Source organism: Watersipora subatra, chromosome 11 (assembly GCF_963576615.1).
Source record: "Watersipora subatra chromosome 11, tzWatSuba1.1, whole genome shotgun sequence".
NCBI classification, from domain to species: Eukaryota; Metazoa; Bryozoa; class Gymnolaemata; order Cheilostomatida; family Watersiporidae; genus Watersipora; species Watersipora subatra.
In genome coordinates this window covers 36192114-36257334 of record NC_088718.1, presented here as the reverse complement: position 1 = coordinate 36257334, position 65221 = coordinate 36192114, and the positions used below count along the sequence as shown (strand labels likewise).

At 35.8% G+C, this 65221-nt stretch overlaps 1 protein-coding gene across 1 annotated transcript; it reads left to right on the top strand.

Annotated features, from left to right (window-relative positions):
• Window positions 1-31448: 31448 nt before the first annotated feature.
• LOC137408009 (uncharacterized) lies at window positions 31449-50110 on the top strand. The gene is made up of 8 exons (XM_068094400.1): window positions 31449-31459; window positions 33596-33755; window positions 34971-35163; window positions 35679-35875; window positions 36756-36926; window positions 40747-40858; window positions 45088-45804; window positions 49518-50110. Exons 1-8 carry the CDS (start codon window positions 31449-31451, stop codon window positions 49649-49651), a joined length of 1695 nt encoding a protein of 564 aa, XP_067950501.1. The 3' UTR covers window positions 49652-50110.
• Window positions 50111-65221: the final 15111 nt, after the last annotated feature.

Genomic DNA, 65221 nt, shown 5'->3' with positions numbered 1-65221 from the left:
GTACGTATGTGTGTATGTATGTATGTGCTTATGTCTATAAGAAGGTTTCCGCATACGCATGTATGTACGTATGCACTACCTATGACACACTATTTCAATTTGCTGCATGCAGTTTACCTACTACGCTTTCAATTTTTTCACCCAATAATAGCTTTTGCTAACTTGCATTTGATTTTAGAAAAATGGGTGCCACATTCTGCTCAACCTATGGCACTCGTTGTAGTCAATAATCTAGAAGAGCATAGAGTAGGCCTCTTCATCAAACAGAAGCTGAGAACCATTATTTCTTCAGTGTATTATTTTGGCTTAGCGGGTGAAATACTTAAATATCACACATGAAGTACACATGAAGGTAAACTCACCTGTATTATTCTATTCTGGTTGTTTGTATATCTCAGCTGGCATAAACGATTGTTTTAGTAGTTGTTGCTTTTGCTGCCATACTTGTCTAACTAACAATGGCATTCCTGAGAACTTCTGTAACATTATGTGTAAAATAACATTCCAAGCAAAGTTTTTCCTAATATTTGACAAATGTGATCTGATGTTCATTATTGTATTATGTTCCAACAATGTAGTAGAGATATATTGCAGATATATTACATTTTTGCAAAAATATTATAGTAACGTCCTGTGGAATGCTACATGAATAAACTCTGCTAACATTATCGTAACATTGTTAAAGAAAGTTGCTATTGAGAGCCCCAGCAATGTTTCAAGAACGTTAGTTTGGAATGTTTGAGTGTAGACATCCATATAACATTGGCTTTCTCAAACATTAAAAAAATAGCTTTTCTGTAACATTACCGAGGCATTTAATAGGATGTGAAAATTATGTCGCACAATTATGTTCCAACTACATTGTAAGCCAATCTTATATGAATGTTTACACCCAAATATTCTGAAGTAATATTTCTGTAACATTGCTGGAACATTCATTCAAAGGTACAAACAATGTATATAAAAAGGTATATGTATGTTTATGCTCAGACATCCCAAAGTAACTCTCTTGGAACATTGCTGGGACATTCAATAACGATGTTCTCTAACAATGTTAAGATACAGTTCGCGAAGTTTATTCATGTTACTATTGTTCCACAGAATGTTACAATAATATTTTTGCACAACATTTTGGCAAAATATTCTTTCTTATATGCTAAGAATAGGTGTCTTTTAATAACCTTGTGGCAACGTTACAACAAAACTTTTTTTTGGGTTTATTAGAACATTCCTGAAACGCCCTGAAAAAAATTGTTAGTTTGGTGTAAGCTATGTGTAGTAATGTGTTTACTAACCCGATGTGATATCACTTGAGTGTTGGTGATGATGCAAATCTGGTAGCTAGTTTCTATAAATGAAAAATTTCATGCTCCGGTGCTGTTCAATACGCATTGTGGACAAACTGTAAAAAGCTTGATTCAATTTGAAGCTATTCGATTGCCATTACTGAAAACTTTTGCACCTAACCTGCATAGAGTGTTGGAATAAACACAAAAGGCATATTCTCGAGTTGGCTTAAATTAAAGAGACTATGCACTCCGCCTGCAATAAGTGTCCCAATTAAGTGTGTTGAGTCGATTTGAAGCTATTTGATTGTCATCACTGAAAGCCTTTACACAGGTACCTGCATAGAGTGTTGGAATAAACACAAAAGGCATATTCTCAAGTTGGCTGAAATTAAAGAGACTATGCACTCCACCTGCAATAAGTGCCCTGATTAAGTGTGTATTTAGTCATGGGGCAACATCATGGGCCCCATAGAATGATGATGATCGCAGCAATTTTAACAAAACTTATATTTTGTAAATGTAACCACGAAGCACTTTAGAATTTTTCCTATGATATATGATAAACTCAAACTGCAGCAATCAATGTTTATTTTATTTCTAAGCTTCTTTTGCATAGAGTTACCTAACAACATTTGTGTGGGTGAGCAACTCCTATTCAGAGCAAAGGCTGAACAGAGTAGCTAGTGGGCAGATGGGGAATTGATAGGGAATTTAATTTGTCTAAAAATCTGAGTTGAATTGAATTGATTCACTGAAAGTTAGGGTAGCTAAAGAATTGAGAATTAAAATGTCATGTTTTGTTTATTGGTTTGAAATGAATCAACTCTTACCTGATTTATGATGCAAAAGATTTGAGAAATGAATTACTAATTTTTTGATGAGAACTGGATAGAATCGAGTCATTTTAAAGCCTTAAAACATCTCTGCTAAAAACATTCAAGCTAAATTAAATGTTTATGTTATACATCTGCCTCAAAGGTAAGAACTTCTTATGGTACGTACTGCACATAGTATTCTGTAATGTTACATTATATTTTATTGCAGATCACAACTAGTAAATACACTAAAGAAACTGTAGGTAACTATAGTGAGTAAGGTTAACATACTATTCGGTTTATAATTTTTAATATGTACAGCACGTATATAAAACTTTGATGATTTTTACCAGGGGGTGTTTGCATTTGATAATTACCATGAATTTCTATACCCGCTATATGTCATTTTCACCTTGTGATGCCAACACTTGGATGAATTAATATCCCACGGCTGAGGCTACAGTATATATGCGACTTTGCTGTAGACTACCAGATATTATCAATCAATTTTTGGTACAAAATGTAATCCATGTTCTCTTTGTACTACGCTAACATGATAAATTGCACTGACTAACAAATTAAAGAAAGTGCATGTAAACAATGCATAGCTTCAAGTGGCATCCACTACAACATATCCAAGCCAAATATCAAAATGAACGCTAAGCCGGAACCATAATTATCCTTTGAGAAAAAATCTACCCTAGCATAGTAGTCCGGCTGCCACACGCTATTATTGTGTCAGCAGGTGAGAGAGAAGGGGTTTGACGGCAGCTCACCACTTTTAGCATGTTTTTAGCTGAGTAATTAGTAATTTGGTACCCTACCGCTCTTTTAGTTGATAAACTGGCAAGAATTAGCTATTAAAAAGTGAATAGAAATACAAAAATATATTTTTCTTACGCCATGAGCAGTTTGCCAAATTAACCAATAATATCTGTAGACCCAAATCTGGATCATTTTTAACACGGGGCTAATTGCTTGGATCCATATCAGTTAGGTATTTAGTCTTTTTTCAGTATTGTGCAGTTGGAGGCTGTTGTTTCCGCTGGCAGTAGCCGTAGATACTTTATATATCTACCTTAATTGATTCTCATGACTAGCTACAGTGCTGGATAAAGGTTTGGACTCACCATGCATTATTGACTTTTTGAGAATATATTAGAAGTCCACTGTTTGATGCATTTGTTATATGCTATGGAAGGCTTTGTCTGTTGCACATTCTTTGTTAAAATGCCAGACATTTCTCAAATTCAATAAACAGTAGAAAGAAAAATCTCATCACGATTGGATTTCATCTCGTCATGGATTACATAATTCATTGCAATCGGTTATCACATTTTATTAAGCTAATATGTCTTACTAATAGAAAAAGCCAAGAATCGGACGTTTTTTTTCTGAGTTACGAAGCACTATTTACAAAGAGCTTATGAGGTTCGTTACCAATTAAAATTATAGAAACAACTCATATTTTGACTCCTCCAAATGCGGAATGCTAGATGAGGTTTGTTAGGGAGCCATTATATCATTCAAAATGCTTCTCAAGTTGCAAAGAATTTCACACGGCCGGAAGAAACCCAGGTGAAAAAATGGTAAACTCATCTAATTCATTCTTCAATGAATAATCAAATAATTAATCAATCAAGAAATAGATGTATAATTTCATTGAAATTTCTACATTCTCTTACCAGATCATTCATCTGCCACAGTCATGTATTTCGTTGTTTGAGGGTGTGTACAGTAGTCAACTGTAAAATTTGAGTGTAATCGCTACAGCTTGGCTGATTATAGCAGCTCAGTTGGGGAACAAATCATCCGTGATAAGTAAAACTCTTATGAAGGAGTGCTATTTTCACTTCATAGCAAAGGAAGTCTATAACTACTACCGGTCTTGTAGAAAGGGCTACTGTTGCATAGTGCATTCGCAAACTCTTTCCATCACAATACAAATCAGTCAGCTGAGCTAACGATACTGTATAAGCTATAAGGAACAAAATTGAATCTTTCAAAGCTCTTTTCACTATGAAAAGTGCTGTCAAATGTCTTGTCTTTGGTTAAAAGAATATATATTATGTTTGTTTTGTCTGTTTTATTCAAATATGATAATTGGTTTTTTAAAACTAATCCATTAACCTTTTCATTGGTTGTATGCAGTTGCAAATGTAGATGTACTTACACAATATTTGTAGGAATTTCCAGGTAAAGTAGATTGCATCTCATAAATGATATATTTTAATAAGGAGCAATGTAAATTTCTCAGCAAGAATCTTTTCCATGAAGATCATTTTTTAGAAAAACTGTGTTACATACTATTCTGTACAGCCAATAGAGTCCCAAAATTGTTATGCAACCATAATAGGTTATCTAGTCAAGACATCTACTTTCTTCAATAGGTTGCAAGACAGAAGGACCTCCAAATGGATGTGAATTATACAATTTGCAAGATAAAGTTAATGGGTCAAGATAGCTGTGGCAATGGTCATGATGAGAAGGTCAAACATATTGCTGACATCTGTCTGAAAACATTCTACATGTATGAACAAAGTAAATACCCTGTTCCGTTTAATATGTTTGTTGCCAAATGTTTATTGGAGATACAAATTAGTGTCAGATAACAGGGTGTCATGATAGTTGTTTCTTATGAATAAATGGCATCAGTGCTGAAGTGAGATGGAAAAATAAAAAAGGTTCCCAAAAGTGTTCAATCTCTATCTCGTACAGAGCTGCGATCATTGGTCATAGTTAAGCTACAAATGTAATAAGTAATCATGGCTGCAGACAGAAACAATGGTTAAAATATAATACAACTATTTTAATCATTTGCCCACCAATTTTATGTGTTCTTTTTAGCTTTCATTCACTTTCTAGCATTTGCTGATTTTCTCTTGAGGCTTTCATTTGTGAGATTTGCTGAGTCACGCATATATTTTTTCTGTGTGTGTTTTTTTGTTACACTCTTACCGCATACTTTGTGAAGATTTGAATGGTGCATCTCATCTCCATGATAAATACACTACGGTGTATTGTTATGTAATCCATTTAATGCTACTCAAACAGTTCACTAGCTGATGCGGTTCAGACAGAATCTGAAAATTGTGCTTGAGAGAGAGATTTTTTGGTACACACATTAGACGTCGTGAGATCTGACAGGAATACCAAACAAACTTGGTAGGTTATGAGACTGCAACAGGGTTCATGAGACATCTGTAGTTGCAGATACATAGACCATGTAGGTGCAGCAACAACACTTAATCATATGCAGACAGTAGTTTGATGTATGATTTATTATCTATATGTATGATATGGAATCATATGGGATTATAATCTACATCATTGATCCATCGAATTGCAGTACACATCAACCAAAAATTGGTCTTTCCAAATGAGCACTTAAAGATGTGATTGCGCCAAATTTTAGTTGATTTTAACAGAAAATATCAAAGTTTTTCTGTCTTCTAAGATGTTGTTAGTTGTGTAAAGCGTTCTCACTGTCAAGATATTTTATCGCGGTATAAGCACTAAAAAATATGTGCCCAGATTTGCCAAAAATGATGTACATGTATACAATGAGACAGCCTGTCTTTATTTTTCGTATTCATATCAACTATTGCATTAAAAGTCTAATGGCATATATTTTATTTTGTATTTGCCTATGATTGTTGGAATCAAATGTTAAATCTAGCGACAGATACGTTATTATAAATGTCTCAAACGCTTCAAGTAAGGGTAATTAAAAATATGTCATATTATTTTCCTTTAAATGCTGTGTAAACATCTGAGTACCGACTACGATTCTGTCAACCTATGGTAATTAGGTCGTCGAGTTAACTTATTTCATTGCGGCCTTGGTAGTAGCAAAGTTCGCAGTTGCTACCAACACCAGAAACATCGATAAGGATTATGTGCCCTTGTTTGATATGCAGTGCCCCCACGAGTTACGATGTCCCTACTACATACTGCTAGATACTTACTGCATGTATTAAATTGGAACGTTACATTTTCTTGCAGATCATAATCACTAAATACACCAAAGTTACAACAATTACTATGAGTTTCTATGACACTATACAATATTTTCATCTTACAATGCCAACCCTGGAACGAATTAAAATCATTTGTCGAGGGAATACTGTGCTAGATTTCTCAGCTTTCATTATCTCCATAAAGTCTCTTATATGTATGGCTATATTATATTGTCAAGTGATGTGAAATTCGAATTGTTATACAGATCCTGCACACTAATGGGAATCTTTGGCTGGCTTTCGCCAACATCGGATCCAGTACATTCATACAGCTAGTCGATTCTCTTGCCTTTGACCTTGATGATCAAGCTCTGAAAAGGATTGCCAGTTTTTTTGCAAACAAGATACCAAACTAGCTCTTACTCAATTTCTCAAAGGTGTACGCCGTGATTGTACACCCCATCACAAGATAAAGACTGATATTTAAACCTAAAAATGCTTTGTCTTGCCTAAATTCATAAAGAGAAGTCTAGTAAAAGTTGTCACTAAACCTTAACTTGCCGACTCACAGAAGATTGGCCAATAACTTGGCTACCAGATTGTACCCTAGCATTAAATTTGTTGTCTTCATGAATTCTTGGAGAAAGGTCGCAAATGCTGCTGGATCAATGCTTTGCTTCTATAACACAGTAGACAAATAAACATAGTGGTACTCTATTTTAATCAAGAAAAATGTTACCTCACGGACCTCTGCGAGTTTGCTAAATAAATACATTCATGTTATGCACCATCTGGGTAAATTAGTATATATTCATTTTGTTAAAACAATAGTTTTGCACTTTGGTTTTACATGTAGGTTTACACAAGACTCTAACACCACATCTGTGGCTCCGATGAGAGAGTGTGCAAAGGTAATATGGAACCAATCACAGGGAGCTATTTGCAATCGCTTTTTTAGTAGAGACACTATTTGGGTTCAACCCGACCAAGATAAAAAGTTATGTGGATATAGTTTATAACATTCACTTTTGCTTTGATGAAAAGAAACATTGTTTTTCAGGTATTTACCTTTGGAATAAAGGTAACATTTCCTTCACACTTGCAACAATTTGGCTTGAGAAAGCAATTTGATGTACCTCGAAGTAAGTGGCAAAAATGTTTACATTAACATGATGTAGCTAATGCAGATATTGGTTTCAAAGTTATAACAAAATACACAAACTGTGTTACTCAATGAAAACTTCAAGAACGCTATTTTGTCCAATGAGTTCTATGCATACAACTACATGTGATAAAAATGGCAAAATTTTCTGATGATATGTTTCTAAACTGAATTGCAAATAAAATCCGAGTAAGGAAAATAAGAGCAATTACTGCTATCCTACTGCATTTTAGATTGGTTTAGTTTCAATATAACCCCTCTATGAGCTTGCACTGTGCATAATCGGTTATTAACGGGTACCAACATTAACTCGCTAATGATGTGTATCCCGCTTACAACATTTATCATTTTCTGATTAAGATTACTAATATTAATCCAACCTAATAATCATATTTTGTTAACAAGCTGAGTGGTATTTATTACCTACTATTTCAAACTTTAAGTACAGCAGACGCTCCTACAATGTAAATCCTCCTTTCCGGGAGCGTTTACGTTATAAGGAATTTATGCTATACAAACCATAAAATACATGTAAATTGCCTAATTTATTCTAAGATATTTCTAAACTCACCCTTTGGTCATACAGATTAGTAAATCACATTCGTACTCAACAAGTGACTTTTGACCAGAAACTGTTGCATAGGTATTGGTTCAGCTTTCTGAAGAAGGAAAAGTTCCCACGGTTTTCCAAGTGCTTATAGGTAAAATGGAGGGTTTGCTCACAATGTGTGACAGTGAAGGTAAAAGAACTTGTGTGTCAATTTTTGAATGAATGTGTCTTTCACAGAATAATTTTGGAAGCAGGTAAATATAAATAAAGGCAATGTTCAACATATCCCATTTTTCGTAAAAATCTTCATAATTTAAATATCTTGCCGGACTTTGAGGTTTACTGCAAGTGCAGATTGACAAGGAGGAGATATAAAAAGGAAGGAATAGAATGTGATCAGTGTGGGAACTGGTATAATTCCCATTGAGTGGGACTGACTATTGGCTACATCGTTGGGAAAAATGTCATTCCCTACAGATGTGACAGCTGTATTTAAAGATTGATGCCATATCAAGCAAATAGCATAAGCATTACTTTGTACGTACACTACAATATAGTAGTGCCACACAATGTGCATCTGGTACACCCATAATGAATGCAAATGATGCAATACCAACATATGCATTGTGAAAGATAACCTTTTATGCATGCACCCATTTAAAAATGAACTGAAAACCAATAAAACTAATGAACTTAACTAACCAATCACAAGATTGATGAAATTTCTTTTGATAGGCCTGCTCTTTGATGTATGGTAAAATAGCAGTTTTTTGGCTGTAATAACAATAAATCTGCATTGATTGAATATTCTATAGGTGTGTGCTTGGAAACTTAAGATATATTTTATGTGTGAATATGCTATAAGATGATTAATTGTTGGATATATTCGCACAGATAGGGTCTCTTGCTATTCTTAAGTTAAGCTCAATGTGCAAATACTGTTTCTTTTTCTTAATACATGTACCTAAATTTGTTTTAGATTTCCTCACACAAATGAGTTTGATTTCAATAAATGGCTCAAGGCTGTGTCCAAAAAGGACTGATTTTCACACACCACATAATCTGTTCTGAACATGTTCAATCTGACTACTGACCAATACACTGCATCAGGCAGTAAGTGGACGCCTAGTTAGAAAGGTGAAGGTCAAAACCCCGGTTGCCGACAGACTATTAGTTGAATTCACAGACTTAGTCACAATCGAAGGCTATTATGTATACACTTCGCCAGAAAAATTCTGTCGACATAACCTACCAATCTCAGCTCACCATTTTTTTCACAAGCGATGTGTTTAGCTCATGTCCTTTAAAATTTTGTTTAAATTTTGGATCATGATAAAGCATAATGTTCATATGCTTTATAACTGTCATGATATATTGTGTGAATATTCTGTGTATTTATAACAGAAGGTATATGATTATGAAATTGTAATAATTTTACAAAATTTATCAGTCCAAACTCAGGCAGAATTCTATTTGGCATCTTTCTGTTCAGACATATTATTATTGAAATATAAATGAGTCAGTTTTATATAAATAAAAATAAAACATAGTGTTAAAAGCTTGTGAATGATATGTGAATAGCTTTACACAATATGCTATCTATATGCTATACTTTACCTATTTTTTGCCAGCTAAATTACCCCTACATAGTTTCCTTATTTACCACAAACAATGTGAAAGTTTAATTATGTTCAAAATATTGATGTGAATTGTTATACATTTTTGAGGTGTCACTAACTTTATAATACCGAGACACCTTTTTAAAATAAGAAATTTAAAAGTAACTTTTGCGTGAGTGTGCTTTATACCGAATGCCAATGTTTTTTTTACTGTAGGGGTTGAACTTAAATAGCATCTAGAATATAAATGAAGACCTCAACAGAAGAATAGACAATGTCACATTTTCTCAAAGGTTCAGAGATATATTCCTTTAAATAGTTCTGGCGACAAAGTTTAGTCTCCGTGACAAACTTTCAGCAAAAACAATCAATGTCCAGAGATATTCCTGCTTGAAATAAACTAGCTCTTTGCAAAACTCATCAATGTCCAAGGGCTACAAAGCAATAAGCGATCATTGTCCAGCCACGTAATTACTTCCAGCCAATAGCAATTAACGCATGACTTGTTTGGGAATTTACAATTTAAAAATGAACATCTTTTGTGCAAGTTTTTTTAAGTACCTCTCGAGTTAGAAAACAGAGAATCAATTATGTTGATGACATTATAGCCGATTAAAATTCATATTTTCGTGATTACACAAATAATGAAAGTGGCAGCACTGACTGGTGATGAAAGTATAATAGTATTGTGAGAAAAGGAACATTGTAAAAAATCAATATAGCTTCGTAGCGATCATAGCTTCACATGGCTTCACATGGCTTCAGCAATGCACAAAGCATAAATACATTGATTTTTTTAAATAGCGCTATTTGTTAACATGTTGGCAACATAGAATGTATAACAAAAATTTTCCATATAGAGGTTGAAGTTGGAAAATATTGTATACATATCATGAAGCAAAATTGGCAATTTTCAGCAAATTGGCTGGCAGTAGGCCGATAGCTAAATTTGTACATAGATGGCAGTGAAAGGGTTAATAACTTGATACAATGGACAGAGGCAGTGGGAGTGAAGGGAAATATCTCAAAAGTACTGATAAGCAAAAAAGAAGTGTGTGCAAAAGTGTGTAGTGTAATTCAAAACAAAATATTGCAGTTTTTCTAGGACACTGTCAAAAAATTGGTTGTTGTAGTATTGTGACTTGTTCATTTTTGCTTGGTTGAAATTTAGTTGCTAGAACCCCATATTTACTGCAATATGGAATTTAAAATCAGAATATTATAACATTGTAACCTTATCGCCTAATAAAACATAATGCATAGAGAGTTGTCAATGATTTCCAAAGTAAAATGATTAATGTCCGTGTAGTGGTTTAACTTAGGCAATGTTGTGTCACACCAAATTATGTCTACCGCTTCTTTGTTAATTATATTTACAGGTAACATCCTTATTGACCAATAGCTAAAAGGTTTCTATGATATAAGTTGTGATTCTTTCTAAAAAAAAGTTTGTAAACATTAAAATGGTTATATCTCAAGTTTGAACAGTCATAACATTGATCATTCTTTCGTTGAGGTCTTCAAACGTATGTAGTAAATGGATGTCTATACGGTACCAGCAAAAGCATAAAGATCTTGATATCGTATATGTGAGATATGATTTATCAGTGATCAGCATCAAATAGTTATCAGCAGTAATAATACAATAGTTTTTCAATAAAAAGCCAAAATAGATTTTACTAAAAGTTGCCATTTCTGGTGGAGAAACGACCCTTTGAAAAAATGACTGCTGGTATTTTTGGAGGAGAAACAACTCTGTAAAGGTCTGTGCAGCAAGCAGAGGTTGCATGCATTTGATTGTTGTGCTTATCTCGTAGTGGAATCATAGCCTTATAAGCTATGGAAATCGCCAAATTACTCTTCCTTTCAATTTGAAGTACAGGTAATTGCTACAACGTTCCTATTCCTATTATTGAATTCCCCACTTGATGACGACAACTACGAAATTTTTTATCCATGGAACAACCTACCATGGTTGGCCGGCAAACAGTAATACTAATAATATTAAATTTCCCTCCTGAAAACGTCTGCTTCGAAACATACTTTCGATAGAAACTCTTGTTAGCAACAGTTTCTACTGAGTTTACGATTATGAGAGTTTAGACAATGACGTCATAGCCAGTTAGCCGTGGTGACGGAAATGCAACCTTCCAATTGATAACATATTACTGAGACACTAACTTTTACCCTCCAAAATCCATTTTAAAAAGTAGCCAAAGTTACTTAACTACAACAATTCAATTTCTTCATCCTTAACTTTGTTGGTGATTTCCATACATTGAGAGTTTTCTTTTCTTAGATGTTTAAAAATAGAACTCCAAAGTTGTAAATTAAATAATTGGTAAAACCCGTTTTTGGAATAATAATTAATATTTTAAGTAATAATAGATTTTGGACTTTTTTGCTAGTTTAAACTGATATAAAAGTCCTCCAGTCAATATTTATTTTTAGCACTAGTTCTAAGCTTCAAAAAGTGTAAAAGGAAATTCAGCTCAATGCAAGTGTATGCAACTTTTCTGAACGTATGCCGCCACCGGAAAAGAGGCTTTATATAAAACAATGTTCACACAATTGTTTAAACTCTTCTATGTTCCACTCAAAGTTTCGGGCCGAGCGATACCAACAACAGACTAAGTACCTAAGTGCTATCGCTGGCCCACAATAGCCAAATCCTGGGTGGAAGAGTGAGAATGAATGCATTGGTTGACTTCCAGCAAAGCACTGGCAGCGGGTGTCCACCTATAACATTAGAGCTAATTTGAATTGTGGTAATTTTGGCCTCTAAAATATCCAACTCCTTAGAAGCAAAGGCTCTAACAGGAGTAACCAATGAGAAGTGCAGAATGTGCCCTATTGACTCATATACCTTTCGCAAGAAAAATACTCACCAGAATGTATACATGAGTGCACAATTCCCCTCATATTATGTTATACATTAACTAGGTTACACGGTATGATGTACATTGTACATGATATCATTTTATCATTTATCATTTCCTTATTTGTATATGTAAATATGTACACAAAAAAGTTCTATATTCCAAATGTGTAGCCAGAAGGAGTTTAATCTCAAAATAACAAACCTGCGTGTATCATGGTAGTAAATGGAAGTTTAATCAAATAACATAATATATTTTGTCATTGACTAGAAGCAGAATGCTTTTTTGATGATTATTAAATATAATTGCAGTCAGAGATAAGATTGAAAAATATAGTTGATTTCATATAATTATAGGCTATCTCTTTGTAACACTTGGTATAAATGTTCAAATATAGTCGCTATAACAAGTTTAGCATTAAAAAATTCTATATAAACTTTCAAGTAGAAAAGTATTGATTAAATGCAATATAAAAGAATTATGAACATTTAAAGAAAAGAGATAAAAGTAGAACATAAACTTAAAACGTACATGTAATGTAAACATCTGAAAACCAAATGAGTGTCATACAAACATTTTACAATATGAATATTGCTTATAACGAATTTTATTGTGACATTTTATAGAAACATTAGTGCAACATATAGACCTAGTATGTACACGCATGTAAACTATATGAATAAACATTTTGAATCACCTCTGTTTGAATTAATTTAGTCTTTTGACGTCATCTCGCATGGCCATTGAGCTCCTCTGCTTTGGCAAATCGGTGATAGGTACGGTTACCATTACTACTTCTATTTGAACAACCTGGAGCAGAGCAGCTACTAGGAACTGCAACATTTGACATAAAATAACCAACAATATTGTGATAGCATTTCATTTACTGATCAATATGATTTATAATGTTATATCAAATAATTAAATTATCAATATTGTGACCAGTAGTAATTTAATTAAGAATTTTAAAATTAATATTTTGCATGTTGCATGCTTTTATAAACTATAAAGATGTATTATTTTTATATGATTTATTGTTATTAAAAATATTTAATTTTATTATCGTAGTGCTACATATATTTAAGTTTAATATTTATTAATTTAATAATATAGTATAATGCACATTTTCTAATAAAATATAATTTAATATAAATATAGTAAGTGAAAATGTAATTGAATAAATTATTATAATTATTACACTGTGACTAACGCTAAATAATAAAATAAAACATGATAAATTATTATAATAGTTATATATTCACCACTCATGTATTGTATGTAGTACGCAGTAGTATTGTTAATTGTATGTAAAGTTATATAAAATATAAATAAACTATGATAGCGATGTAAAATGATGTGTAATTTAAAATTTCTAATAAATCAATAAATATATTTACATAATTGTATAATACATAAATATATATTAATAATATTTATACTTATTTTATAACAGTATTTTTAAAATACATTGCTTGATACTCACTCAGTAACTGGTAACTTTTCCTCTATCTATTGAACTACAATGAACTATTGTACATTTGGATTTTCAATTAAGGCATTAGGCGTAAGATTTACTTGCTATATTGACTATTGTTCTTTCAATAGACTCCACAGGTATTGAACTTTTGCTCAATATACCTCGAATTATGACTAGCATGTGAGTAGCATAGTTTATTGGAAAAAACAACTTCAGTGCCATGGTGAACTCAATAAAATACGCCGTTTTCTGCCGCCTTTTCTAGGCGCTCAACGCAAACAGCCTTGGACCACGTTGCATCCACTCTCATTCTTCCACTTAGGCCAAATCTTTAAAAAATAAAGATTTTGGTCTGTAGGGCTGATTTGGCTGATTACGCAAGGCGTAAAAAAGATGTTTATGTATTTCGACTCACTCTTGAAATGACAAATCATTGCTGCTTAACCATAGTATCACGAGTAGGTGTGATTAAAAAGGTTGGGGATGTTCGATCTACATGTTAATTAAACCTGTTGTAACCATAGACCTATTAACTATACACCAATAACCCAAATGTCCGTAGCTTCAAATCTGCACTGAAAGCTCTACTAGTGAAAACAGACATCACACCTACATTGTAGCTCGAGTGCTAACTGTCTCAATTTTGATGGCTCAGATGGCTCGTGCTCCCTAATTCTCTCATCTAAACAAAGAAAGAGTCATGTAGAAAGTGACGATGACTTTCATGATGATTTGGAATCAAGCGAACAGCTGGAAATCAATCTGTCAAAATCTGTCTCAGACATAGTGGAGTACATCAGTAGGTAAATACAACCAATTCCTCCACATTTTCTACAAAACAAGAGATCTGGCATACATTGCAGCCTTGCTGCATGTGCTAAACTGCCCGGCTGCTCATATTGTGGTACATGATTTGGGTATGTACATGTATTTTGGTATTAGCTACTTTCACATATTGTTAGTGTATAGAGCAGATATACAGAAAGCAGAGTAGCTTGAAATAATACTGCAGCAGATCAGTGAGATGTAGTTAACTTTATTTTATGGTTGATACATATGCTTTTTATAATAATATTAGTATATGATATTCATTTAGCAGGTTATGTGGTACGGAGCTTAAAGCTCAATTGCAATGACTGCACCAGCTTTATAGCCTCCTGTCCAGATTTACACCAGGGATGATGCCACACTAATCAGTGTAAAATATAGAGGTGGTCTGTTTACACCTCATCCTGTCATCAAAAAGATATGTCTAGGCTCAGAACAGATCATACGGCAGTGTGTCGACTTACAAGAGATCACTGCAGACATACACAAGCTGGTGGTCACTAAGACTCATTCATTGGTTTTACAAAGCAATTTGCATCAGGAATTTCAATGCTCAATCCACAGCGCAGGCAGCGTGAGTTAAAACTATCACATCCAGATATGTCAAAATTAGAATTCACCATGAGGCTAAAAAGGTAGCAGCTAACAAGAGTAATCTCAGATCAAGGCTCAGCCGACTGGTCGACTTTAGTCATGTGTAGCCTGTCACAATATGTCTAGAAAAGTGTACCAATTGTCGCTTGTTTTCTACGACTTTTCTGATGCTGTTTGCATAACACCTAAAACCCAACATTTACATTCATGGCAGACTGCAATCAGTGTACCATTTACCAGTGTGTATGCATTTGAAATCAGTTTGTACACTTAGCTACCTGACATGTTAGCCCATAGCATAGAGCAACATTGATAATTTTGCAATATTTTTTGAATAAATCAATATACATTTTTACTGGCACTTTACATATTAAATATTCTACTTTATGTTTACAAATTTTCAGGGTAGGAAATCCGTAGTGTATAAGCTTTGCATCTAAAATTTTAAACCAATATCTTGTGTACTCTAGTAGTTATGTCAAATTACATGTAGCAACAAAAGTGTCTCTTCATTATTTCAATGTAAACAATGATGACTTTTAGTGGCCATAGGCTTATAAGTTATACAGGATTTATTTCGTAGAACTGTAATAAAAAAAAATGTAGACATAAAGATGGAACAAATACAATGAGAAATACAGCAATTACACAAAACTCAGTATTCGTGAATCATTAACAAACCAAGATATTAAACAAATTTAAATTAAACAAAATTACTAACCTTATTAGGCTCGTAGCCTACTCCACTAATTCAACTGTCTATCAGACACTAAGCATTTGAACTAACCACTTGGTCCAGTCCTAGATGCAATGCAAGGCAAGCTAATGGCTAATCCACAAAGCTCACAAGCGTCAGTCCAGCCCTTAAGCTGTCGGCTATCCAAGCCGCATCAGACTGCTTGTCTGACCAGCTGCGAGTGAACAAAGCTTTGATGTTGCGTCCCAAAGAGTGTGGCTATTTATGTAGGACACCAAATAAAATATAGGACACGGCTTCGCATTGCCCAGTCTAGTATAGTTAATAGTAGTGCTGCACGATATCTTTGCATGTACTGTACATTTGATTATTTGGCCTCTAAATAACGAAAAATATCGAACATTGGAGTTGTCTTCTTTCGATATATAGTGTTAGGCTTCAACATGAACGATATGAGAGGCTATTGGTAGATATTGGATGAAAAATAGAAGTTGTCACCACTTTAAAATAAAGAAAATAGACAACTCCAGTTTTGCAAAATAAAATAAGCCGATATTTTATCGGCTTCGATATTCATATCGACTTGAAAACTGACCAAAAATCATCCACTGAAATATATCGTCACATCGAATTATATATAGTGTTATCGTGCAGCACTATCTTGGGCTACAATCATAGACCTATTAACTTAATAGGTCTATGATTGTAGCCCAAGATTCTGCCTCCTTTAAAAAAGGTGACACAAAATGCCCTGTGGCACTCAGACTATAGTACATACCGGTAATGTGGATAGCTTAAATCTTCTAAATAAAAACAGTTTAGTTTTACATATAAAAAAGTGGTGCATGCTATTATAATGTTACTGTTTATTAATGTTTTGTTTATGACACATGTTATATAAAAAAACTAATAAATTTTTTAAACGATAAATTCACAAATAGCTTGAATCTATTTAAAAGCGATTTTCTTTCAGCAGGTCAAATCACTCGTCGTGACGCTAGTCGAGGAGACTAAACGTGCTAATGGGTATTGGACTCTAGCAAGGAGTCCGCGACGCAGTTCTGATGCTCAAAGGCCAGACCTGTTATTGATGGGGAATTTTGGAACAGTTTCGTTTCATACGCACTTTCCAGCGCAACTAGGAAAAGCTAACGCTACTAAACATTAGTGAGTAACGAGATTTTTTTTACTAAAATCCATAATGTAAAGTGCAAAAGGGAACTCTATCAATAAATCGTGTTACAAAAACAGTTGCCTGTGTTTTATCGCGTTTTTACTGGCTCAGGTTGTACATAGAAATTAGTTTCGAACATTTTTCTAGCGTGGCTATTCACTTTGCCGTTACGCAACAAGCTGATGAAACCGCTAAAGTGATCAAGGGTATTTAGCTCTAGCATGAAATCCTAAATGACTTAGTATTCAAGTCTACGCATATAATTAATTCTTTTTTTAGTAAGTAATATTTTTTGTAATGATAAATTAAACATAGTAAATAATCTTTTGACAACTTTAGTGTTCGATAACCACTATCGATAATCAGGTACACAGCTGTTTTTTCCGAGTATGTACATTGTTTAAGTAACTTTTATGAGTGTGCACACAGCCCAGGGTTGATACTCTGAAAGAAACACCTACCTGGTTAGGCCCAGATCTGGATATTGTACCCCAATCACCTGGTTGGTCAATTTGAAATACACCCGCTAAACACTGAGAGTTTAGGGAGGTATTAGCACCTCAAAATCACCATTGAACAGTGTGAAGAAAGCTATAAGAAACATGGACCCTTTTAGTGGCCCCTTCAGTGGCTTGGCCGCTGAAACCCCCCTAAAGTAGCAAATTCACTGACAGTGCCCCATGGCCTGAAACCCTCCCTCTCCCTGAAACGTGATTTCGAGCTGGGTCTCATGGGCCTTTTGAGGGGAGTATTTTGGGGGACGCCAGGCCATGACTCAGTAATTCGTGTAAATATTTTGATATGTTCTACCTCTTATGCTGTGTTGTTATTTTTATTATATCTTCATTAATTTGTCCACATACTATATCGCTATTATGTCTTCGTTTATCGCTGTATTATAACCGTGCCAACGGATTAGCGATTCTGTCTATTACTAATGTTATACGGATTTTACTCGGTTCCGTTAGCCGGAACAGGTGATTTCATTGTATGGGCGTGTCCATAAATAATAATTTTACATTTAGAGTTGTTGATACGAACTACACATGCACATTTGCTCCCATTGTAAAATTATTTCAATTAATTGATGCAATATTTTCTTGGCTCTCAGGTGATATAAAATTTATTGCTTTCAAAATAGTAATTCCGGAGCTATGAAGTGCAACACAAAATGTCTCATCATTTACGCGTGTTGCACTTCATAGCTCCGGAACTACTATTTTGAAAGTAGTAAATTTTATATTATCGGAAAGCCAAGAAAATAATGCATCAATTGACTGAAATAATTTTATAATGGGAGAAAATGTGCATGTGTAGTTGGCATCAAACAAATCTAAATGTAAAATTATTATTTACGGACACACCTATATAAAGGAGCGCGCTCACTCAGTTGGGCAGAGCAGATAGCCGTACGCTCCTCGGCTAATGGAATTTCCTTCTGTAATAAAAACTGAACGAAACTACACGCATTCTCTTCTCCTTATGTAATAGTCTAGATTGTGCAAAATAAAGGCCGGCAAATTCCTTTACACTGGTGGCAGCAGTGTAATTGCGCTAAACCCGGCAGACACCGTCTAGAAATTTAGAAACCCATTTCCGGCCGACCTCAGTAGAGGAAAACCGGAGTAGTACGGCAAACACCGGGGGTTCCGAGTCTGGCCAAGATAGCTGTACGGCTATCCCCCACATTCGTAGAGAAACCTGTTGTTTTAAAATAAGCAGGTTATCCGGCACTCCAGAGAAGGGTTGATGACTGGCACTTCGACAACCACCCCTACTCTGTAAGGCGCTCGATACTGCCAAAAAAGTTTAAGCACTCCAAGTCATGCCCCGATCGTCTATAACGGTTCCCCTCACTCGGAGAGAAGCTCAAGTCATGTTTCAGAGGAGGACAAGGAGTGTAGACCGGGACACGGACCAACTAGCTGACGCCATTAGGCAACTTGTCAGATTAAGTCGGAACCCGGAACCAGCCTCCCAGTTCAAAGCGCCCGAGTATAATGGCATCGGAGATCCAGAATACTTCATTACCAGACTTAGAGAAATCGCAGCTGCAATTAGGTGGGCCGAGGGGGCCAGCACACTGCACCTCAAAGGGGCCTTAAAGGGAGAGGCAGAGTCCTGCGGAAGGGCAGTCAGGGTGGCAGCCATCTTTGAAGCCATTCGAGTCTGATTTGGACTATCCCCCGACAAGCCCGAGCAGAGTTGAGCAATTTAAAAAAAGGAACCCAAACTTCCCTGCAGGAACATGCAACGGAAATTGAACGGCTAGTCTATATAGCCTACACGGAACTGCCCGAACCATTCAGAAGCAACATTACAAAATAATACTTTTCAAACTCTTTAACCACCCCGCCTTACAGCGGCACCTCCTAGCGGTACCCATGGAGACTCTCGCGGACATAGTACGGGCTGGAGGAAAATTTCTCCAGATCAAATTTGGAGAAAAACTGACTCTGGGCAGAGCCATTCGATCTGTGGTAGAAGAAATAGATGACCCAGAGGCCAATACGGGACATTGTGCAGTATGCAGTGCTGAACAGGACACCTCGAATGTACTGCTATTCACAGTAAAGCAGCTGGCGGAACAAGTCAAGCAGCTCCGAAACAAGCCAACAGAGTCTCCAAAAAGTAAGCCTGCCATTTGTTGGGGATGTGGAGGCACCGGACATCTCCGAAAGGAGTGCCCAGTCAAAAGATAAAGGAGTCGAGAAACAGGAGAAGACCGCAGCAGTAGCACTTACTACTAGCTGCAATAAGACCCTTGTGGACACCAGGAAAAAAACGAAGTACCGATTCAGCCAAGGCCTCACTTGGATGGACCCATCTGAGAAAATCAGGCCGACCCAGAACTCCACCTCAAGCAACCCCCATAGCTACCCAGAACACGTTCCAACTACTACACCTGGAAGAGTCAAGCATGAGCCCCTCCGAAGTAAGCACTATGCCTTTCGCTCAGGTACCTTTGCACCCTGTCCCGCAGAGGACAGCCCCTGCCATCCAAAGAGACTCGCCTAGGCATGTTCTTTACCTGCACGAACGGAGCAGCCTCAGGCAGCCCCCTTCGATCACAGAGAACTTGCTCAAGCACGCCTGCTGGGGCGCCCACACTCTACCAGTTACTTCCTCCCGGGTAAAATTGAAGGTCGAGTGGTGCACTTCCTGTTGGATACCGGATGCACCACTAACCTGCTGGAAAAGCAGGTATTTGACCGACTTCTCCGGGATATAAGAGAACATTTGGAGGAGAGTGACACCCATGGCCTGCTCGCTGATGGGACCAGGTTACCCTTTTACGATGTAATCGGGCTTCCAGTAAGGCTCCGCGAAGTGAACATCGAGGAATTCTGCATAGTCAGTCAGATCAGTGAAGACGCTAGTCTTGGCATGCCCTTCTTTATAGCACACTAATGCTCGCTGGAGTTCGAACGACCTGTGGTGAAGGTGGATGGGAAGCCAATGCACCGACCGAATGGGGAAGCCCCTCCAGAACAAAGTCCAGGTAATTAGGGACTTGGTGGTGCCTGCTAGGACAGAGGTTGCAATCATGTGTAGGTTGACCACACAAAATTTCTATCCCTTAGGGATAATAGAAGGGTACCCTGAAGGCCCGCCTTTAGCTACAAGCCTGAACGAGCTCGGAGCAAATGGAAAGGTGTTGGTTAGGTGTCTCAACCTGAACCTCCAACCCCTGACCATTCGTTCAGGAACCACCGTAAGCACTTACACTAGTGTGGAAGCGCCTCCTCCCATTGCCGACGCCCCTCCCTTCAAGGAGGCCCTTCCATGCCAATCACTCGAGTCGAGGCCGAGCCACGGATCCTCCAGCATCTCCAGAAACTGTACCAGGCCGCAAGACCCTCGTGCCAGAACACAGAGCAGGCTAGGAAGCTGGCTACCCTACTGACTAAGTATGGCTTAATGTTTAGCACTGGAGATGACGATATGGGTAGAACATCGCTCGTGGAGCACTCCATACCCGTGAAAGACGGGACCCGACCTATTCGTCAACCCCCTCACCACATAGGGCCTGAAAAGGAAGCGGAGGCCAAGAGACAGGTACAGGACCTGTTGGCCAGAGGATTGATAGAGCCAGCTGGAGGAGTGTGGAGCTCGCCTATTGTATTAGTAAAAAAGGATGGAAAATGGCGGTTCTGTGTGGATTACCGAAGGTTCAATGCGGTAACAGAACAAAGCACCAATTCCCTTCCCTGGATAGACAAAAGTCTGGATGCTTTGGCTGGAAGCCGATATTTTGGTACCCTCGATCTCATCAGTGGATACTGGCAGGTTCCGCTGGATGAAGATGCCACGGAAAAATCAGCCTTCATCACTCGCTCAGGATTGTGAAAATATAGTCCTTCTTTTTGGCCTGACTTCCGCCCCAGCCACCTTTCAGCGATTGATGGAGAAAGTTTTGCATGAGCTCCACTGGCAGACGTTACTATTGTACCTGGATGATGTGATTGTTATTGCACCTGATTTTGAAACCCACCTCCAGCGGCTGGAGAAAGTGTGTCTGAAAGTGCAAACTGCTACAGTCTCAAGTGCGGTACCTGGGCCACATAGTAAGTAACGAGGGGGTTGCCACAGACCCAGCCAAAGTGGAGGTGGTTGAGCGGTGGTCAACCCCGTGTTGAGTCTGGGAACTGCAAAGGCTCTTGGGTACTGTTGGGTACTACCGGCAGTACATCCTAAGGTTTGCCACCATTGCGAAACCTCTCCACCGGCTGGTGGGAAAGGAAGAGCCCTGGTGATGGATAGGCGAGAAGCAAGCAGCATTTGACATCCTGCATCACAGCCTCACTACAGCGCCCGTGCTGGGGTATCCGGATCCAGGGAATACCTATATCCTGGACCTGGATGCCAGCGGGTGCAGAGTAGAAGCTGTGCTGTTACAGCAGCATCGCGACTAGGAACGAGTGATTACTTACTATAGCAAAACATTCATTTTCTCGGAGCGAAATTACTGCATGACACGTAGAGAGCTGTGGGCAGTGGTCAAAGCGGTAAAACACCTCTGCCCGTAATTATACGGACAAAAGTTTCGGTTTCACGCGGACCATGCCTCTCTGCGATGGCTCTGCCGCAGGAAGGAGCCCTCCCACCAGGTGGTGGATTGGCTGGAGGTGCTAGCCGAGTTCAAATACAAGCTGGAACACCGCATGGGTAGGATTAAAGCACGGCAATGCTGATGGCTTAAGCAGACAGACTTGCAAAGATTGTCGACAGTGTGCCTTGACAGAGTATCGCGATGAGGGCCAACTCGGCTGGAGTTGGACAAAAAAGACCAGGAGGAAGCTAGGGTGATCGGGAGAAACCATGCTCTGTCATGGATCTCCAGGCACATGCGTGAGGTGGCCGATGAATGGGTGTGACCACCCGTTTCTACTGAAACAGCCAAGGTCAACCCAAGACCAGTCAATGCCATCCTGGGATTCCCTGACATTGAGCGGGTGATGACCCGAGGCACTATTAGTCGCCACCAGGAACCACGTAAGAGTGGGGCAGAGCTCGCCAGAACCATGCGCGAGACGAACGGCCATACGGACCGGCACCCTGCTCCCACGGGGCACGGCCGGCTTGAGGTCGGTCGAGGCCACTCTGGGACCGGAGGCATCGGCTCAGCAAACTAACCAGTTGGATCAACTGCCGAGCGAGGGCAAGAGTGCCATAGTTATAATGTACCGAGTACTTCGGAGCCACACTGCAGTGCCTTTGGAACAGTTGGAGTTGGGGAGTCAGGAGCTCAGGGTTTTGCATAACAGGAGGGAAGCCCTGAGAATCAGGCAGGATGGCGTGCTGGAAGCCAGAGTAGCTCCTCATGGTCAAATACCCAGTGGTGTGCCCTGTGCTCCCGGCTATGAGGGAACCAGTTATCTAGCAGACACATGCCATGGCCCACTCTGGGGTGGGGGATGGTAAGCTGCCTCCAACTTACTGGGTACTGGCCAGATTTGACAGCCGCTGTCCGCATGTTAGTAAGAAGCTGTGAGGTGTGCCAGGCCACCAAGCACGGAGGAACTGAGCCTGCAGGAAGCCGGCAGCAGTTATACACTGGCCAACCCTGGCAGAAGGTCGCCGTTGGCCTGGTAGGCCTCCTTCCCACTACCCCGAGAGGCAATAAGTGGATCTTAGTGCTCTCGGACCACTTTACCCGTTGGTAGGATGCCATTGCCATTCCGGAGGCCACGGCTCCAGTGTTGGCCACTGCCCTTGATGACAGAGTGTTCCGCTACCTGGGGCTTCTTGAGCAAATCCATACAGACCAAGGCGCTCAAGTTGCGAGCCAACTGATGGAGGAGCTATGCCAGCTCTGGAAGGTGAGCAAGACACGGACTACTCCCTACCATTCCTAGACAAATGGGATCGTGGAGAGGAACAATCGAGGCCTGGGCGACTCTCTGAGAGCCATGTTGTTAAAACGAGGTCAGGAAGAATGGGATTAGTTCCAGCCCTAGCTCATACGAGGGTACTGTGGCACCCCTCATACAGTGACAGGCGAGACGGCCAACTTCATGATGTTCGGCAGGGAGTTTCGTCTGCCTGACCAGGTAGAATGTTACCCCTTCCTACGGAGATGCACTCTGTCAGTGACCACGTGCTGGGAGGCAGCAGAGGCTGGAAGAAGCGCATGAGACCCAAAGGGAGGCGCAGATGGAAACTAGGCAGGCAGACCAAAAAGAGCCACCGCTTTTCGCCCCTGGGGGTCGGGTGTGGTTGGTAACAAGGCGGCGGCGAAAGAGAACAAACGCTAAGCTACAAGCTAAGTTCGTGGGCCCCTACAAAGTCATAACCGCCTGGCCCAACCACGCCTATGGGGTAGAAAGACAGGGCCAAACCTCAACCCAACATGACTCCAGGTTAAAACCCTTATCATGCTTGTCTAGGAAGCCCCCGCCGTGCTCCGGCAGCGCTTGAGCCTCGAAGAGGGCCAATTATGAAAAGGGACAGGAGGGTTCGGCACTCACGAACAAACTGCCTGCAACCTCCTGAAGAGCTAATGGAGTTTCCTTCCCAAATGAGTCCAGCTGATAAGTTGGATAAAATTGGAAAGGCAACTCCACTGGCCAATGCCGAAAACGAAAACTTGCATGAGAGTTCGAACTCCAAACCTCCTGCAAAGCATCTCTATATTGAATATAGAGAGGAAGTAAACCCTTCCCCTCTAGAAAGCACCGGTGAGTTAGACGCGGACCTGAACTGCTGACACCTAGCGATGTCCCCCCAGGTCGTGGAAAACCCCATTCTCGCTACAGAAGATCTAAATCATCGTTCGTCCTGACTAAAAAAACAGCCGGAATGGTACGGTGATTGGGTCTATCAGACAACGAGGGGATACAAAAACCTAGCTATAGACCAGATGACTCAGGAGCCTAGTCCAGACCGTCGGACCATTCTATTAGGACCGCCTTCAGCTGGTCACCTGTTTTCAGGCCACGCAGCGATAACTTTAGGAAGAATAGTCAGTTCAGAAAGGCAGCACACAGTAGTAGGATACGCCAGCTACTGACGACAAACATTTGATTAATCAAGAAACTAGCCACATTGAACACCTTGTTAAGCAGCTCGAGACGTGGGCCCGGCTGGTTGCTGCATCCTTTTTGTATTAGTTAGACACAGTCTCTAAAGGAAGGGTGTGTGTGGTGAATGCTGGACCATGACTCGGTAATTGGTGTGAATATTTTTAAATGTTATATCTCTCATGCTGTGTTGTTCTTTTTATTATATATTTATTAATTTGTCCATATACTATATCGCTATTATGTCTTTGGTTATCGGTGTATTATAACCGTGCTAGAGGAATAGCGATTCTGTTTAGTACTAATGTTTAATGGTTTTTACTCGGTTCCGTTAGCCGGAATGGGTGAGTTCATTGTATATAAAAGAACGCACTCACTCAGTTGGCCAGAGCAGATAGCCATACGCTCAGCGGCTAGTGAAAATTTTTTCTGTGATAAAAACTGAAACGAACGCATTCGATAAAACAACGATAAAAACGAAACTACACGCATTCTCTTCTCTTTATGCAATAGTCTAGATCGTTCCAAGTAGAGGCTGGCAAATTCCTTTACAGTATCAACCCTGGGGCACACAGCTTTCAGAGTGCCGAGAAAAATGGGGATACTTTGCAATCAGCCGTCTTTTTGCACTAAAAATGTATGGAGGGTATTTCACCTATCAAACTCATTACAAAGTTTTTGCACATGGATGCCAACCCTTTTCGTAGTCAAACTTGGAGATAGGAAGATCTTTGCCTGAGTTGTGTATGTTGAAACTCTCACGCGTTAGCGCTTGATAGTTTTTCAAAAACAATCAGATTGTCGCTCAATCCATTTTGTAGGGACCAAATCCCAACTAACAATTTTATAATCCCAACTAAAAAATTTATAATCCCAGAACGTTCCAGGGATGCTCCAGAAAATCCCAATAGCGTTTCACTGTAACTTTGTCACGAGGTTATTTGTAGACACCTTTTCAACCTTCCAGCAACATTGTGGGAAATACATTGCTGTAATACATTCATGTAACATTCCACAGTCATGTTACTATAATATTTTTGCACAGCATTCTGCAAAATATTCTTGCGACATTGTTGGAGCCTAATACAATAATGATCATCAGATAACGTTTGCAGAATATTATAAAAACGATTGCTTGGAATGTTATTTTACATGTAACATTACAGAATGCCTCAGGAATGTTTTTAATAGTTGACATATGCTTTAGCTGTATTATAAGGTATGCGTATACCGCTGAGAATTTCCATCCTATCTGATAAGTGGACTATTGAAGTTCATTTTAGTGAAGGCTGTGTTTTGTTAAAGGTTGACTTGCAACAGAGTTCACATTACAGTTATTTGGTATCAAAAGATTCACCATGTTTTCCTCTGCTGTGTTGTAGGTGCAAAATATGTGGAAAGGTGATTACAAGCTCTTAAAAGCTCAAAACGAACAGTTAATCGCAGCCATCACGAAACTGCTGTAGATTAGAATATATTTCCAAAATGGCTCAAATGGGGCGTAATTGAACGAGATGGCTTCTGTTTACACTTTCATTCAACCTCATTCGACGAAAAATTTTCACAAATATGCTTCACGCATTCAATAAAACCATGTCTATTGTCCTTATGCGATTATTTCATCATCATTGTAATGCTGTCACTTTCAGCACTGATATCTTATAACTTACCGTGAAAATTCGTTTAAATTTTTAACCTTAGTTCGAAAGAGTACATATCATTATCTAATAAACGTGATGAGCCTGTTGGTCACCTGGGATAATAAAAAAATGCTGCAGAAATTGTTCGCGCTGTTTGGCAAGAAGTATGGGTCACATGATCAGATTACGACTAGACGATTAGACCAAGCCGAAACAAAACTGTAAAGTAGTGAGCATCTATATTTGATACGGGCTCTTCGGTAAAACCCGAAGTGGTTGTCATGAACTAGTTCTACGAGAAATTTTATATTGAGCCTTTTGTTGGCTTTTCAAATCACGTGAGAACATCACATGTCAAAACAATAACCAAGTGGATTGACTACGTCAGATAAATAAACTGATTCCAATCTACGGCGGTTTCGTGATGGCTGCGATTACCTATTCGTTTTTGAGCTTTTAAAAGCGTGTAATCAGATTTCCACATATTTTTTACCTACAACACAGCAGAGTAAAACATGGTGAATCTTTTGATACCAAATAACTGTAATGTGAATTTTGTTACAAGTCAACCTTTAAACTCTTTTGCTACCAAAATAATTTTTTCACTTGAACATAATTACGCATTCAGTAAAGTCTAATATCTGACAAGGACTCATATAACTTGTTTACACGTCAAATGTTTTATTGCTTATTGGTTAATCTTATAGAGCGTTGATAGAATTCAAGGTAATATAAGCTATACCTTACTTTCAGTTTAAATCAATAGATAGTTTTCTTACTCTTTACTGTCTAATCATCTCGAAAAGTAACTAATTGTCGATAGATATGATACATGTTGCTTTGTCCTTGCTTGTTGGATTCCATGGATTTAAACAGTTGGCCCAATTTATTGCAAGATTATTGCTGGACTGCAGTATGGAGCAGGTGTTCAGCTCACTAGCAGCAAAACACTCATCGGTAGGAGGGTTGGAACTGAATAGGGCTTGTTTACTTTGTCCTGTATGAGCATTACTTGACCATGAAAATAAACATAAATTAAATTTGCATTGGTTGAGGTTTAGTAATATTAATGTGAACTTTGTAAAAACACTCTTTGATTTTGTTAGCGTTAAACCATGTTTTCTTTCTATATCAGTATTTTGATTACTAGCCTTCCGCTCATATTTAGCTATAATATAATGTTACATCGGAAACCGAATGGATATATAAATTTCATCTGCTCAAAACAAAATTTATCTAGAGTTAAGGTGCTGCAGCAAGCTATTTAAGCAAAACATAAACCTACATGATTTCAGTATCATGTGGGTTTGCGTTCTAAATTTTCACCTTCAAGACAGACGTAGTGTTAAACAGCGGTTTGAGAGAGACTTGACGACAGCGCTTTCGGTATACTAAACTTTTGTACATTGTTAATTGTTAAGAAACGATTAGACAATGTAAGTTGACATTTTTATATAAAGTCATGCATCGACATACAAGTCTAATGCGTTCTGAGACTGAGAGCATATGTCAATTTATTCAAGTTTAAAATGACTATTTTAAAATAAAATAACTGAATACAAATTAATCCATTATACTATAAAAACACGTAAAACAGGATATTATGATGGTAAAAAGCATTTTAGCTGTTGTAAGCTGATGTAGTAAACAGGTATTAGTTACTTAAATCACCAAGTAACAAATACTTACTTAGTTGTTAAAATTTGCAATAAAATGTAACACCACTATGTACACTACTGTAAGTTTTCACCTTTGAGACAAACGTGATGATTAACAGCTGTCTGAGAGACTTGATGGCAATGCGTTCGGTATACTAAACTTTTGTAATATTACATAGCATAAACCTCCAATTTAACTTACTAAACACACAAGAAAAAATTAAGTTTCAAGCTTTTACTAAACTACTTTCATTTTGTTGTCCTAATTTTGTATTGTTGCCAGTTGGGCTCTTTTTGCCTCGTATCTGCTATAACGTTTAATCAACCTTTCAAAAACCTTTTTCAAACTGATTTGAGGATAAAAACTGAGTGATACTGTTTTTGAAAGCGGCCTCTCTCATACTTGGTCATATAGTGGCCATCGAAAGCCGGCTTGATTGCTCATATCTTAAAAATTATTCAACTCAAAACTCAAAGAATAAACCTGCTCAAAATGTTGCTTGTATCTTGATTTTCTTGTATGTATGGGCGGTCATATGTCAAGACATGACGGTAGAATAAAAATGAACAACAATAAAACCTTATATTTTCTAAAGGAACCTATATTTTGGCCAGCCCATAACCTTGGCCAGCCCGTAACCTCGGCCAGCCCGTAACCTCGGCCAGCCCGTAACCTCGGCCAGCCCATAACTTCGGCCAGCCCGTAACCTCGGCCAGCCCGTAACCTCGGCCAGCCCGTAACCTCGGCCAGCCCGTAACCTCGGCCAGCCCATAACCTTCGCCAGCCCATACTCTCGGCCAGCCCATAACCTTGGCCAGCCCATAACCTCGGCCAGCCCATAACCTCGGCCAGCCCGTAACCTCGGCCAGCCCTTAACCTCGGCCAGCCCATAACCTCGGCCAGCCCATAACCTCGGCCAGCCCTTAACCTCGGCCAGCCCATAACCTCGGCCAGCCCATAACCTCAGCCAGCCCATAACCTCCGCCAGCCCGTAACCTCGGCCAGTCCGTAACCTCGGCCAGCCCATAACCTCGGGCAGCCCATAACCTCGGCCAGCCCTTAACCTCGGCCAGCCCATAACCTCGGCCAGCCCATAACCTCGGCCAGCCCATAACCTCGGCCAGCCCTTAACCTCGGCCAGCCCTTAACCTCGGCCAGCCCATAACCTCGGCCAGCCCATTACTTTGGCCAGCCCATACCCTTGGCCAGCCCATAACCTCGGCCAGCCCATAACCTCGGCCAGCCCATAACCTCGGCCAGCCCATAACCTCGGCCAGCCCATAACCTTGGCCAGCCCATGACTCTGCCCAGTTGCAAATCTTGGCTCTTTCCTTATTACCACCAACTCTAGAAGTGCTAGCAACAATAAGAACTTCTAGCAATAATACTTTACTTAAATTTGAGAACAAATATGTATTATAACATAAACATGCGTCAAACACAAACAACGATACTGTGTAGTCAACGATCGATGTACGCTCATTTATTATCTAAGGCGCCATGATGGACCCTGCTCTCTTCTCGCCATGGTCTCTGCTCTCTTCTCGCCATGGTGGTCTCTGCTCTCTTCTCGCCAAGTTGGTCTCTCTGCTCTCTTTTCTCTGTGCTGCTCGGGCATATGTCATACCAGCCGGCTAGTGATAGCTTGCATGTATACAGCTGGCTGATTGTTAGTAAACCCAGCCAAATTTGTTCTGTAGCTCTAGTCAGGCTGGCTTCCATCACAATATAAAATCATATTTGTAGTTCTCAATATGGCTAACATGGAAGAGATTGTGCCACCCGCTGCAGAATGCGGTTTCTGTTTAAGACAAGGCGTGGCTCTGCCCAGCCCTCGTCAGCTTCCCTGCAAACATGTCCATTGTCTGCCATGCCTGACTGGCTTCTATGATGAGAATAACTTCCTCATTTGTCCATGGGAAGATTGCGGGTAAGATGATAGGTGTCAACTTTTTAACTTTTGGTTGGTGTTTGAAAGCAGGCCAAATGCTGATCTTTTTAAAAAATGCCTCCAAACCTTATTTTGGCATAGTTTTAACCAGTTAAATTAAAACTCTCAGTAGACAAGCAAATAGTTATGGCCAGTCTAATAAATATTTGGTGGAAATGAGGTTAATGTACATGTTAGCTAAGAACTGTAAACACGTTGTTAATTTTATTTAAAAGTTCCTTCCCTTTTTATTTATAAGTTATTCCTTCTACAAACTTATCAGTTGAGTATTTAGGACTCTTATTAATTTTCATGGAGACATTGTGCCGATAATAGGAATATAGTCACATGCTATGTTGAAGTAGAGAAAACAAGATACAACAGGAATATAGTCACATGCTATGTTGAAGTAGAGAAAACAAGTTACAACAGGAATATAGTTACATGCTATGTTGAAGTAGAGAAAACAAGTTACAACAGGAATATAGTCACATGCTATGTTGAAGTAGAGAAAACAGTTACAACAGGATAATAGTCACATGCTATGTTGAAGTAGAGGAAACAAGTTACAACAAGAATATAGTCACATGCTATGTTGAAGTAGAGAAAACAAGTTACCACATGAATATAGTCGCATGCTATGTTGAAGTAGAGAAAACAGGTTACAACTTTCTAATGAATCTTATGCACTAAATTATTCACTTGAGCAATGCAAGTGAATACTAACGCACATGTAGAAAAAAGTGACAGATTATTATTAACTCCCTTTGCTTGTTTAAAGGGAGAAGAGCTTGGAATATGATCTGCAAAATTTAATCAAGCAGGAAATATATTTTCTGAGCAACTAAATGAAGCTCTTATGAAATCAATATTCTCGATTGATAAAGCAGATGTTTGATGATTTGTTAGTAAAATTTAATTTTAAAATTTCAAGCAAGATTTAAATTTAATCGATTGCTCTAATTGTTTTTACATTCTGAATGCTGCTAAACGTGACAAGATTGTGTCGCTAATTATTGATCTATGGTGTAGAATTTCGTACCTTTTTTAACAAAGCGCCGGCGTTAGTTCGCATCAAGCGAATATCGATTGAAACACTCTATCATATGGTAACACAACGCGCGAACAACTCTAAATCTGCGTCATGCGCGTCACGGAAACATAATGATTTGCTAGAAGTTAGGTAACTGCAAAGGAAAGGTTTGAAGCCTGTATCAGCTAAATACAAACACTTCAGAAATTTGCAGTAACTGCAAATTTAAGGCGGTTACTACAATTATTGCAGTAACCGCAATAATTTGCAGTCGGTAACCACCGACTGGTTATTAAGGCGGTTAATAACTGCAAGCCATAAGGTGACCACCAAGCTAAGGACCTGTGTGTCTTCATTAGGATTCCTGGCTAAGCAAAAAGGCTTCGTGTTCGTTATTGTAAGCAATCTAATATCATGATGAGTTATTCATCCGCAGACTCTGTGCTACAAACAGGGATATGGTCAGACCTGTAACGGAAGTACAGAGAATCGAGTTTTAATTTTTTAACAAATCACAAGCATTGAGTATTCTCGTGTACAATACAAGTGAAAACTTATATATCTGCAAAATATCAGAAGTGACTCATGCTTGTTATCTCCCTTGTTTGCAGTTGCAAAATATGGACATCAAGTAGGCAGAGCAAAGAGTGGTTGTGATTTCATTCTACTACTGCTCGTATTATCATTCTCTAAACTAAAATATTTTGTATACCATCTGCTATCTAGCAATATATACTATCTAGCAATATGCTATCTTGTTATGAATGGCGTGCAATATTATAGTTGTAACGATTGACAGAGTTTTTTAACTAAAGGTTTGTGCATAGGGTTTTAGCACCAACGCTTTTGATCTTGCAGCAGCGTTGTTCTCCAGTTATTGGCAGTTCAATCTACGTATTGACAACTAGCTTTTTAATAATGGTCAGCATATATGGTTTATAATAGATCAAAAAGTGGATAACCACAGTAACTGGTGGTAAAGCCAGTTAGCTGTCATATCGCTCTCCGTATAAATTGTTTTTGCTTCTTAAAAGCATGCATAATCTTAACTTTCCTTCTCATAACAAACTAGATGAATGCGTTTAAACAGGTAATAAAAAAGGTTGTGCATAGAAAATTTATTTGTAATCAACATACACAACATTTACCATTCCAACTTTTAAATAAAATTGTTTATTTCTTTGCATTGTTTATTTCTGTGTAATTCATACTGTACTGCTGTAGTGCCTACTACACCTCTGTACTAATTTCAATGATTGCATTCAGTACAGATCTGTAGTAGGCACTAAAGCCGGTATGTCTTTATGCCTTTTGTAAGTCATTCTTAATAGAACAAAAATCAGACACATGTATCAGCTAGCCTTCCCAAAGTTAGGTTAAAAATCAGAAGGCCTTAGCCGAAAAAAAGATAAAGTGACAGCTTCCAAAATCAATGCACTTTAATACCCAACCAAAATGCTTCCGTAAGATCATTTTGGATTATTGTAATGCTACCTTCAAAAAAGTCTGCAACAAAATTTAGGACGCTGACACGGCGTAAGTTTTGAAACAGAGAATATTATCATTTAATTTGCATCAGTTTTAACCAGATATCAGGATAATTTCCGCTCTAAAAGAAAACTTAATAGTGCACTCTCAGGATATGATTTTAATTCGTTCTTGGGTTGGCATCGTGTGGTGGAAAAATCGTATGGCGGGGTATAGAACCATATTAATTATATAATGTGAACATCCCCTGGTAAAAATCATCAAAATTTTATACTAGGACTGTATGTATTAAAAATTAGTAACAAAATAGTATGTTAACCTTAGTCACTATAGTTGCCTACAGTAACTTTAGTATATTTAGTGTATTTATTGGTTATGATCTGCATTAAAATGTAACATCGCTATATATATGCAGTACGTACCATAGAGAGTTTCTACCTTCAAGACAGACGTACGTATAACATACAACATACATTTAAATAAGTTTAGATTACTCAACACACATTTAACCTTAAGTGTTAGTATGTCGTTTTAACTATTTTACTAAATTTCAACTTTGTTTTATAAAATTTTATCACCTATTAGTTCCCGGTTTTGTGTTGAATATAATTTTAGGGGATCTCATTAAAACTTTTTTCAACCTAATTCGGCAAGAAAGCCTGAACGATACTGTTTTTGTAATGAAATGGATTTTTGTTAACACATCAAGAGAAGTGTCTGACCACACTGACCTTCTGTTTGAAGGGATCACAACTCCAACTTTGTTACTGGTTTTAAAGGGAAAATATTAGCGTGTTACCCACAATAATTGTTGAACTAAGAGAAATTGGTCATCGTGTCTCTTTCAGGCATTGTGAAAATGTTTCTAGTGAACAGAATTTTGGCGTTTTTCTCAAATTTGAACTCGGGCGAAAATTTTCTCAAATGCGTATGGTGAAATGAGATTCGTATGGTGAGGTGAAAAAATCATCATGTTTCATTTTGTAAGGTGAAAAATCATATATTAGGGTAATCGTATCCTGAGGGTGCACTGTATACAGAAATTGATAAAAATATGAGAAGCATGCTTAGCACAAAAGCTGTAGAATGAGTAAGCGTTTTCTAAGTAAAATATTTAGTACGAATAAGCCATTGTCATCCAGCTATATGTATGCTAAATTGTGAACTTAACTGTATTTTACACAAACACTTTCGGAAGGTGATACTATGTAGGATAAACTTATTTAAAGAGTTATTATGTGAATATGAGCATGAATACTTTATAATTATTTTGTTATAGTCAAGTCTGTGAGGTGCCACTCAATAACCTCCCAGCATACGATGTAACTAAGGACAAGCCAAGGTCATGCGATCTGTGTGCCAGGAAAGGAAATGATAATGAGCAAGCTTTTTCTTATTGCCCGCTGTGTGATACAGTTTATTGTCTCAAACACCATGAGGTATGAAAGGATTGATAGATTCTTCTCTATTTAACATCCTCACCCTCAGGTTTAAAAGTTTAGTTTGTTGTTTAACTAGATTTTTGGTGTGTGAAGGTGTTTTAGCTGAGGATTTTCGAATAGTGATAGTTTTTTCAAAGACAATGAATTTCAAACCACAATGTCAAAATTGATTACGGTTATATACTGATTATTTTTAGGACTGATTGTCCTACAGAAAGTGTACAACAAACACTTTAGTTATCTTTTGCCACCGTCACTTGTTATATTTTTATTTTGGCAGGGTTTGTGGCTATTTCACAGGTTTATATGGTGAGCTGACACAATATGCATTCAATTTATTTCTTAACTTTTAACTCAAAAACTCCTGAATTAGAAAAAAACATTTTGGGCTATAGTTATGGCTCATTAAGTGATGTCAAGGTGTTGGCAAAGTAAACATTTTTAATAATAGTGCTAATTTTTCTTACCTTTATCGCTGTTCTCCTGATTCCAACAGAAGGCTGATGACTTACTTCGTGATTGTAATGATTTCAGTTACCAGTTTTGCATGAACTATGTATGTACAATTTTAGGGTTTCAAGTTTTATGCCAATTTAGGTATTTATGAATAAAATCAAGGTTGTTTACTGGCCAATAATATCTGCGTACTCATTTATGATCAAACACTGCTCTAGCTGTAGACATTTTAAACAGATGATAGAAATTATATATTAGTTAGTAGCTGTTTTGTGTGACTTCTCCGGTTTGTATGCCTCATCATTGCTAGTTGATTAAATATCAGCAAATAGGAATAGGGTTCTGGTGCACATATTCAATAATCCTAAATAGCTGGAGCAAATAATTTTGAAAAAGTTTGAGTCATTGCTGCATAATTAAGATTGTGACATTTTTGTTGCTGAAGTTAATTGAATGTTACATATATTTTGGATTAGGAATTTCTTAAACAAATAAATTTGGGTGAAAGTGACCTATTAAATGTTTTTTGGCAAGAGTTAAGGCAGTGCGACCACACTGAAATACTTAACCAAGGGCAAGCTGCCAAGTTTGGCATGGGGCTGAAAAGCTTATAATTTTGGGTTACAGACGCTAGCACTACAATATGTGTGATTCCACCGCTCTCTGGAATTATGGTTTTAAGTTGCTTTTGAAAAGGCAATAAAGTATGTTTTGATTCAATTTTGGCATTTGCTTTAAACCAACTTTATTTTCTAGTTTCATCTGGAATACTATGAAGAAGTTGGCAAAGTTCATCCAACCATAAACATGGAGCAGTATGAACTACTGAATACTCGGCAAAGTAGAGTCTGTACTTATCATAAGGACAGGCCGATTATTTTGGGGTGCAGAAAATGCCTCAAGATGAACTGTATCGCATGTGTATCTTCAATTGGAACTTGTCAAGATGGTAATTGATTCCAATGATGAACACAACTGTACATGTACCAGAGTTATGTAATACAATACAGCTTGATATTACCTTTAATAAGGTTCACAAAGACATAAGTTCCTTTAAACGATCGTTTAATACACTTAGCAATTACATGTATATACTTGCATTGAAATTATAAATCATTGAGTAACTTGTCTCCAGTGTTTGGCATGTCAATAAACTAGTTATAAAAAGTATATTTGACTTGTAGATTTAATGGATATCTTAATAAATCTAATGGCTCCTTTCTTTCTAGCTGATATTTAATGAAAGGAGGTGCATATTAGACAGTTTGTTTAAAAATGTGTTAACAACTTTTTTCATTAGTGTTCATTATCACTCTATCTCGTTTCACATTAATATTAGTAGTTAGTAAATTAATTATTTGTAAGGAAGTAAAATTAGTAATTAGTACCCATAATAATAGGCATAGACTCAAAGATGTTGTAAATGAAAAAGACTGATGGCTACATTTTTATTGTTTTTTCTAGGAGAGTGTCATAATCTAATGAGTTTGGAAGAGCTTGTCGATCAACTTAATGATGAGATCAACAAGTTGAAGAAAGGGATGATTGAGAAGGAAGAGGGTTTGGAACAAATCTTCAAGTTCACATCTCAAACCCTTGCTGAGTATGACAACGAAACTGCGAAGATTGTGCGAAAAATACATGATAAAAGAGATGAACAGGTCGGAGTACTACTGAAAATTGTTTAACTGTTTCGCTACGGAAAGCCTTTATAACGGTTTACGTATATTTTGCTGCAAAATCTTTCATAACTGCTCACCTTATTGCCTGTACAAAAACACTGATCACGGATCACAGAGTTTACAAATCAGCCCAATTTTTGGTCACAATAACTTCAGGATATTTTATTATTACTTTGCCAAACCCCCCCCCCATCAGTTTCCTTTTACTCAGTATACCCAGCGTAATATCACAGTTTTCAATTTTCTTTTTCATTTAGGATGGATGAAAAAAAGGTAACTAGTAACAAACATATTCCTGCTAATGAAATTTTTTAATATTGAGCCTCAGATGTTTCTGATAACTGTATTTTTAAATTAGAGGATGGGGTCTGCGCTTTGGTCAAAATGCGAAAGTCATGTTTTTTTGTCTTCGGCTTCACTAAACTCAAAAAAGATAAACAATTGCTTTCATTTTTCAAATGCATTAATTCATATGTAGGTTGTAACTTCCAGCCTTCAAATCAGAAATGCATTTTAAATAATTATCGCATCAATCGTATTGTTTTTAAATATTTTTGTTTACTTGTGCTACTAAGAAATGCGCTGTTTTGTAAAATGTGTGTTTATGTATATAACTTACTAGATAATAAAGTATAAAATAGTACCCATAAAGTAGTAAACGTTTTTAATAAAATTTTCAGTTGTTGAATTACCAGTTTAATGTGAATTATTAGGCTTTAGGCTCACCTGCTAATCATTTCCACAATAGCGGATATTGATTAGCTCTTAGCAATTTGTCAAAATTAGCCTATTTTTTGCATAAACTTGAACAAGTGTGTCGGATGCAAACAATGCCATTAGACTATTTCACTTGTTGAAGATCCAAGCCCTGACGTCCAAGTACGAACAGCTAGAGAATGAATATATGGAGAATCGACTAAAGACAAAAACTAAGGTGACAGATTTTCTTGAGGATGAGATACTCAAGAAATGGAGCCAGATAAGAAATATCATGCGCAAAACAGAGTCTAGAGCCAAACATGCTCATCAGGTATTATTGTAACCTGGTAATCAGAGATTTACAAATAACTTTAAGAGTTATGAGTTTTAAAAACAAAACTTATATGAACACCTTTATTCCAGAATTTATTTATAGGGTTTTGAATAAATGCCAGTTTTAATGTCTATATATGGTTATTTACCTCATATCTTAATTAGCTACTACCCATAAGGCTGTTTGCTAACATTGTGGGCACCTGTATGAGTGTTATAGCGTTCAGTACATGTTTGCAATAGTATCAGCATTAGTATTAGCAATACACTTAGCTTTAAAGATCTGTGCATTATTGTGATTGTGTATTTCTTTGCTTTATAACCAAGTAGGATATATATTATATTTGACATGATTTTGAATAAAAACTACCTGGTCATGGTTGAAATAAATTTTTTTATGTATTAGGAGAATTTAGATAGGAAATCTTTAAAATAACCATCACGGCAGAAGTTTTTGGTCTAGCTGTATGTAGGTTTAAAGCAAGTTCGATAAAATCAAGGAAGTCTATGCAGAACAGCAGCTGTTGTTGCTGCGAACGCTTATCGTATAGAGATTAAATATTTTATTAACATTCCCCTGATATTAGTTGTTGATTGAAAGAAGTCCGGCAAAGAGAAATAGGAAGATAACTGTAACATGCTTAAGATTAAACAGGCCTATGAGGAAAGAACTACTGTTTTAGGTTGTAAGCCATACAATTTATATTTGGTCCTAGATTTCTACTTTGTTTCAACTTTTTAGACGACAAACATGTTTCAATTTTTTGTGTTGTGAAATCTTAAATGTTTACCAAGTTTTTTTGTTACATTCTTTATGACAAAATTCTATGCTGGATTTTACCTGATATATTTTTATTCACAGATGTTGGGTTTGTGTTAATCAGTCTAAAATTTAGTTTTGGACTAAGTTGTTTTGGATGGGATCAAGGTCAAATAAAACTACCTAACGCAATATTTTAGTATCTATTTCAATATTCTAGAACTATAATTAGTGAATTGATCTTGAAATTTTAAAAGGAATGTCCCCGAAAGCACCAAATCTCTATGATTTTTATCAATATCTAAGAATACAGTAAATTTTCTTTATTTGAGGGAGAGTTTGAACATACATTTATATGAGCATTCGCTGTAACTTTGATTGTACAACATATAAGTGTTGCAGTGAAATTAAAAACCTAGGAAAAGTTAAACAAGCGTTGTAACAATTGATGAACTAAGTTGTTATAAATCGTGACATATTTGCGTCTCTTTTTACCTCTGATTCCAAAAAAAGGCTCATGTCATCTTGTCTCAGGGATAAAGTATCGATTAATACTCTTTGTAGAATAGTATTCCTTTATTTCTCTTGAAGGTTGACTTGCAACAAAATTCGCATTACAGTTATCTGGTATCAAAAGATTCATCACGTCTTACTCTGCTGTGTTGTAGGTGCAAAATATGTGGGAATGTGATTACAAGCTCTTAAAAGCTCAAAAACGAACTGTTAATCGCAGCCATCACAAAAACGCCGTAGATCAGAATCCCTTTCCAAAACGGCTCAAATGGGATGTAGTTGAACACGATGGCTTCTGTTTACACTTTCATGCAACCTCGTTCGTCGGAATATTTTCTCAAATATACTTCATGCATTCAATAAAACCTTGTTTACTGTCTTTACGCATCTATTTCATCATCATTGTAATGATGTCACTCTGAGCACTGATATCTCAAAACCTACCGTAAAAATTTGTTTAACTTTTTAACCTTAGCTCAAAGGAGAGCATATCATCATCTGATAAACATGACAGCCTGTTGGTCACCTGTGATAGTTGGAAAATACTGCAGAAATTGTTCGCGCTATTTGGCAGGAAGTGTGGGTCACATGATCAGATTACGACTAGATGATTAGACCAGGCTGAAACGAAACTGTAAAGTAGCGAGCATCTATATTTGATTCGGGCTTTCCGGTAGAACCCGAAGTGTTTGTCATAAACTAGTGCTACAAGACGTTTTATAATGAGCCTTTTTTATTGGCCTTTCATTTAACATCACGTGTCAAAATAATAACCAAAATGTTTAAGAACGCCATCAAAATAAAGAGATTCTAAACTACCGCGATTTCGTGATGGCTGCGATTAACTGTTCGTTTTTGAGCTTTTAAGAACCTGTAATCACTTTTCCACATATTTTGCACCTACAACACAACAGAGTAAGACATGATGAATCTTTTGACACCAAATAACTGTAATGTGAATTTTGTTGCAAGTCAAAATTTAAGCAATGCTTTTTGATTGTTACATTTGATATCTCACCTCTTTTTAATTTTGTAGTGTATATCCTTACTTGAATTACTCATTTTTAATTTAATGAGTGGTGTACCGATTTAAAAACAATTATGCGTATTCTTAAAATAGTGCTTCTATATATTAAAGTTTTAAATAAGAAATAATGTGGCAGAAAAATGGTTTGGCGTGTTGAGGTTTGAGTCGTTCTGGTAAAATACAATCGGAAGCCTATCATCAATCAATTAATTTTTGAAAAAAACATTTATATTGCAAGGTACAGTAGGGGCTCCTACAACGTAAATAATCCGGTGCGGTAAATTTACGTTATAGAGAATTTACATCATACAAACAGTGAAATACATGTAAATTTTCTAATCCGTTCTAAAATCTTTTTAAACCCGCCCCTTTGACCTTGAAAAAAAATGAAAAAAACTTGATGTAACTCGTTTAATTTATGAGCTGTACAGTGACTGCAGTACAATTGGTTTGCATCAACAAATTTTTCCCTTTTATGATAAATCTCACTCGTTTTATAAACAGTGATTGTGTTAATTTTACAACAAGTTGGCAGGTACTGCACATTTTCGACTCTCATTTACAACGATTTGCTTATTTTTTTCTTAACAGCAAAATCTATTCTGCAAATTAAAACTAGTAACAAACATTTTGTACGTTTACAATAAGGCGAAAAAAAAAAAATCGTTTTACTATACAAAAACGGTTTTATTTGTTCATCGTCTATCTATATCCAGGGTTCAAGGTTAGGATAAAAAATAACTTTCGATGATACTCCCATTTTAGACACTGTAACACCTGCATCATTCGGTCGCCTCTAAATATTTATTAATAATTGCGCAACTAGTCTATTTTTTGTTGTCGGCACATTTGATAATTTATTACGACGAACTAGAGTGTCGCTAAAGTTATTTATAATATGTATAACGCTATATGCATGTTGTTTTGTCTTTCCAATGTGCGGCGAGATAAACTAACATTCAAATCAAATTTGAAAACTCGACATGACATTTTACGTTATATCAAATTTTTTAAATAGTACGAAGCAAAAACTTCCCATAATTTTTTTACATCATCTGGAGTTTATGTTATAGGAGGTATATGTTATAAGCGCGTCTACTGTATTAATAATAGTGTAATGATGACCATCTACAGCTAATGTATATATAACCAGAGTTAGTCAATATGTATCTCATAGTTTCTTGCTGTTTTGTGGCCATATTCTCATAAAAAGTTATGGCTATGCTTTATGAAATGTAAGTTGTCCATATACTAGTGGAATCAGTTATCCATACAATGCTTAAGACCCAGTTTTTTACATATTTTGATGGTGAACTGTGTAAGTATCGCGTTAGTCAACTACATAACGTTAGTCAGCTTGTCACTTCAATTACAGATTTCAAAATGCTTAGCCATTGCATAGGCATTGTAAATATAGGTGAGCTGCTAAATTTTCATTAGTTTGTTGCTCCGAAAGCATTTTAATATTTCTTGCACTTCACTAAGAAGCGTCGATTGTTTTTTATATTACTCTTACAGTGTGATATAGTCTCCAGCCACAGTGACACAAAGAAAGAAATAGAAAGGTTGATTGATGAAATCATGCCATCAGTACAAGCACCTTCAGTCTGCAAAGTGAGAGAAAATCTAAGTAAGTTTACTGAAAAAAATAATTAACTGGTTGTTTTATAGGATGTACTTTTGATTTTGGACTACAGAAACTTTTCTTTTAAATTGCTACCAGAAAAAAACTATCAGCTTGGGAAAATATTTTTGTGCTGTATCTACTGTAAAACAAACAGTAAGATGGTAAACCTGAAATAAAATAACCTAAAAATTTAAATATCGATTTCAATTTTCTAAGAAAAGTTTATGCAAGACACCGACTATGATGCGGTTTTTTGCATCTGTGAAAATATGTAGCTTCTTTGAATCAATAGAGAAATTCTCAGAGAACAACAAAAGGTGAACTATTTGGTGTCAGGCAAACCTTTGTCACTACTTTGACAATGTCAAATTGTGTATTCCCCATACGAATTGGATTAATTGCAAATGTCCAATCAACACTCAACTAATATATGGCTCAGATTTTTAAAGGTAAGCTTTTGGAACAATCGTTTGTCTAGCTGAAAGATCTAACTTAATATAAATCCGGAATAAAAAGTGTTTCCAAAAAATACCGATCTTATGAATTGTCCATAATTTTGACCTAAATTTCATGTTAAAATTATATTCTTAGCATATTGACCGGCACGCCACCTAACAAGCGGCTTCTATGCTACAGACAGGCAGAAATGGAATTGTTTTAAGAGGGTTGAGCCTTGTAGGCATTTTATTTTTTCATTGGGGTTTCCTATCCGGTTACAATTGTAAGAGTAAAATGGTAACTACTGAGCTTTTCAGCAATACTATGATTGATTATTGCTGAATTGATAGGTGCTGCAGAAATCGATAGAATGTGAGCACCTATCAATTGCTGAATTGATACGTGGAGGTGCTCACATCCTATCAATTCGGCAATCAATAGGATGTGAACACAATTTTTTCCACAATAACTGAATTATCCTTGATTCCTTGACACGTCATTTTTACAGCCATATTTATACTATAAATTCCACTGTCATGCAACCCATGACCAAAGAGATATTGGAAAAAAGAAAGGGTACTGATGGTTGAGAAATGCAATATTAGCAGTCAAATGGCACTGCAGTGCAATAGGATAACTGCAATGGTAGCTGTAATGTACTGGGTGTTATTATATACAACAAATAGCAATAATGAAAGGAAAAGATTATATGTTTATATCTCTCCCCCTGCAATAGGAGAAATGCAATATTGGCCAATATTAGAAGTAAAATGCACTGATATTATTAGAATATCCAATATTATTAATATAGTAATGATATAAAACCAATGCACAAATTTGCTTACATTTCAAAACGTCATAGCTAGCAATATCAAGAAGTTGTGATATTTATATAGGTTTTTAGAAAATCTGTACTACGTAGTCATTGTTCTGTAGTCATCCAAACTTATAATTAAATATTGTAATAACCTCATAAGGATCGTTAGAAAAAAATCATCGTCATTTCCTTTACTTACACTGCGTTGGACATCAATTAGAATACTAAAGCACTAAAGAGTGTCTAAAATGTCAGTTACTTTGAAATCGGCAGAAATATAATTTTCATGAAATGAAATGATTTCAGTACTCCTACGTTAATTACAGAAACCTTCGCCACTTTGACAATGCTATAGACTGATGAAATGTGCACGTTATTTTTCCGTGAAATGCGCACGACTTAATCGTTTTATTCTCTGTCGCTCGGCGTTTCAATTTCCGGTCTTAACTTTTATTAAACCAAGCTTGTCAAGTGCTTTGTGAAGAATTTCAGCCAAATTAATTTGTCTATTTGTGTATAATCCGATCAGATGGGTAAGTTTTAAGATAATGCCGACGGTATACAAAGACTTGGTGATATATTTAAATAGGCTTATATGTGTTTTGTATCGTTATTATACTTTAACGACTCTACAAAACGATGGTTAAATTTGTTGATGAGATCTCAAGACAAGGGTTCGTCTCATTTTTGATGAATAATTTTCGTAAATTGTGTGCACATGCATTTATCATAAAAACTATCAAACTTCGCATCCGCTCGTTTGGTCGTTGGATTACCATTTGGAATGGTCAGTCATTGCTTCAAGACCAAAAAATAATTCTGTCATTAGTTTAATTAAACATTACATCGAACAAAAACCTTACTCAAAAGTACTTAATTGTTTGAGCCAAGAAGAGAACCTGGTGTTGGAACCATTGATATAGGGTGCACCATACACCTTGCTTTATAGTTAATTAAAACTTTTTAAAAGTTTTAAACTTATTTTAAGCTGTGACATACATTTCTAGTAAATTGAGGCATTAATGCAATTACCGCAAAATCTTTTTTGGCAGTGCTCTATTTTCAACCCTTTCTTTAGAGTGGCGCTTTATTAGAGGTGACGTTCCAATAAAGGATTACGTTGTATTTTTCAAAAACCTTGTCAGAATGCTGAGATGATAAATTTAACCCTTTTACGGGTGAAACGTATGTTGCCTATTTTTTACACTTTCCTTCAGGCGGTGCAACCTTTTGGACACAAGAAACTTGCTAACTTACCTTCAACTTGTCATAGGTTTTTAAATAAATATACACAAGGAATCTGATACACACACACGCGTCTACCATTTTATATCTATTGCTTACGATTAGCCTACGATTATCTTACAGCCTTCGTTGCAATTTGTAGGAGCTTCAAACTTTTTTATTTCATTTTAAATTTGAAGGCACATTTTAATTTTATAAGTATACCTAACATGGTTGCATAAACGCTCATTGCACGCATTGATATGTTTGCTACAGTTTGCAGCCAAAACTGATTTTATGTGCAATACAACAGGAGTTACGAGCGTCGATCCATTGTAAACCGAGCTCAGATTACCGCAATCATGCTATCAAATAATATGCTATAAATGTGCCGACTTTATATTTTATAATAATAATTTATCAATTACCCCAAATATATGCTCAAGAAAAAGTGACATAAACAAAGCATAAGTATAATACATGCAGCAACAAAAATTAACATTTTAGAACAAATATTACCATTTTCAAAACAAAAAATTAGCACTGTTTGCTTGGCCAGTTGTGTTCTGATTGCTGCTTTTGTTTGGAATCATTTCATATTCTTCTGACTGTTCAATACATTCCACAGTTTTTTGTGACTTCAACTCATATGCATAGCTGAGCTTGTCGATATTATTGCTCAAACAATTCTTTAGCAGAGTAAAACACTTTCGCGATGTTATTTTGAATAGAAACTTCTAGCTCAAATAAAGAGAAATCGCATGGAATCAAAATAGCCTTAAAATGTTAGCCTCAAAATTCATAGTAGCATCGTTCCATCGTAAATGCGAAAACCTTTATTTCACAGACACCGAAGTACCACAACTGAATTCGAAAAGGAACTACCATTAGACTAGTACAGTTACTAATTATTTATATATATATTATTTACACTGTATTTCAATCAAAGTTTTTAACGAAAAAAACTAAATATTTGGTGTTGGAAAACGGACTTTGATACGAACAGAAACAATGAACGAATTAATTGTAATTGATGTTATACAGTCATTATTATTACGGTTGTATGGACACTTCTACTGATCACTTGCTATTATGGGTTCATTAAGATTAGAACTGTTAAATAGTATTAGTCAAATAGAGGTGGCATTCAAATAGAAGTGGCGTTCAATTAAAGGGGGCGCTCTAATTTTCAAGCCTTCTCCCATAGTGGTTCTCAAATAGACGCGGCATTCAATTAAAGGTGGCTGTAAAATACAGGTTTTACGGTATTTTCTAGTGCTCAATGCATGGACAGATATGATTGGCCATTTCATCAACTATTCACTAATCAGAAAAAATTTGTACGAAGTCTGCTAAAGCCGCTCATGCGGCTCTCGGCCATACGCAAACGTTCTGCTGAGCTGTGCCACGCGGCTTGTGGCAGTGAAAAAGTTAAGCTAAATGCTTTAAATCAGTTTTTAATCTGCAGCTTGTTTCATAAATTTATGAAAACCTAACAAAGGATATTTTTTATTAATGTTTACTGATGCTGTGATATATTTATCTTATTTTACCAATATATTTTTATTTATTTATTGTATCAACTAGTTAGAACAAATCTTTTTACCCACAAATCTGTCTCTGAATCATGTGGTGATTTCCATGCAACTATCTGTCTATCAAATGCTGTATTATTGTTTTGTATGCATCATTCACTGGCTTTTGTGTAAAAGAATTAATAGGAGTGTTTGCACATTTTTCGACTTTGGCACAGGTGGAAGTTGTGAGATAATGCTAGAAGTTTTCTCCACTGACGGGTTTCTAATTGATGAGCAACTGAAGCTTCGACCTTCTAAACATCTTCCAAAGTCCCTCAAACTCCTTCGCACCGTTTCTTTACCAGCATCTCCTTTATCAACAAGAGTCTGGGCGTCACAAATATTAGCTGCTATGTCTAACCAAGCAGTAGCTATGATTGACGACAACTACCTAGTAAAAGGTTCATTTTTGGCATTCAACAACAACCCTAATGCAATGGAAGTGTACAAGGACAAACTATATACATTGGTGTATGGAAATCCATGGAAAATACACGTTCATGACCTGCAAGGAAAGCTAGTCACTTGCTGGAGTCACAATGATTCTTGCTCCTTTACCACAGGACTAGCCATCACCTGTGATAAAGTAGTTGTTCCAGATAGGGAAAACAAGTGTCTCGTCATCTACTCATTGACAGGGAATAAACTCAGTGCTATTTCTTACCCTCGGTTTAGATACCAAAATGTATCACTCTGTGTTTCGGGACCAAACAAGGTTGTTGTGTCAGACTGCAACTTATCTCAAGTCTGCTTGATGGACATTTCTCTAGGCCAGCTGCTCTGGACTTGTGCAGATGTGCCGAGTCCACTAGGAGTAGCAAATTATGGAGAGAGATATGTTCTGGTGGCAGCAGACCATAGCAGCACTGTGAGAATCCTGGATAGTTTAACTGGTTGGTTAACTTACACATATAACTAATATACAGAACATGTGTCAGTCATTGTATGGACAAATGTGTTGGACCATCTAGTAATTGAAAGAAACTAGAAAATATATAGTGTTGATATAAACACTACATATACCCGGCTATATATACTTCTCATGGTGCGTGTGTGTGTGTGCGTCTGTTTGTCTGCGCGTGTGCGTCCGCGCGTGTCTGTCAGTGTATTTCTGTCAGTGTATGTCTGTCAGTTTATGTCTAGCTATAGCTATTAAAATCTTGGAATTAACATTTCATATCCTGATGGATTTGAACTCACATAGATTGCAACCACAAGTTTTAAATCCTCACGCTCTACCACTGAGCTATAAAAGACATATTGTTCAGAGACATTATCATATATTGTATAGTGTATGCACTCTAAATGACATTATTTGAAACTCTATGAATTTTATTAACTCAATGAAGCATGATGATTTTTGGTGTTTTCGTGAACTTCCATTTTCGGTTTTGTGTAAGGTTCAATTGCTATATCGCAGTCAAGGCCAATTCTTTTCACGCGTACAATTGTATTATCTGTGTAGGAAATGGCTCTACACTCTCTTTCCATTCGGTCAGACAAAGACAGTATGATATATCATTTGTACCAGCATCGACAGGTACCGTTATTTTGATAGATAGCTTCTGGTAGAACAGTAACCTTTTTATAAATACACACTTCTATGCAAGAATTGTTATTATTAATTTAACATATTCAGGATTTTTATTTTGTTCTCTCAGTTTATGTTAATTGTATCATTACCGAATCATCATTTATTGTGATCATAGCAAAACAGACCTAATTTTGCTGTTACTTGCTACTTATTTCACATTTACATTTAAACCCTTTTATAGTTGTTTTATCTTTTTTATTTGATCTTCATAAAAAGTTTTCCTCATGATATGAAATTTGAAAGTTACAGTTGTTTGACAAATTTGAAAACGTTTACAGTAGTTTTTATTTTTTCTTAATTTATTTCAACTACACAAAACACTTTTCTCATGATATGAAGTTTGAAAGTTAGAATGGTAACTATTGTTATATGTTTAATGAAAATAAATTTTGATACGATGTAAAATAAGATATCACGCTGTCTTTGTCTGGTACTTTGTCTGACAGAATGGAGAGAGAATGTAGAGGTTATTCCTACTCGCAATAATACAATTGTTCGCGTGAAAATTACTAGCCTTTTCCGATTTATCAATCGAACTTTAAAAGAAACTGGAAATAGAAGTGTAATGGCACGTTTCAAATTGAAATAACACTTTTAAAAATTAAAAAAAATAGCTTATGGTAGCGAAAAGTTAGGTTTTAAACAATTTCAAAAAATAGCAAATGCAAAAGGTAAGATTAGTTAATAATCAAAAGTGCACATTTATCGAGTACATACAGTATACGGTATAGACCGAAAGAATGCTAAGGACTGTATAGCTCAGTGGTTAATGCATGGTTTAAAACTTGCAGATACAGTCTTCGTGAGTTCAAATCCATCATAAAGCGGATATATAATTCCTAAATTTCAATAGCTGTAGCTGGTCATACCAATGTTCATACAGACAAACTTTGAGATATATATATGTATGTATTAGCTGTGCTACCCAGCGTTTCCCATGTATTGAAAATTTGCTTACAAACAATGAGAGTTGCCTTCCACTTGCTATTAGCCTAGGCACATTGCCAATGGATAATTTGAGTATGCTTATTAATAAGAGCTATCGCTTCTCATGATGTTACACCGTTCACTTTGCGTCGCGACGGAGAGCCGTATCGTAATTGCTTCCATATACCAACATATATCGCCAGATTCAATCCATCAAGCTCGTGTGGCTGAATTGGTAAGGCATCAGACTGGTGAAACGGAGGGCCCGAGATCAAATCTTCTGCGATAAAGATTCTTTATTCCTAGCTATTAATTAATAGCTATAGCTGGACAAACACACAGACAGACCAACTTCAAGAAATATATAGATATACGTTTATATATATATATATATATATATATATATATATATATATATATATATATATATATATATATATATATATATATACTAACCAAATGGCTAGCGTTACACGGGTATTAAAAATAGCTTATAAACAGTGGCAGGTAATGTAGTTGCCACTGGCTAAATTGAGTAAGCTAGTACATGTATCCATATTGCAAAACTTACTAATAAGAGCAGTGAGAGCAAGCTTTGGTGACGCTCCGTAACACAGAGTGTTATGCGTATTTTGCCGACATAACGGCTCATACTGCCTAATGAATCTATTGCATCTCGCATAGTTTAATTGGTTAGTTTATGCCTTGGTGAACGGGAGGTTCCGAGATTAAATCCAGCATGACGCGTATCTTTCATTCCTAGATTTCAATGGCTATAGCTGGAAAGACAACAACAGACTGAGATTTATATATATAGATATACATATAGATGTATACATATATATTTTTTGTATATATACAAATATATATACAAATAAATATATATATATATACACAAATATATATACTATATATATATACACAAATATATATGTATACTGTATATATATAGATAGATGTATACATATATAGTTATTTATAGTTCTATACAAATATATATAAATATACAACTATATATATATATTTATATATAGCGTAAGTGTGTACAGCAATCTGTTTAACTGCAGGGCACTAAGAAAATATCCAAGAGTTACCTACACTTTTTTTACCTGTTCTTTCAACTTTGTCTTACAGCTGGTAGTCGGCATTATGCCAACATACCTATGCATGTAAGAGATAGCATCTTTTACAATAATATTAGCTTATATGTAGTTTATTTTTGTTCTGCGTGACTGCGTTCTGTGTGGCTTTTGAAGGGCAGCTTTGTAATTAGAATAGGTTTGTATTTTCAGCTTAGTGTAAGCATGACTCGATAAAGTATCGTAAAACTGGAGGAAGTGATGAGGTTGAAGTCTGAAGCTTTTCAAGAATAAAAACTTATTCTTTTTTGTCATAAAGAGTGAGATTTTAGTAGGAGCCTTGGAACTTTGATCGTACAGTAGACACTCCTATAAAATTAACTCATAACATATAAAGTTCACCTAGCAAAAAGAATTTATGCTAATTTTTTGCTTTAGGTTACGTAAAAAAATCATTAAATTAACAAGCTTGGTTTATTTGTTTGAAAGTGTCAAAGGAGTGAGTTTGAACGCTGTTGGACTGGATAACACAATTTACATGTATTTTACTGCCGTATAACGTAAAATCCCTATAACTTAAACGTTCTCTAGTTGATTTACCATGCAAGTGAAACTGCGCTACTTGATGGGAGACTACCCACCCGTGCAGTGGTAGATGATTCCGTGTGAGGGATAGATAAATCTAGATTATCTATTCTTGTGAGCTCCTGAAAAATACCGAGTGCACCTTGTCAAACAAGCAGAACCAAATAAATAGCAGTGACAAGCGAATGAAATAAACTTGAATTGATAACATGACTTTCTTGCAGTGCTGCTTTATAAGTGGACCTCAGAAGGGGGCCTACACGAGAAGGATGCGATAATTTTATGTAGTTGTCTGATTTTATCATGAATTATTATTTTCTAACCTAACTAATTTTCAAAAAAACTGCGAAATTAATTTATTTTCAAGAAAGTTGAAATAATGATCAAGCTGTGACTGTTGATTATACTTATTATATTGTAGGTGTGGTAGTCTCAGAGCTGACAGACAGCGCTATTGAGAGTGGTAAAGTGTATGACATGGACATCTCTGGTGACAGACTAATTGTTGCCAACCGTGATAGCAAGAACTTAGCAGTCTTCCAGCTACAACCATAGCCGCTGCTTCAACAGTCTGAGTTGCTGCCTTCTTTTTCTTATTATGAACGATGAGTTACCCTACAAAGGAGAGTTAGATCAAAGCTAAGAGAGACATGCGAATGTTTGAAAGAAGTTACTTAGGTAGCTAGCCATAATACATATGGAGGCTGCGAACTGCACAAGACATCAAGGTGTCAAGCACTTATCAGTTACTATGAAGCCAAGAGACATATGCGCATTGAAAGAAATTTGGCATATAGCCAACCTTACATATTTAAAAGACAAAGTTGCAGAGCATGTCAAAAGATTTTATGGTATCATCTAAAAGAAATTTCACAATAAACATGATCTGCTACAGTTGCTTGAGTCTATAAAAAAGCTTTGGTGGTCAATCGAAAATGTTATCGTAATCATTTATTTCAACAATATTTTGTACCTTAAAAAATTAGAAATAGAAAAAGTTATATTTATTTTAATATATAGTGCTCATTCACACAAAAAAATCTGGATTTACACTTCATTCGTTAGGAAGTCGAACCCCCTAATTGTTAATCTTATTACTAACAAATGGTTTCAAAGTGGCCAGTGCGCCAAGCCAATTAGTGGAGCAATTTGGACCTCTGACATGGCTGCATAAAATATGACGTAACTTACCTCCAGGTTGGCCTTGCTTCACAATTAAATATGTATTGGAAGATGGAAATGTTCTCTACAAGCTGAAATTCTTTGCTTACAGTTAACTTAAAGAAAATCTTATGGTCTATGTGACTGGTCTCATCAATGATGTACCGTTCATGAAGTTATACGTGGTATATGTGAATGGACTAGTAAAGCTACATAAAAATAAAAATCTTAAAACGTAATTGCTTTTTTACCGTCATTTCGATAAATAAGGTGTTCGAAGAAATACATTGATATACAAGCAATAGCGATAAACAAAAACCTTGTATTTTTATAAGAAAGTCTAGTGCCGCAGGATAACTTTGCATGTACATTTGATTATTTGGTCTATAAAAATATCGAACATTAGAGTTGTCTTCTTTTGATATATAGTGTTAGGCTTTAACATGAATGTTATGAGAGGATATTGGTTAATATCGGTTGAAAAACAGGAGTTGTCACCTCTTTACAATAAAGAAAATAGACAACTCCAGCTTTGCAAAATAAAATAAGCCGCTATTTCAATAAAATATCGGCTTCGATATTCATATCGACTTGAAAACTGACCAAATATACAATCATCCACTGAAATATATTGTCACGTCGAATTATATCGTGTTATCGTGCAGCACTAAGAAAGTCTCCCTACTAATGGCCCTTGTGAAGGCACACAATCACTTAAGTCTTAACTTCTGTTACAAATTATTACTTTTAATTTTCTATGAGAGCAAAAGGCTACACCTATGGATGCATGCGCACAGTGAGAGATTACACAGTTATAAGGAGATTTATCATAGCTTAAACAATGTTCGGTGATTATAATGAAATGAAAATAGGAGGAAATAACTTTAACAATGTACGATGAGTATGAAATAAAAATAGGAGACGACAACTTTAATGAAACAAGATGGATATGAAAAAGGAATCAGCATCAAAATGCATTCATTACAGCTTGTGCTGCTGTTATATCTGATATCAGCCATGTACAGATGAACATAAAGAGAATAACAGGTTACATCACCATTGCAAATTTTATAACAGATTGCCACAGTTACAGCATCTGTAAATTCCGAAGATGAGATGAACACCATTACAAGCCAACTTTAAATGATCTTGTAAAAAGTATTGATAAGTTTAAAACTTGTTCGTTGATGAACTAAATTATTTTATACTGGTCCAAACTTGAATAAAGATATAGCAAACTAACATTGAATGTTGACAAGACTATTTTCATAGTTATTCAAAATCCACAAACTAAATATTAATTAGCAAAAAGTCATTTCCATGAATCGACAAAACATGCAAATGACGGATAGCATAAAATCTTTAAGTGTTACAATAGATAGTACACTAAACTGGTCAAGACACATAGAACTATTGAAAATACAACTGCGACAAAGCTTGAGACGTATTCACCAGGCCTCATTGATTTTACCAAAAATGCCTCTTGCTTTTATATAATACTCTAATTAACAGTATAATAGTTTATTGCTTGGAAGCATGGGAAAATGCTCCAATGAGCTACTTAAAAAAAATTTTGGTCATCCAGAAGTGATTGCTTAAAATAATATATCATAAAAACTCTTATTTTTCATTAGCTCCTTTGTTTAAAAGATCTCATGTTTTGCCCATACAACAACAGTTACTATACCAACTAAGAATATGTCTTTTAGCCTTCACACAATTTAGATCTCAAACTAACTTGTCAACACATTACAACGCTCATCCTTCGTTATTTTCATTACTTCTACCTTCTTCCTCTACTGGTGGCCATAAACAGGTCTCCCATTGTGTGTCATCAGCATGACATTCCTTACTAATTTGACTGAGGAAAATTGATAGTCATGATGGTTTCAGGGCTGCTTTAAAGCAGTACTTGCTGGACTCTCTGGAATAGATTTGTTCTGATTTTTTTGCTTATACAACCATATTTTTTTCATTAACAATCTCATCTGTTAACTCGGGTTCTGCACCTCGAATACCCATGCTACTGTGCATATGGGCCCTCATTGCACTTTTATTTTTTCTATCATCTTGTTATGTTATGATTTATTGTAAAATGAAACAAACAAAGCAATCCATCTGCGGTCAATAATAAACTGAGCTATTCCCCAAACGTTTTAGAGTAATTGGTGGAATAATTTAGTTCTATCAATGACCCCCCCCATGGGTTTCATTCTCAGTTTAGATCCCTAAGGGCTCAACAAAAACGAGCACGCTTTATGGGTATATCTGGTGGCAAAGGCACTCTAGAGTGTTCTCATAAAAAAGGGTATGTATTTTTAGCTTGGTGCAGTGAGTAGGGGCCAAACTTGTCTCATTGAGTTCTACGTAGTAGAAGGGCTATTCATGAGCATAAAAGGAGGCAATTAGTCTGTGGTGATAAAGTGGTAAAGGTAGGTTTTTATTGATGTATAAATCAGTTAAATTGGTGAATTTTATAACATCTGGGACTAGCTCTCGGGAATGAATAGAAAAGAGTGAACCTCCTGAACAATCACCAACACAACACTGCAATTTATTTGAGTGATTTTTTTAATATTTTAAATTTGGATGCATTCTTTGACTTCTAAATATATTTAACGAAGTTGTATAAAATCTCATTGCACTGATTGATGTTTTCTTAGAGTTTTCAGCCTAAACTGACTTCTACTTGTATGTGTAAAAAAGATGAATTGATTTATTGGTTAAATTTATTTATCTATGAGCCTGATTCCATGGCAAGCATTATTTAGATAATGGTAATGGCACAACTAAATGATATGATACAAATTAGCAAATTTTAGGGCAAATGATGATCTATCAAATGCTACAAATATATATTCAAGCACAGTTAAACAAACACTGTCTATCATACAGGCAGAAACTAAAATAAAAACTAAAAGAATTATCAGCACCATTTGCTTGGCATCCTTGCCAAGTTGCAATATTATTGCTGTTCCTGGTGCAGTGGTTAGGGTGCTGGCTTATAATCAATAAGTCAATGATTCGCAATCAAGTCACAATCACAAGTCAATGATAAGTCACATCAGAACCATTGGTGGTGTTAGGAAAAGCATTCAACCACAATTGATCTTATGGCAGATTTGGCCCGATCTTCCTTCATAGTTCACAACATTCCATAAATAGTAACTTAGTATCATGCACTGATTAAATATTAAAAAGTTCAACAGCTGTTATGAAATCTGAAGTTCGATAGGTGATAGATGTTTGCTTCTAGATGATATATGCTAGTTTATACTTGACTTCTATTACCTAATACCTGACACTTAAACCATAACTGCCACGAACAACTTTTAAACAACTTTTATCGTATTTAATAGGTAATTCAGACACGCTGATTCCGATTTTGTAATCAAAATAAAGATTAGGCCACTAACTTTCAGAGTAATGAAGGACTTTTTATAGCGTTTTAATATCGGTCTCGAAAACAACACGATCGGCATAACAAGCTCCGCCCATAAATATGTGACGTAACCTAGCTTTTTATGAACAGAAGTTACGTAGGGATGTTTAGACCGATTTAGAATAATAGAGATGGGTGTTTTAAAATCCATTAATATCTAAATTCAGCCTTAAAAATAATATCAGTCTTTTCTGAAAAGTAGATAAGCTATTTAGCATTGCATATTTAAAAAGTGCGATAACAACGCTAACTTGTGATAAAACCGCGCTTTTTGAGCTCATTTTTCTTGGCGTCCAGCCCATTTAAACGTCATGTAACAAGCTGCAAGCAATTTTAAATAGTTAATATCCTTTTCATAAAAAACTGAAATTATTTTACAGGCTCGATTTAGATAATAATGGGTTTTAAGACACCCATCTCTATTATTCTAAATCGGACTAAACATGCCTAACTTCCGTTTCTGAAAAAGCTAGGTTTCGTCACATATTTATGGGCGGAGCTTGTAATGCCGATTGTGTTGTTTTCGAAACGAATATTGAAACGCTTTAAAAAAGCCTAAATGACTTTGAAGGTTAGTGGACTAATCTTTATTTTGAATACAAAATCGGAATCAGCGTGTCTGATTTACCTAGTAAACACGATAAAAGTTGTTCGTGACAGTTATGGTTTAATACCTAAATCTAATATCTCCTTCCAAGTATCCATTATATTACAGATTATGTGATATTTATATCAAGTTGCAACAACTTATTCAACATGAAGTGGTATTACTAGTACCATCCCATCATGCTTTTTTGATAGTAAAAATTGAAGCTTTGTGCTGACATAAATACAGGGATAGTAACTGGTCTTTAGTTTTGAGCCACTGAGAGTCACTCTGGTTTACCACTATTAAAAACAGTGTCAAAGGGTCTCATTCATTCTTTATTTCCTTAGTTCTGTGTGCTGGTTAATATAATGTACTTTCACAGCTCAATGCCTTTTATTACTGACAAATTATTGATTAAATATTTGGTGAAAAGTGTGAGCAAATTTGCGAATTTTTTTATGTTGTTGGACTTACAGAAACTATCTAAATGTAATGCTGAGTTACTGCCTATTGTTTAAACAATTGATTTACTGTTGGTTTTACAAATTTAAAACAGAAAAAAGTTTTTACCTGGTTTAATGTAATGCCAAACAGTTGATGTGAGGTCTTTTTTATCACTATATTTTTAATAACAGCCTGTCAGGAGGGCACAATAAACTGCTTTTTAAAGATAAAACTACAAAAAATATTAATAGATTTTATTAGAAAATATGAGTTTTTGTCTATCATTTGTGATTGTTTCTGGTTCTGTTATCTGATTGCCAAGATGTTTCAAAATTAATTTTGACCAAACATAATCACGGTTAAAACTCTCGGAAAAAATGTCTGCAAAATGACATCAATAGTTACTATCACTATTATAGTTAATATCAGCTATTGTGTTAAATTTGCGGTATTTTATATATATATTATATATATATATTATACGCTATTATTTATACTGCTTTTATGGTTACGGTATCTAGTTTTAAAGTCGGTTTCACAAAGTCCGACGTAGGTCTCAGCAGTGTTGCTGTCTAGTCTTGTCACTTGTGCTTGGTAGACTATGCTCTTCTGAAGGCAGTTTTGGTTAAGCGGACATTCTGATTTTGTTCTGCAGTTGCATCTTTTGATTTCGGTAGTTGGCGGATTTGAAAGTAGCTTTTTGTTATGGTATTCTATTTTGTTTTTGATGTTAGGCATAGTTGAGTAGCTCAATTTCAAGGTATTTTTGTTAAATATTTTATGTAGAGGGTTTGTCTTTCGGAAGCACTTGTTGATCAAAGTCAGGAATCTTTTTCCTATGTTAGTTTTTACACTTGAATTAAATGGTGGGTTGTACCAGGTTATGGTTCATTGCCTAGTTTGTCTTTTTCTTTTGTTAGTAGAGGTTGTATTTTCAAAAGTAAGTATATTGTTGTATCCACTGTTTGTCAGAGCTGTCTGGTATGGTTGTACCGCCTTGTCAAAAATATGTTTGCTAGAAGAAAGTCTGTTCAGTCTTTTATTAATGTTAAGTGGTAAGTTTTTAATTATGCAAGGAGGGTGGTTGCTCAGTCTATGCTCAGTCTCGTTCATATAAAATGGTGTTGTTAGGTTTGGTGTATGGGCTGTATGAGCCTTTGGTTAAGTCAAGGGTCACGTCTAAAAAGTTGACAATTTTCATGTTAGCTTCGATTGTTATTTTCATAAGTGAACTATTTAATTTTCCAATATATATATATATATATATACTCGTATATATATATATACTCGTATATATATATACTCGTATATATATATATACTCGTATATATATATACTCGTATATATATATACTCGTATATATATATACACTCGTATATATATATACTCATGTATACTCGTATATATATATACTCATGTATACTCATATATATATATATATACTCATGTATACTCGTATATATATATACTCATGTATACTCATATATATATACTCATGTATACTCGTATATATATATACTCGTATATATATATATACTCGTATATATATATATACTCGTATATATATATATATATATATATATATATACTCGTATATATATATATATATATATATATACTCGTATATATATATACTCGTATATATATATATACTCGTATATATATATATATATATATATATATATATATACGAGTATATATATATATGAGTATATATATATATATATGAGTATATATATATATATATATATTACTGCTCTTAGCACACAGCCCACATCTTAGGTGATTGCAGCCGACTATGTCAGATAGTTTTACTAATTGTTTTTGTGTAGGCCCAGTATGTTTGAAATGAGCATATAGTTGGCCTTTCTTATAGTTCTGACAAGTAAGGTGCAAAACACTGCAACTCAGAAAGTATAATTCTCATTATTAGTTGTAAGTTCACCAACTCTCCTCAAACTCATTTAAAGGACCAGTTTGTATGATATAACTAAGCAATTCCTTTAGTTCAGGAGAAGTGTTGTGAAGTTTGTTGAGTTCATGAAAGCTAAAAAGAATTGTCAGTGACTGAACACCTCAGCTGCGAAGAGCCAGTTATACTTATCCTGTGCAAAAGCACTGCTTTTGCACAGTTATACTTAAACTTATGTTTAAGTTATACTTGAACAGTGCAAAAGCAAAACGTTTAATTCAATTAATTTAATACAGCATTTGCTCAACAAGATCTAATGATAGATAAAAATGAGCTGTTGTTTGCAATCAGTTGGCTTATGATGTTTTATTTGGTACAAATGGTAGACGGTATAAACTATTTATTAAATAAGGCAGTTTAATATATTTATTTATTAAACCGCTTTATTTATAAGGCAGTTTTGAAAATAAAATTTTATTTTTTTGCATATTTCCTTACTTTTTATTTATTTCTAACTATGTTTTGAAAACTAAAGACAGCAGCTTCTAATATTGTTAGATGAGGATTTTCAATTTCCCTAATCAAGTTCTTACTTTACAATCCTCAGCTCTTGGCTTGAATTTTAGCTATATCATTCTATGCTATATGCTATACTACGGTATTATGCTATACTACTATATAATATGATATATCGCCTATAATAAATTGTTTACATCAATGTAAATGTCAGTCGACCCACAATTATGATATCCAAAAACTCCTAAACATCAGGGTTTAGAGCACACAGAGCACAAAGCTATACAAAGTACTGGCTGAAAAAGCATCTGGATGTGCTTTATTCTACTCACTTCAAGCTTTGCAGGCAACAGAAGAATGACAAGTTTAACTCTCCCTCTCCTCTTCTCTCTCTCCCTCTCTCTCTTTATTTTTGACAACCTTCAAGAATTTTTTTTAATGCTTGCTTTTTGGGTTTCTTTTTTATTTTGCTTTAATATTTTCCCATTGGCTCCACATTTTAATATATTTTTATTATCTTTTATTTCAATATCTTTTAAAAGAATTTTATTTCAAACAGAAAAATTTTCCAAATTATGCCATGCAACCATGAAAAAAAAACAGGCAACGGATGGCCAATAAAATCAAATAAATGTTTCACCACTTAGCATTTAAAATACCTTTTTCTGATAAAAAAGCGGAAATTAGGTAGAAGATTGTTAAAACAGCTAGCAATGATATTTTCAAAAATAATTGTTAGATATTGTATGCAGTTTGTTCATATCACGTATGTTGAAATAAGTTGAAAACTTGTAACTGCCCATAAAAAAGGAAGACGCAAACCATGCAATATCTTGAAACTTTTAATTGACGTAAAATAAACATCTAGTATAGGTAAGGTAAGAAGTTGCAAAGATTTGAAAAAATCGTTCATTGGAATAAGATATGCCGCGGCATCATGTAGATTTGCAAATAGTCAAACGGTTTTTTGCAACAAAACTATTTTATTAGTGGCATATCCTGGAGCTAGATTATAATAAACGTGTATATCATAAATAATATAATGTAAGATACACTGATAATAACGCACAATGGCAAATTTTGAGTTAATGTATGGCCTGCAAAACTGGAGCAGGGTCAATGAGTTATTGTAGTTACATATTGTAAATTGTATCAACTTGATTACTCCAATTAATTATGATTGTTTCCTAATTAAAATTTTCCAAGCAAAGCAAAATTTTGCTATTTTGTATTAAATTGCATTTCATAGGCAATAAAAAATGCACCATTAAGGCATAACTTGATTATAAAATTGTGCAGCACCCTGTACTTTGTTTTAACTTGACAATTTACTAGGACTGTATTTAGGAAAGTTAAAATTGAAAGACCAGTAGCAAGCAGAAGGTTTGGCAATTTTATCAACAGTGTTACATAGCACCAGCATGACATATAATCAATGCGACCAGGGTTTTTAAAGTGGGTTCATAATGAGCTCATTCATACAATTGAATAGTTAGTGTTGTCTCTAAATAAACAAGCTTTATACATAGCGCACATTTTTTTTAACAAAAGATAATTAGTCAGTTGCCTTACATTAATCGATAGACATTAAAAAAAGCTAGTATTACCTAGTCAAGCAAAACACCAGCATCTCTAAATGAAAAGATCAATTTGACAGAGGGTGGTCGTAGAAGCTTTTACGGCATAGTATTAGGAATCTTACATATTGGTCAGCTTTAGTGTTGATGTTTAGTAACTACCAGCTAATCAGAAGGTCGAGGTGAGTGGATTTTCTTTGCTACATCCAAAGATTATAATACTTAAATACTTAATTTACTATTATACTACTTAACATAACTTACTTAACTTAATACTTAACTTAAATCTATTGAGCTCTAGGTCTTGCTCTATGTCATCAGTAAGATCTACATGTATAAGGTTTTAATTTGAATGTTTAGACAGTTCTAGAGTATAATCTTTGCTATAAACTTTACTACAGTATGAGTCACATCCATCCATCAGTCTGTTCGTTCGTTCATCTACCCATCTGTCTGTTTGTCCGAAGTCAAGCTAAAAGCCAGTCAAACACAATACCATCTGCAACACTCAGTAACCTTGCTGCATCATAGAATATAGTTATCCATATAATCATTAAACATGATTATCTCTAATGAAGCACAGAAATTTTAGTTAACTAGTACTAAATAAGGCTAGAAAAACTAAAAGTCAAGGTTGGTGAAACCTGAAAAATTTAACTGCCCTCTACTTTGTGCACGTTAAACCTTGTGATTAGTTTAGATTGTGTACCCGTTGGGTTGTTTAGTTTATTTATCTAATCTAATGACAAGTCACAAGACAACTGGGAAAAGGAAAGCTATGTATGTAACACACATCTTTGAGCGGTATCATACTGACTACTAACATTATACATGCATAGAAAAACAAGTTTACATGCACATGCAGATTTTTTTATGATTAGCAGAAGTTCAGTCATAAACCATGAGAAAGCATTTTATGCTAGTTTTAAAGTTCATGGTTATTTGAGTCTCAGGAGAGATGCTTCAGAGACAGATTCTACAAAGTACAAAAAACTTAGATACTGGTGATTGTTCCACCATACGTTATCCTGGCTGGTGATGTTGGCAAAAACTAGAAAAATTTCAAGCCAGTACCAAATACAAAAACATATGTTATCTAATCTATATATATATTTTTTTCTTAATGTTGGTGTGTATGTGTGTCCCTCCAGCTATAGCTATTAAAATCTTAAACTAAAAAATATGTAAAGCAGCAGATTTGATCTCGATACCTCCCGTTCACCAGTTGGACACCTTACTAACTATTCCATGCCAGGCAATATATGTCGCTAAATTGATGCAAATAGGCTACTGCTTTAAGTCGCGACGCAAAGCAATGGCTCAAAGGCATAAGGGTAGTTCTTATTAGTAAGCTTACTCAAATTATCCATTGGCAATGTGCCAGGCTAATAGCAAGTGGCTGGCAACTCTCATTACCTCTCATTGTTTATAAGCTGATATTTAAAACCCGGGAGATGCCGGGTAACACATCTAGTTCTATATAACTCTAAAAAAAATTATTTGATTCAGTGCGTCAAGTTATAGCTGTTAAAATCTTGGAATGAAGAATCCATATTGCAGGAGATTTGATCCAAGAACCTACTGTTCCCCAGATGATATGCTAAACCATTGAGATGGGCAAGGTTGTTGGATTCACTGGGTGATATATTTTGCTATGTTTGTGAAAATATGCAGTACCACGTACCGTAAACCATGTCATTGTACGCTTGCTCTCACAGCTCTTATTAGTAAGTGTAGCAATAGGTTACTAGCTAATTCAAATTAGCCATTGGTAATGTGCCGGCTAATGGTAAGTGGCAGGCAATTTACCTGTCACTGTTTGTAAGCTGACTTTTAATACCTGTGCAACGCCGGAAATTCCACTAGTTTTATGCAAAGAAAGTTCTTCATAATTCAGATGCAGTCGGTTACGGAAAATTGCTCAAGATGAGTTTGCAACAAGTTTGTTCAAATTCCCCGTAACAAGTGTTTACCTGACAACGCCCATAGAAGTGATGTATAGTTTTTACATGCTCGTTTCAATTGTATCAGCAGCAAAAAAGTCCATTGTCATGATGAGTAGTTTAAACCAAATAAGTATTGATTTCAAAATAATTTGCTGGTGCGACAAAATTTCACAAAAAATCGTGCTGTACCAGAAAAACTAATCAACGAGCAGATAATTACTAAAGCAATCATTTTTAATACATTTTCATCATCCTCCCTGACCTAGCCTGTCTTGACAAACTGTTGTTTTTGCGGAGTTGTCCCCCGTCAAGCGGGTGAGCAACACAAAAGCTTGTCACAAGACCTGAAGCATCAGCTGCACTTATAGGGAGTTGTTCTCTTCCGTCTATGCGGCTTAGTTGCGATGTTATATCGATCGCTCCATTGGTAATCATAACTGATTTTGCGCAAAAATTTATGTAGAAAAAAATAAGATTACGACGTTTAACCAGCCAGCCATTCTAAGATTGGCGCAGTAATACAGAATTCAGCTTTCATGAAACGCCGATGAATCAGCAGCTGTAATCTTGTGTTCAACAGGAGAAACAAAAATAGTACAAAGAGAGAAACAGCTTTTTCTTATACATTATTAATCTTGTAAAAAGCCCAAATAACGTCTAAGATCCTGACGATTATGATTTTGCGATCTATGATTTTAACGATTATGATGATGTTTGAGACATCATAATTGCAAAAAGGTTGAAAAAATATAGAGTCGTAACGCTTAGCCAATATCAACTATTGCAATGATAACAACTATTCACTTCATTTTGTACATATTTTCTTTCTATAATCACAATCAAGTTTTATTCATTTTAATTTTAAAACATTCTGGGGATCAGATCACCTCAAACATCAAAAACAAGTGCAAATGGTAAAAATATGCCGATACTTTCCGATAAAATCTGCAAAAAACTTGTATTTTAAAAAGTTCACTTTCAATGTTGGGCAAGATTTAAAGTCAACTGCCTACCAAAATAATGCTGTACATGAATGCCACCACTGATTTTTACAATGTTCCACAAATGACTATGATGAAGTCACTTCTCATATGAAATGTACCAACTCATATAGTGACTACTTCTGGTGTTTTATAGAGATTGTGCTATTGTTTTTAATTACTGTCTTATGCAAATAATATAGTCTGGAAGTTATTGACTATATTATTTGCTGATGACACTAGTCCGTTCTATACCTCAAAAAAATTAAAACAATTATATTTTATCAATATTCTCTGAGTCACAGCTCATTAATGATTAGTGTGGTAGAAACAAAGTCACCCCGAATGTTGAAAAACTAACTACATAATTATTAAAAATTGATGATACAAATTTGTTAGAAAAAGTTTTTATCAATGACCAACACATAAATAGAGCTGACAATATTTGATTTTTAGAAGTTCTAACTGACAGCTTTTTAAAATGGTCAATCTACATTAAAAATTTGTGAAAACAGCTAAGATATAACTTAGGACTTATCTATCAGGCTCTCCTCGTGCTACTCTTCCTCTAGATTCTTTTTGTTGCTTTGTAATACATTAATTAACAGTAAGTTAGTTTAAAAACTTGGGGTACTTGTTGCTTAGAAACTTGGGACAATGCACCATAAATATGTTAATTCAAACCTCTTATAATACAAAAATGTTCTCTTCATATCATTTATCAAAAAAAGCATCGTGTCCATCAGTTTTACTGCTAAAAATTTTAAATTCTCTCCATTCATACACTAAAAATTTCCCTTTTTTTCTCTGTCTATCATACTTCAAACACCACTACTCTGTTGGTCACATATAACACATGTCACTCTTTGATAGCTTTACCTTTTTAAGCTCTTCTACCTTTCTCCTTTACATTGGGTCATCGGCGAGCCATGTTTCAGGTGTCAGCAATCTGATACTTCTAATAAGTAATTTTGGGTTATTCAAATCAAGTTTTAGGCAACACCTTGATTCACTCAAGTAATCACTCTGTTTTTTTCTGAATGATTAACTAACCGCTAACCAGGGCCTAGCACCATGAATAGCTATATGATACAGCCCATGTGGGTCTTCATTGCACCTTTCTGTTCTTGTATTTCTAACTGTCATATGCTTCGTCAATGAATTAAAACTTACAAACAAACAAGGAGAAGTAAAGTAAAAAAAGAGCAAAGGTCCAGAGAATGATGGAGGAAAGAACTGTGATGACCTTTCCTGGAACATTGCTAAAGTAGCTAAAAACAGAGTTCTACGCCTTCAAGATTTCAACAATAATATTTTATAGACTTCATCATTTTTGCAGTTTTGTTTTGCAAGAAGACAACAGCATGTTGTTGACATTAGAAAAGAGAATTGTTCTGACGTGTGGAAGCCTTGTAGTTCTGTGTCTCACCATACTCATGTTAAAGAAACCAGAGGCAAACAAAAGGTAAAAACTGCTTTCAATTGTGGTTGGTGACTAGAACAGTACAAAAAAATGAGATTTTATAACTACAGCTATATATCCCTTACTAAATTAGTGCCTTAGCATCTGTTTCAAAAATTCTTAAACGGTGTGGTGATTATAAAGCATTTTCATAATCTATTTTGAATGCAAAATTAAATCACGGGTCAAGGTCAGCTTTAAATTAATTTTGTTTCATCTATTTGTATTTATGTATTTGTAACTGTCAAGCCTTGCTGCTTGTTAGGACACAGTGGGGCAATTTCAAAAAACATCAATAGCAAAGATCAAATGAGGAGAATTGAGCGTAATAAGTGCGAGTTACACTTGACTGCGTTCACTTCACTTTAAATGAGAAATAAAACCTGTCATGAAAGCGTTGATAAAATCACTTTTAAGCCTGGAGCAGTTGTGAAATGAGAGGCGTTCTGAATAGGGTTGCACGATAGCTCGATAGTCGACTGCGTTAGTCGGTAGCTGTCTTCTCGATATGAATATGTTGCCTATTTTTAGTCTATCAAAATCTCTGAAACGTATATATCATTATCGGATAATAAAAAAGAATATAACCTGATAGTTTTGCAGATATTTTTTGTTGTTTCTTCTGCAGATTTCTTTTTGCAACTTTTCCTTTTCCCATCGCTTCCCACAATCCTCAATCTTTTCAGGCATGTGTGGTCATCCGGCTAGTAAGTTATCTTCTCGATGATACGATAGTTTTACCGGCTGTCAAGTCACGAGACAACTATCGGTAAACTCTGTCTGCTCATTGATAATTCGATAGCTATTGCAATTGGTTGGACAACTCCAACGACAGTCGATCAGACCTTTCCAAACTACAAAATCTATTCCTAGTTTTGACTGCTAGTAATGCTAACTGCCATTTCTACCAACAAAAAAGGAGAGGATATTTTCCTGCCAATTGTTATTCTGATCTGACACAAAATATACAATTAGATGAGGAGCATCTAGAGATATAGGCAATAGGCAATGTAAAAGACCTAAAACATTGGAAAACTAGACTATGCACCCTTAAAACGTTAGATAAACTAGATTATGCACCCTTAAAACATTGGAAAACTAGACTATGCACCATTAAAACATTGGAAAAACTAGACTATGTACCCTTAAAACATTGGATGACTAGACTATGCACCCTTAAAACATTAGAAAACTAGACTATGCACCCTTAAGACATTGGAAAACTAGACTATGCACCCTTAAGACATTGGAAAAATAGACTATGCACCCTTAAAACATTGGAAAAATAGACTATGCACCCTTAAAACATTGGAAAACGTTACTGAAAATACTAAAAAGACTGACAAGCAAATTCTCCAATAAAGAACAGTTTTGCAAAACAAAAGCATAATATCAAAACAATGGCTACAAGAACCAATGTTAACCCAAACTCAAAAAATTCAACAAGAGCAAATTACTCTCACATAAGGAACAATCTGTACAAATGTTGGCAAATGTTTCATCAACATCATTTAACAATGTTTGCCTGAAAGTCACAAGTTCCAAGAAAAGTTGCAAACCATGCATGGAACGCTTCAACCAGTCTGATACCGTTATGTTGTATCTTAGTAAAAGATGGTAGACTCAAAAGTATACAGCAGACAGTAGAAGGGAAGAACAGAGCATGAAATCTATGAACTTTACATGGTCACCGTAAGTTGACATGATACTAGCTGACTTTCACACTATTTTGGTGACATTGGAACTACAAACTGATGATGAGGACTGGCACAAAACAAATTGACACACCAAAACACTTTCTGGGACCTACAAACGATCGGTATCTGAGGTTTGCAACCTTCACTAGACATCTGTATAGTTAAACGAAGGTGACCTAATTGCCAAAACAGAGTCGCAAATCTCAGCTGCAAAAGATCAAGCATTCTGACTAAGCAACTCCAAATGCAATGAAGATTAATCATGGTAGAAATGATCCTAGATACAACTAGAGGATCCTAAATAAAACTGTGAAAGGATGTATTAGACAACATCTAATACATCATCAGTAAATGCAAGCAGCTGATCAAAAATGCATATTCTGAACAGCATAGTCATGT

Bases quoted from the DNA above. Each gene is read 5' to 3' on its own strand.
- LOC137408009 (XM_068094400.1), top strand. The intron at 35,876-36,755 runs GTCGGAGTACTA...CACTTGTTGAAG, and splicing joins ATGATAAAAGAGATGAACAG to ATCCAAGCCCTGACGTCCAA. The intron at 40,859-45,087 runs GTAAGTTTACTG...ACTTTGGCACAG, and splicing joins CAAAGTGAGAGAAAATCTAA to GTGGAAGTTGTGAGATAATG.